This window comes from Cydia splendana, chromosome 6, assembly GCF_910591565.1.
Source record: "Cydia splendana chromosome 6, ilCydSple1.2, whole genome shotgun sequence".
Classification (NCBI taxonomy): domain Eukaryota; kingdom Metazoa; phylum Arthropoda; class Insecta; order Lepidoptera; family Tortricidae; genus Cydia; species Cydia splendana.
This window is the reverse complement of record NC_085965.1, coordinates 2,339,300-2,411,388: the sequence shown is the minus strand read 5'-3', so window position 1 is coordinate 2,411,388 and position 72,089 is coordinate 2,339,300. Positions and strand designations below refer to the sequence as shown.

Below are 72,089 nucleotides of genomic sequence, written 5' to 3'. Positions count from 1 at the left end.
GTCGCCTTGTATTTAATATTTATTTATTTATATTTCAATAAGACGAAAACCATGTCAACTTGTTTTAACGCAATCGGCCTCTTGTTTACGGCCTCGTGCAGGCTTCCAATCATTTTGCGGTGGCCTTTAATCTTTGCTATTATTGGATTTTAACCAATTTCCTTTTTATTGCATGATTGAAGTTAAAATTGAAATAAATCAAATAACCTGTTATGGCTACTTATTCTTTTATAAGGGCCACTTGGGCCACCCAGGGTTAGCCACTAACCCGGGGTTCACACTTTTTTGAATTGCATATGTAAGTCGGGTGACCATGTCATATTATCAATCGAACTGATCTGATGATGGAGACCAAATGGAGACAGGAGGTTGCCATAGGAACTCTGTAATAAAACAACGCAACCTAATTGTGTTTGGAGTTGTTAGAATTGTTCCGATGAGTATTCCTGCCTGTGGAAAGAAAAGTACAGTCAGCGATAAAAGTTTAACCCAAAAATGATTTTTTTGTCAAAAACTTATTATTATTGTGATAACAGACTCTTCACAAAATTACTCTAAGGAGTAGTAGTAGTAGTAGTAGTAAAATACTTTATTGTACAAAAAGAGTAATGAGTAATTACTTACTCTAATTACTCGTAACTAATTCCACCGCAAAGCCCCGATGAAGAACAAACAAGCAGGTATTAGGTATTGTGCCAAAATACGTTATTCATCACAAGCGTATTACGAGTTATCTCGCACTGTGACAACAATAACGGAAATTTCAAATAAGCAATTAATCATGGGCAAAATGTAACGAATTTGTCAGTTTTGGTCGTATATTGTCATTCATGACGCGAGCGAAAGCGATTATAGAACCCTTAAGTGAGCAGGATGATGATGATGAAAAGTATGTCTTTATTTAAAATTTATTGCACAATATACAAAACAAAAATGTACAAATGGCGGACTTATTGCCTAATGGCATTCTCTACCAGTTAACCATAGGGCTAAACAGAGACGAAAAATGGTACAAGGAGAAATGTAAGAAAAATTAAATTTGAAATTATTACAAACAACTGAAACAATTATTAAAGTACATAAACAATAAGTACATAAATAAATATAATATAATAATATTATGTTTTATGTATAATTAATTACTACTACGTTTCTTAGATCGATTCGTCCACTCGTTTGCCTTTATCATTAAAAAATTGGTCTGCCATAACACAGCTTTTTCATAACATTTCAAGGACAACCGTTCAAGCGGCCAAATACTTATAAATTATTATTTTATTCTTTTGTTAGGAGTATCCTCGAATTCGGGAGTGTAATTTGGACACCTCAGTATCAAGTCCATATTGACCGTTTGGAGAGAATTCAAAACATTTTCTTAAAATCGTTAAGTTATAGAACAGGCACTTATTTTGTAAATTCTACCTTGGCCGCAAAACATTTTCGTGTACCTTCCCTTTTTAACCGTAGGATATACTTGGACGTTATGTTTTTGTTTAAAATTCTTAAAAATATTATTAATTGTCCTAATCTCCTAAGATTAGTTACTTTCAGTTGTCCGCATCACCCCTTACGCCCTCGATCGCTGTTTCATATTAGTTTTTCTGTCAAGAACTATTCCAGGCATACCTTTTTCAGACGGGTTCCTAGTTACTATAATAAACATCTCTCCGAAATAGATTGCTTTCAAAATTCGATATCTAGTCTAAAAACCATAGTTAAACGTAAGTTGTTTTAGTACCTAAGTACTGATAGCAGTTTTTTCTATCTGGTATTATTATGCAGTAGTTATAATTGTACTTACACAGTTAACATAATTTATAATTTATGAACCTCCAGGTCTTTTTTATTGTATCTTTTGTTGCAGTACATCTTGTATTGTATTTTTGATATGTTTATATGACTGTTTGGTTTTCTCAATAAATTAAAAAAAAAAAAAAAAAAAAAAACATTTGTCGCATCTAAAGGGGCCCACTGATTAACAGTCCGCCGGACGGTATCGGCCTGTCAGTTGTTCGGAACTGTCAAAATTTTGTTCTAACTGACAGGCCGATACCGATAGGCGGACTGTTAATCAGTGGGCCCCTTAAAATACATGTTCATCTGAGCCTCCGACTCTCCCTAATTCGGCAAGGGATAGGAACGACGCAACTGGTCGTCCGTGGTCTGACGTGGCGCGATAATAATTAATGAACCTATCCCGAAACAAGTCATTAGGGTCCCGGGGGACTGTTATTATACGGAAGGTCACCGTTTAGGAGTGCCTCTTTCGCACGGCCTTCACGATTTTCGATGAGAGAATTCTGACTTGACTCACTAAGCATATTATGATGACGATGATGATGATGATGGTATCCTGTTATCCCTCATCAGAGACATAGGGCTCTTAGAAGAGTTCTCCACTGTTGTCGATCCTGCGCTGTTTCTTCGAGTTTCTTCCAGTCGAGGCCTAAGTCTAGGCACTAAGCATAATTATGTATATCTTAAATATTTTTTCTCATACTATCATCTCCCTCGCGTTATCCCGGCATTTTACCACGGCTCATGGGAGCCTGGGGTCCGCTTGACAACTAATCCCAAGAATTGACGTAGGCACTAGTTTTTACGGAAGCAACTGCCACCTGACCTTCCAACTGTAGGGTTGTCCCTGATATAACAATATTTAATTTTAATGATTTTGTTTTACTTATTAATCCAGTTTTACAATTTATTATAACTCTATTGTAGATCAGATTCAGTTAGATAACACTATTCTTTCAGCTCAGTCTCTAAAAACGTTCAACCCTGTATACAAAACTTTTACTCGCTTTATTTTCTTTGTATAACATTTAGCTACGGAAACTAAACTACAATTATATGGCTGATGAATTAAATATCTGTGCACGTGCGGGCTAGTTCCAGGAAAATCTATTTCTGTACAACTTTGTACCTCGCCACAATGACAATAATATGAGACCTCTAGCGGCTTTCATATTGGTTCTCACTTTGACAAGGTACCAACGAAGTGGCATTGGAATTTACTTCCTTGACTGTTCGTATGCCAAACGCCTACGCCGCAATATTAGATACATGCTAGGTCAAAAACTTTTTTTAATAGAAGTCTGGCTAGCCAAAAATTGTTGACAGATATTTCGTTGTTGTATCACTGTCGTCGGTTTCGTCGTTGCAGTCTATGATTTAAAAAAAAAGCTAAAAGTCAGTTGTCAATTTATGTCATTCATTCAAATTGTTTGCGGTTTATAAGGGGTTTATTTTAAATAATATTAATAATGTCTATACTGAGTGAGGATTATTTAAGCTCTTAAATAATTACGACAATGTGCGAAGTCGACGTGTAGCGTTGTATAACGAAAAACTGCAATGTCCGCAACTGCAACGAAAAACTCCTAAACAAATTAGGGGTTGGTGCTCTATAAATATTTTGATACTTAGCATTTAGCATATTTGGCATAGTACAGTCATCAGCAATAGTAGCTTACATAACTAGGGCCGCAAAAATATATGACGCGCTCTTATTGCGCTCCAAATAAGAACGTGTCACATATTTTTGCGGCCCTAGTTGTGTAAGATACTATTGCTGATGACTGTACTTATGTATTTTTTTGGTGATGGATTAATATTACGGTATTATCGAGCTAGGTCTTATTTAAACTACATTTCATTTTTCGCCTTGTTACAATGGTATATGGTGAGAAAGTGTTAATATATGTGTTTATCGTTGACTGCTGTACTTTACATAGTGGTAGAAATTATGTGAGCTGACTTTGAGTGCACGTCAACGTATATTTAACTTATATCCTTAGGTACCTTACGTGTGCACAGACAATCAAAAATATTTTCTAGTATCAAAACTATAATTCCTACTACACAAAGTGTGACCAGCTACAAGATTTTTTTAAATTTCCCGCCAAACATTTGTGTAATATTTCAGTAGCCAGACTCTATGAGTTTATGCTATGAGATTTTTCTTGTAAATATTCAAAATTAAATAGTCTTTGCAACCCCATTTTGTTGCTATATATGGGCATTTTCACTTAAAAGTGCACCATTTACTTTTTTTTTAAATTCCATCAACTTTTGGGTTATTTCTATTCAGAATCATGAGGACTAGGTATTGATTTAAAAAGAAAAAAATGTGTCCCAAAAAATTACAGTTTTGTTACGCATTTTCACATACATACGTTACAAAACTGACGCCCAAAATTTGTAGTGGGGACATTTTTTGTCTTTGTCTCATTCAATAGTACTCGTGATTCAGAGTCTAAATAACCCAAAAGTTGATGGTTTTTGGAAAAAAAAGTCAATGGTACAGTCAACAACAGAGCTATGAATACAGGCAAAGTGCCAGAAATATGTATAGGCAATAAAGTACTGTATACATATTTTTGACACTGCCTGTATTCATAGCTCTGTTGTTGACTGTACCTACCATTTTTTCTGAAAACCCCCGTATATAGTTCTACTAAAGTCACGTATTCTTCTTCCTTCTTATTCTTAAAAGCTGTACGATAAGCCTTCGTAAAATGTACCCAAATCGTTAACTATTAAATATGTTGTCTACAAGAACGCTGGTTTTGCTGAACCTTTCAAACCCACGTGGAAAAACTATCCGAAAGCGCCACACATCCGCAGAACCAACATGCCTTGAATCAGGTCAAATCGATAGATTCGTATCACAGAATCACTACTTACTTATTTATAGCAGAACCTGCCATTCTCATCCGAGGTCCAGTAATGAGGTTTGCTCATTTTCCAATCCATTTCGCAGTGAAATCAGAAAATAACGACAGATAAATCAGTCCAACTGTACTGGCATAGTGTATGCGGCTGACAGAGATTCACCCATGAGACTAGAGACATCTCGATTTCTGTAACAGATGACAGTTTTAACAAATGGAGCGCGCTTTCGTAGAAAAAATCCGATTCGCTTGTGGATTTAAGAGCCAACAGGAGTGGTCATTCCTCCATACAAACGTAGTCCTCGTTTTCCTCCGTGGTTTTTGAAGCTAGAGCAATGATTTTTTCAACACAGATTAATATTGTCAATATCTGTGTCGGACCGTTTTGCTTTTTTTGATATTTTTGTTTTTTAAGGCGCTAGAGCCCTTCAAAAACGGCCAAAATGGCCTAATAGACTATGCCGCAATGAGAGGCGTGGTATTCAAAACTGATATCAATTAGCCAAAAAAGCAAAACGGTCCGACACAGATAATTTCATAATCATTTAGATTTCCAAATTTGGTTACGATTGGTTAAGTTTTGGGGGAGGAAAAAGAGGACTACGAAACCTCGATTTTTGTAATTTTTACGCAGGATTTTTCGCCTCAGCTGCAGTTGTCCCTATCGCACTAATTTTAGGGGCGGAGTCAAGTTTCTAAATACGTACACAGCCAGAAAAGTGATGGGCAATAGTCGACATTTAATGTCGATAATCTAGTGATGTAAGAAGTTATCGATAAACCGTCTTGTGTGCAAAATATCTAGATCCTAAGATACAAGGGGTTTTGGGTTGAGAGTAGGGAACACATTTTTGTAGTTATGATATACAATCTATTATGAACTTTTTGATTCTAATATTTCAAATTAGAAATCAAAATCAAAAATATTTTATTGCATGGTTAAAATGGGTTAACAAAATTTTTAGGTACCTACAGGCACGCTTCGTAATTGTCGAGCAATTTAGGGTCCTAGCTGAATTGGTTGTTCCATACTTACTCGTGCTCTATGGAATGTCCAATTTAGCTAGAACCCTAAATGGCTCAACAATCACGGAGCGTGACAGTACAAATGATTCATGTTCTGTATAGCCTGCCCTACAATGGCGTTAATATTTGGTTGTCATGTCTATACTTCGTTTTTAAGCATTATTGAAAAAAAAATAGTAAATACCAATATTAACCACTAAGTACATAACTATTACAAAAAAAGCTAAATAATTATACGATTGCATGCTTAAAAAAGACACAGCGATAAGACCGCCTGTTGCTACCTTTATCTACATTGTAAATCGGTTTTAGGGTTCCGTACCCAAAGGGTAAAACACGGGACCCTATTACTAAGATTCCGCTGTCCGTCCGTCCGTCTGTCACCAGGCTGTATCTCACGAACCGTGATAGCTAGACAGTTGAAATTTTCACAGATGATTTATTTCTGTTGCCGCTATAACAACAAATACTAAATACAGGATAAAATAAAATTTTTAGTGGGGCCTCCCATACAACAAACGTGATTTTTGACCGAAGTTAAGCAACGTCGGGCGGGGTCAGTACTTGGATGGGTGACCGTTTTTATAAATAATGGTACGGAACCCTTCGTGTGCGAGTCCGACTTGCACTTCGCCGGTTTTTTTTTAATTTGTTTTTATGTTTGTGGTGTAATAAAGAATATTTTAGAGTCAGACCAAGAAAAGTCTACAGCAATTTTGATAGCACACGCAGTGCAAGTGTTATTTATATGTCATAATTTCATAGAAGCGACGTTTGAAATAATACTTGCACTGCGTGTTCTATCAAAATCGCTATAGATTTTTCTTGGCCTAACTCTACTTTAAATTACAAAGTAAGGCCTAAATTATAAAATAAGGCCCATCAATGTTTTTTTTTTGTGTTTATTAAACTTTATATTTTGTCTATAGTATTAGCGGACATGGCCTCAAAATTTAAACCCGCTTAAGAATCGGGCCTTATTTCGTGCATTATATACAATACTACCCATTTTTGTGTAGTCATTATTTATACTATAGAAGCATTGTTTGAGTAGCCAATTATTTAAACAGTATTTTTTTAAAGGGCAACGGTGGCAATATTTTAAGGTCTGGATAATAAGATACAGATCTTAATAAGGATATCAATGTAAGTGAATGTTACCATGACTACCAAACAAACAAATGTGATAGAATTTGCCAGCTGGCATTGTAACATTCAGACAGTTACCTATGTACCTAATCTGAAATATGAATAAATTAGTAATATTTTAAACAGGAAAGTAAACCGAATTTTGGCCTTTTGCTGGACACAATCACAATAGTAATTTGTTTTACAAGAGGGCAAAGTTTATCGCCACCGGTTGATGCATTTGCAGCACCAATGGTAGAAAATGCAAGCTCATCATCAACTGCATAATCGACGTTTGATATGACTATTGAATCCGAGCTTTTTGATCATGAATCATGATAAAACAAAATTTTAGAAGGTCGCAGAATAGTGGATTTAAAATATTTATTTTCTGTGATCTCAAATATCAGGCACGATCATACAAATTGTACATTTGCTGATCTTGCCTTTGTCATTGAAAGACGTAAGGGTTTACACAGAGAATATATATTTAAGTGTAATATGTGCAAAAAAAAGGAAACGATACACTCTGAAGACCCAAAAAGAAAATGTTAGTAAATACTGCTCCTCCCCATGGTTACTTGGTTCCTTATTCAACCTACCTGAAATTAAACGAGTAGGTTAGTAAATTATATCATTTTACATTATAAAGTTAAATGTTTAGGTATCTCAATCACTTACTCACTGGTGGACATGGACGCAAAATTTTTGCCCATCTACTTATACTATCTTATAAAAAATGAAATTTTGAAAGTTAGCACGCTTAAAGTTCGTTTTTTTTGCATTAAGGTAACAGATTTTGACATGTCTTATTAAAAATTACCATTGAAAAATAAGTCATAGCAAATATGTTAGAATTATAAATCATATTAATCATATTAATGAGCAAGAGCACCCTAAACCGGCGAGCGTGTATGAGGAATGTTATGAATGTGAAGGAAGCGAAAGTGGTATGTCAGGATCGTAGCAAGTGGAAATCCGTGGTCTCTGCCTACCCCTCCGGGAAATAGGCGTGATTGTATGTATGTATGTATGTATGTATTAATCATATACTTTTTTATATTCTTTTGCTTTCATAAGTAATATAAACTAATTTTTGAGTATGCGTTTTTCAATAATTATTAATAAAAAGACACGTCATGATTGTTTACCTTCTTTCTAATGCTAAAAAATAACGAACTATAATAACCGGGCCTTATTTGATACAGAACCTTGATTTGATAGGTACATCGGATATTCTGGGCCCCTGAGTTTGTTACGTAAAGGACAAAATGGTGACATGTGGTTAGAGCTGATACTGTTAAACTAGTGGTTCTGTGCGCTAAGTATAAAAAATAAGCTTCAGCGAACTCATTAAGCCTAGAAAAAACCCTACACCCTACTGCCACTTAAGTCAGTCTTGAGTCTTTGAATCAATTTCCGTAGAGGTACTACTACTACTACTAAGGTACTAGGAGGTAATAAGGCCTATAGTAGGTATAATAAGGCCTACCTGAAAAATAATGTTCTTACAACAGTGTAACCGTGTTAGTTATTTTAGTAACATATATGTAAAGTGATACAATTAAAAGCTAACAGCAAACCAGTACATAAATTATATCTTATGTACTTCTTATGAATTACACTCTTATAAAGGTTTCGGCTAATTACGCTTAATTACTTGAATAAAGGTAGATGAATTGCGTGCGGTCCAATAGGTAACCACAACTCACGGAGTCCAAAATAATAAGCTGATCAGCAAAGTCAAGTAAACAAAGCCAAGTCACAGTAGTAGAAAGATTATCGAGTTCCGTAAACGTAAGCCGGGTCAAAAAATTCAATCGCAACACAGTAAGTAATAAGTGAACGCCTCGTGGCAGTAACGCACGAAAAATAACATTGCAAATTGTCGGCAATGAGGCGCGCGCGGGTGCAAGCGTACGCATCTGTGTGCGTGCATTACACACACAAATACAGTCTCTCACGCCCCGTCAGAGCGACGGGTATATTCAGCTTGAAATCTCAAAATTGACTTTTAGCTCAGCTCCCGTTTCGTCTTAAGACATCGGAATACATGTGCAAAAAGCAAAACGCGATTTTGCTCACTGTTTTTAGCAAAAAACCCTTGTTCGAGCTGCTGAGGTGAATATTATTTTTGCTGAAGATATAAATTAATAGCAAAAAAGCTATAGTCGAACTAACCAAATTTTGTTACTAACACTCCTATGGACTTTGATGGTCTGCAATAAACGATTTTTATTTTATTTTTATTTTATTTATTTGCATGGCTTTTGCAATAGTAAAGTGTGGAAATGTCAAATTTCTATGACAATATGACTTTTGTAATGATGTTAATAGCTGCGCGAACTTTATTTCATTTCCAATGATTCTCATTTGAGAATAACCGCACTTGACAGAAGATATGTTTAGAGTGTTTAGACCATTCCTTCTTTGGAATACGTAGCAAAACATGTTACAAACCGTTGACGTCGGCTGTGCCTGATGTTAATTACACTTTCTTCTATCAAAGTCGGTGGAAAATTAGCTTAGACCCAGTGTTGTGATTTCACTGGTACAGTAAATGAGCTATTGTTACTTAATTATGTCACCGAGCCAATACATGTCAGCGGGCATTGTGAGCTGCATTCAGCCTACGTATAACAACAGTAAGTGACATTTGATGCACTGAATTGTTTACCGTACTTTCACGCAATTAAATCCGGATTCAAAATGGTTTTTCAATCGATGTAACGAAAGTGTGATGACGGAGCGTTATACGTGCTTGTACATTTGTTAATCAGTGCTAACACTAATTGATACATCTATCTATACATATAATAAAGCTGAAGACGGTCGAAAGTCTGTACATGGAAGATATTTGAAAAAAAGTTGGCTGGGGATACTTAGAATCGATAACAGAACACGTTCCAAAAGTTTTTAGAATTTTTGTCTGTTTGTCTGTTTATCTGTTTATCTGTTTGTCTGTTTATTTGAACGCGCATCACGTGAAAACGGCTGAACGGATTTTGATGAAAACTTTACTAATCTGTCGAGAAAATCCCCGGCCAGGTTATAGGCTATAAAAAATCAACCCCTAAAAGGGGGGGTAGCCAAAACACTCGATTGGCTTAAGTTTGCCCCTGAATCTTATGGCGCTACTTAGGAAGGAGGGGCAAACTTTTTTCAAATATGTGCTACCACTATTGAGTACCCTGGTAAACTAACAGATGGCGCTGAATTTAATACGTTGTGACATGAATAAGCCATAAATGAAAGATTTTGCCAAATTAACTCTAAGTTTAGAACAGGGGGTACGGATATCAACAAAAATAATTGAATAATTATGTTGATTTAATAAATTAATAATACAACAAAATTAAACGACAGTAAATTAATAGCCCCTCATTGCACAGTACATTTGGGGAACTGAGTAAACATTAATTAATAAAGAAAACTAAAAATGAGTTTACATAGTTACATAGTGGTAAAATAAACACACATAATTATCAACACGCGTATAATTGCATAATTATTTAAAATTATTAATTTTCTCCACCATGAATCATACCTAATCGTAATTATATCGCACCCATATCAAATCCATATTCATACAAGGTGGGTACTTTGAAAAAAAAAGACATTTACCTCTGTCATTTGCAGTGCCGGATTAACCCTTTTGGGCAAAATAAGCACTTGCTTAGGGCACCACGTCTAGGGGGCACCAAAACCGTAGGCAAAAAAAAGCGCAGTCTGCATCAGCATTGCAGTCGTCGTAGAGTAGGTACCTACATGAAACTTTTATACGTGTACAAGTACCCATCTAATAACGTCCCATCCCTTCTCTGTATGAAATCCTGGATTAGCACCTGGTTGGGACCTAAAGTAATTAAAAATGTACAACTGTCTATCAAACTGCGTTTTTTATATCGAAAAATTTTTGCGCTCGCTTCGCTCGCGTGTATACATTATAAGATATGATAAAAGTGACATTCGTTACTGCTGCAGCACTGTTAATTTTCGTGATAAATTGATATGACTGATTTCCATACTAAAAATAAAAATGTACAACTGTCTATCAAATTGCGTTTTTATATCGAAAAATTTTCGCGCTCGCGTCGCTCGCGTTTTCAATAACTTTCTAAGGTATGGTGACTGCAGCAGCATTACTCTGTTGCAACGTTACTGCTGCAGCACTGTCAATTTTCGTGATAAAATGATGTGACTGATTTCCATACTAAAAGTAAAAATGTACAACTGTCTATCAAATTGCGTTTTTATATCAAAAAATTGTCGCGCTCGCTTCGTTCGCGTTTTAAATTACTTTCTAAGGTATGGCTACTGTAGCAGCATTACTCTGTTGCAACGTTACTGCTGCAGCACTGTAAATTTTCATGATAAAATGATGTGACTGATTTCCATACTAAAAGTAAAAATGTACAACTGTCTATCAAATTGCGTTTTTATATCGAAAAATTTTCGCGCTCGCTTCGCTCGCGTTTTCAATTACTTTCTAAGGTATGGCGACTGCAGCAGCATTACTCTGTTGCAACGTTACTGCTGCAGCACTGTCAATTTTCGAGATAAAATGATGTGACTGATTTCCATACTAAAAGTAAAAATGTACAACTGTCTATCAAATTGCGTTTTTATATCGAAAAATTTTCGCGCTCGCTTCGCTCGCGTTTTAAATTACTTTCTAAGGTATGGCTACTGTAGCAGCATTACTTTGTTGCAACGTTACTGCTGCAGCACTGTCAATTTTCATGATAAAATGATGTGACTGATTTCCATACTAAAAGTAAAAATGTACAACAACTGTCTATCAAATTGCGTTTTTATATCGAAAAATTTTCGCGCTCGCTTCGCTCGCGTTTCCAATTACTTTCTGGGCATTTCTCAGGAGGGCCATTTTTACGTGTCCGGGGCAATAAATCATTGAATTTACTGTTCAATAAATCTGAATTAATTTAGGCATGATCTTCAGCCTATATTCTGTCTGGGACACTATCAAATTATTTATTTATTATTTATATAATACAAGAAAAAAAAATTCAAATGCCAAAAATGATGTTCGGTGGGAGTGTCCCGCACCCAGATTTTATGAAACAAAAAATTATTACTCAAGATGGGGCATTAGATCGGAGTTATTATGGGTATTCACGCATAAGGTATTAGTTAACTTATCATATTCTTTATATCACAATAATGTGTTTGCTCAACTCATTGAATAAAACCAAATTTACGATGTGTCCCGGGCTAGTGCCTGATTTCGGTGTAATTTGCAAAACATGTCGGTACTCCTTCAAAGTTGTAAACCAGGAACTCAGTGTCTCAAACATAGTATGCTTTAGTTGTGCCTTAACCGTTGAATAGAGTAGAGGTACAGTCACAGTATAATAAAGTGATTTTTTAAAGGTTTCACCGTCGTTCGGTGGGTTTGGTTCTATGTTTTTTTGAGATCGGTGGTGCAATTTACTCCGAAAGTTTTAGTGCATTTATCGTTATGCAAGGGATTAAGAAATCCTAGTACGTAAATCCATCATTATTACATCTCCTCTGTATCACTCATGTTATTTCTGTAATTGCTAAAAAGCTATTAATTTTGACATCGCTGGTGGTGATTTCCTTGGATTCGGTGGTTTTTTTGACCACCGATATCAAAAAAGTGATCACTGAATTCAAATCCTGCTTTGTAAACTAGTTTGTTGTACTAATTTATCCCACCTAAAAAGTGCAAGATACGTTGTATAAACGTAAAATTATGTTTGTAAGTAAATTAAGTCATAATAGGTACAAAAAATCACTAGTTTACTATGAGTAATTTTTTAAACCAGACGTGTGTTGAAACTTGTAGACCAAATGTTTCTTTCTCTGTCTTGATATTCTCTTCAAACTAAAGCAGTAACTTATGTTAATTGTCCTCTGTATCACCTGAGGCCCTACACCTCGATACCTTTAAACGTGTCAGCCATGTTAAATTAATGCAGTCAATTAGATCCCACTTCTTTTACAATAACTTGTGTATGTAAGTACTATGCAAGGTGCACCCAAGGGACAGGATGTTCAGAACAAGGGATTAAAATAAAGTGGCCTTCTAATGTCGAGATCGCTTCAAAAGCACTGAGCGTACCTTACTGATCGATATTTCTAAAGGATAGCCATAGACACAAATTTAACATAGCAAATGTTTTGACAATCCTCAATGTCTTATGTCTTTATGTCTAAATATAGGAGTTACAAATTAGCTCAAGTGCTCATTTGTAACTCCTATCTCCAGCACCCTCAAATTATTAACAGGTGATTAGATCTTCAAGCATTAGTCGACCACTTCAAATAGTTTTAAATTGATGGAGTTCACGTTTTAAAACTCTGTTATACAAAAATACTTGTTTTCCGTATTGCATCACATTGCTTTATAAGTGCATTAAATATTTTTTGAGCATTGAACACCACTCAAAACTTTCTTGTTTATCGGGTGTAGGTAACATAAGTTTTTTTTTATGCGTGTGTGGTAGGATTATGTGAAACAAACATCTTCTCCTTTATGGCACTAATGTGTGGTCGACATGTCTGAAACTCGTTCCAGGACCATACATAGCCCATCACCCTATTATATGAGGACAGTCAAATAGTGTGGGATATCTTCTAGAGATGTTGTTTTACAAGCCGTAATTAGGTTATTTTAAAATCTTGGGTCTATATCTATTAAATTTATGTAAGCTTTCGAGATCATTAGCCTTGTTACATCGCTTATAATCAAATAAGAATGAAAAATATGATTAAAATGTAATATGATTGAGATATAAAATTGAAATGTGACTTTTGTGTATGCATTATTGAATTCGGTGACGCCAATTGATTTCAGTGCCTGCACATGATTTCGGTGTTTTTTAAATTTCAAATATCTTAAAAACTATAAGGTTCTAATAGAGGCCTCCACTACCAATATTTTTTATATTAAGGCTAGATTTCAGGAAATAAATTCGCATATCAAATATGTTAAAAAAAAAATTTGGCACCGAAGTCAGGCACCGAAGGTCATCTCTGAGAAACGCCCTTCTAAGGTATGGCGACTGCAGCAGCATTACTCTGTTGCAACGTTACTACTGCAGCACTGTAAATTTTCGTGATAAAATGATGTGACTAATTTCCATTCTCAACTGTAATGCGGCAATGAACGTCACTCAACTAACCAAAAAATTCAATGTAATCTCGATGACCCTAGGGAGAGGGGACCATTCTAGAAATGCTTAGGGCATCAAAACGGCACTGGTCGTTTGCGGAGTCAAACGATTTGGGACTCGCATTTAATACGCATTACCATGCCTTCCAGAATAAAATCCAATCATTCACGAAAGTCTCGCAATGCATTGAGGTTACAAGGGGCACGTGGTCTTCCTCAGGAGTCTAAAGAAGACCACAGTGAGTGGCGCTCTAGCCAGGCAGGCCGCTTCGCTTTCGCTCGCGCGCGTATACCTTACTGTATCGTCCGATATACGATACGATATCACTTGTAAAATTTGAATAAGGGCAAAAAAAAAACTATTAGAAATACAGAATAGAATAGAAATACATTTATTTATGACAAACAAACACAGATGACAAAAACATGTTGACAAATATACAATGTATAACATTTAGTGAAAAATGCCATAAAAGGGTCACAACTCAGCATGTTGCTGGCAAAGCCAGCGCTGTTCTTCCGTTGTAACCGAGGCTTACGCCGTTCGACGACGAGGCGGTTATGCTATAATTTACTAAACTAATTAAAAACTAGAACTATACCTAAAAACTATACCTAAAACATAAAATTGAAACTAAAACTATTTAATATACAACTTCAACATTGCGGCAATTGCCGTATCTGGAACAGGCCTGACAGCCAAGTGACAGCTGGCCGCCACGCCATGGCCACGTCACACGGCACGACACCAGCACGGCCATATTTGTGCTATGACATAGCTATCCACGTGTACATTTTGTGCAGAAGACTTAAAAACTTCTAGTCGTAAAAGCTTTAAACAAACCAAAACTATATCACTAAATTAATTATTTGGAAAAGACGAACAAATTAAAATAAAGTGACAAAAAATAGTGCAGAAATGGTTGGCTCATGGGAAATAACTACAGGTATGTGAAAAAAAAAGGCTTCTTAGATAAAACTAGTATCACATCTTAAACTTTCCTGTCTTTGCTGATGTTCATATATCTCTTTTTTTAGCGTAACTTTGAAACTATGCACACTTTTCAGGTTCCTCAAAGGCGGAGACAGATTGTTCCAGCATTTTGTTGCCAAATATCTAAAACTTCCACGGAATGCAGCCGAACAGTGACGGTGCGTTAACAACTGCAACCCACATTGTCGAGCTACACGAGTCTTACGGAAGGAAAGTTTCTCAAAGAGATACGCAGGAGACCGCTGGTGCACTACCTCAAAAAGAAGACTTGCCAGATGAAGCTTACGTCGGTGTAGCATTTTAAGCATGTTGCATTTGTTTAAAAATGGGGTTACATGTGCCCTTAACGGAATATTGAAGCAAAAACGGGCACAAGCGTTCTGAACTCGTTGCACCAGTCGCTTTGTTTTAGTGAGTAGTCGTGGACCATATACTATATCCATATAATTTAATTTTGACAGAACAAGTGAGTCAACTAATTGGATGCGTAGAGTTTCACACAAGAAAGGTCTTATCTTGTACAAAACTTTTAACTTATAGAAACAGCTCCTAACTAAATTTGAAATATGTTTCTCATACCTGAGCTCCGAATCCATTAATAGGCCTAAGTTTCGTGCTTCACTGACACGCTCGATGGCATTTCCCATTAATTTTACATCCATTGTAGGATTAAGCCTAGCCAGCTGATGTTTACTGCCAAATGCTAGGTACTTTGTTTTGGCAGGGTTCAATAATAAGCCATTACTGGTAGCCCAGTCCGCTATTCTACAAAGATCCTCATTTAGTTTGCCTATTGCATTGTCAATGTCCAACTGCTTGAATGAGATATACACCTGCACATCGTCTGCATATATGTGGTATTTACTATGTTTTATATGCCTTATTATGTCGGCAGAGTACAAAATAAACAAGATCGGGCCGAGGATCGAGCCTTGAGGCACTCCTCGTGCTAGTTTCATGCTCTCTGAGATGAGCGATGAGCCATCACTCAAGCTTAATTTTACATGCTGGCTACGATTTGCAAGGTAACTATCAAACCATTTAAGTGCACCAGAATCAAACCCGTAGTAGCTCAATTTTGATAACAATAATACCGTATCTATACAATCGAATGCCCGGGAAAAGTCTAGCAGCACTAATATAGTACACATTCCTTGATCCTGAGCACACAGTATATGATCAGTGACGTCGAGCAAAGCTGTCATGGTGCTCCTTCCCTTCCTAAAGCCCGACTGTACATCCGGTAAAATATTGTTTTTCTCTATATATTCTGTTAATTGCAAGCACACAACCTTCTCCAACACCTTAGACAGACAGGGCAATAGACTTACTGGTCTAAGATCTTTAAGCTGGGTAGGATTTGTAATCTTAGGGAGGGGTCGTACAACTGCTTGCTTCCAGGCGTCAGGAAAAGAAGAAGTTAGAATAGAAGCATTTATCAATTTTGTTATTATGTCCAAACTGTTAGGTAATGTCATCATGATCATGTCTAGATTTATGCCATCACAGCCCATAGCATTTGTTTTCAAGCCTTTAATTATTGTAAGAACCATATCGGGGCTGACCGGCTGCAGCTTAAATACTGAATTATTAAATCTGTCAAATTCAAAATAGGTCAACTGTGAAATAGATGTTTGTGCAGTACACGGCAGGTTTAGAAAATGTATATTTATTGCATCAGGGTCATTAAAGCAGGATGGTAAATCAGGGTCATTTTAAGGGATTAATGTAGATTTAAGATTCTTCCATAAAACTTTAGGGTTTTTTATTTTATTATTAATATTATATTTAAAATACGCTACTTTCTCATTATATAGGGCTTTATTTACTGTAGATTTTAACTCTTTATAGTACATTTGCTTAGCACTTGTCTTGTTTTTATGATACTCTGCTGCTGCTCCATCACGCAGTTTCATCATAAACTGGATAGTGTCAGTGATCCACGGTGGGCGGGGAGCCTTAATTACAATAGACTTGACTTGACTATTGATTTTGGAGTGTAGTTTTATTTAGTGGTACCTAATTGTAAAATATTTTATCTGGACTGCAGTCCTCTAGCATATCCATCTGTCAACTTTACTTCAAGTTCCGCCTCCAGGGGAGAGGGAGAGAAATTAGGATTAGTAATTAGCCGCTTACTGACACAGACCGAATTCCACGCGGGCGGAGCCGCGGGCACAGCTAGTTAATACATAATTCTCTATATTATTTTAAAAATTTGAGTTGTTCAACCGAAGTTCAAACCTTAATAATTTTATTTTTATATGTGGCACTTTGATTTATATACTTACTGGAAAAGTGTTCCGGTAGTATGAACATTAGTTTTTCAATGATAATCTGTCGTTTCATTTCATAGATTCAACGATAAACACAAAATTGTAGGAAATCCCAGCTCACCCCGTAGTCGGGGTTAGGGGGATAGGAATTGAGTGCGTTGGGACAATTGCTAAAATTGACACAATATTATACAATAGCTTGACTTCTTAAGAGAATAAAGTATTTACGTAACAATGTGATACCTCTGATCTAAAAATACCATCTCACCCCTACCACCCCTCCTCACCCCATTCATAATCCAACTGCCCTCGTAATCCTTTCTCATCCCATTTTACAAAACATGACTGTAATAGTAGAATAACTAATTAGAGGTACCTATCACAACCAAATGTCTTCTTATTTCAAGGTCCTAACTATAGTACTGGTGACTGGTGACCGAAGAGCTGGCGGCTACCTCGCACAACGTATCAGCATTGCGATACAGCGAGGAAATGCCGCCAGCATCCTTGGTACAATGCCTCAGGGGCCTATTTTAGATTTAAGCTAGTTATTAATGTCGTTTAGTAGTACCACTGTATATATATATATATATATATATATTGTATATAAATAAATGATTTTAAATTATAAAAAAAAACTATAGTACTTATTCAGTTCAATGAAATTTAAATCATATTCGATTGGAAAAGAGTCAACAGAGTTACTTTTGCTTTGTTTCGTTCAGTTTTTGAACAACGCGAAATGAACTCTATTTCCTAGATTGTAGGTTCAAATTTCTGTGGCTGCATTTTTCATTTCTATGGCTGGGCCTTAGGAGGTTAAATGTAGCAGTCTAATCTATAAACGTGTTTCGAACACATAATTGATATAATTATGATTTAAAGAGCGTGTGAACATTAGCAATAGAACAGACGTCTGAGGGCCTACCGCGAACCACACTCGACGTGTTGCCTCTCTGTGGCACTTGAAAATTCGTACGTAAGTGTGACAGGGAGGCAACACGTCGAAAGTATTTCGCGGTAGGCCCTCAGGTCGTTCTTGGAAGAATCGAAACATTGATTAACTTTCTGAAGTATTTATTGTTGACCTTTCGAAGTTAAAGGTTGATGAAAACACGTGCCTTGTTCATTTTTTATTACACTCGTAGTTTTGTAAAGTCAAAAGGCGTTTTATTTATTTCAAATGTATTTCTTGAAGTATTCTGTAAATGGCAGCTTTTCAGCCGTTTTATTGGCTATCAGAAATGTATTCGATGAATGATCATAGACATCTGAGATTAATATATTCTCAGATATAAAAGGACGCTTTCTGTAGTGTAGGTAAAAAATATTACACAGCTATGTTACTTAACTACGTACAGCTGCCATCAGATATATCGGAGCGGTCGAGGTGCTCACAAATATCTGAACACACCTCTATTGTTAAGGCGTTAGAGTGCGCCTTCAGATATTTTTGCGCACCTCGGCCACTCCGATATATCTGTTGGTGACTGTACAGCCAAACCAATTAAATTCAGTCTAAAACTCCTGTTTAGCCTGCCGGTATTTCAGGAATTATGCCTATTTCAGCACTAAAACTGTCTCCTGCTTGCTACTGCAATTACATGCCGGCGCAAATTTGCATAAAGTACGGTGTTACGTGTGTAAACACAGAGATATAATAATTACAGATACACCACACGAAAAACAGTATTTAAAGAATAAAAAAATCGTTTGTTGGTTACAATAATTATGTTTACAAATGGAAAAGGAAACCTGCTGATAAATAATAATATGATAGTACATGTGTCAGACCCTGTTTTTCCAGCACCAAGTTTGTTTAGACTATACAACACAATACAAAAGTCATGATAAAAATGCCGTTGATATTTCAAATATTGCATTTAATTATAAAATAATAAATAAATATTGGGGACATCTTACACAGATCCACCTAGCCCATAGCATAGCATAGCTTGTACTATGGGTACTAGGCGATGATATAAAAATACTTATACAGATAAATACATACTCATATACCTACATAGAAAACACCCATGACTCAGGAACAAATATCTGTGTTTTTCACACAAATAAATGCCCTTACCGGGATTCGAATTCAGGACCATCGGCTTCGCAGGCACGGCGCTAGGCCAGACCGGTCGTCACATCCAATATTTTAAAAATTAATAGATATTTTAGTTTTTAATCCAATGTTTTTTTTACTGCATTTGCAATCTTTGCCATTGCCAACATCATTTGACATTGAACCTTAGTACAAACTATTATTTTAGCTTTTGTATATGTAAGAAATCACTTACGCTCTTTTTACAATAGATAACAACAACTTATCTTTGTGGCTCTTTGCCCAGAGCCGCCAGACAAACTATAATTAAGAAGTGATTTTTTTCTGTTGTATCTGCGAGTGTTATATATTCTGCCGCATAGGTATGAGGTTCTGCGTCGCGGTTGTATAAATTCTTCATGATGCGACGTAACGCGACACTAGCATAATCGCACACCGTACGAGTATGTATCACGGCACTGTACCTAGATATTAAGGATCCTACAGCCGCAATGCCGTGGGGAACTTTGTATCTTTAGGTATTTAAATAAAAGTAAACAAATAATTTGTAAATTTTCGGGTAGTTATAACATTTATTGGTTAACCAACTAAATACACAACCGCCTGGATCTGTCACTGAACGACCTGATTTTAACCTACATTATTTGATCATGTAATGTTTTCATCTACCCTCAACTGGCTTAAAGAGCCATTTGAGGGTAGATTTTGTTTACTTTTATTTAAATACCTAAAGATACAGACTATAGTAACGGCGCGCCGAGCCTGTAGGGCTACCGCCAATACCGAAAATCGTCAATTGCGGGCATTTTTCTCTGTCACTCTAATTACGCCTTCATTGGAGTAAAAGAGAAAGATCCCCGCAATTTGCGAATTTCGGTTTTCGCGGTAGCGCCTCTGCTTCAGCAGTCACACACACCACATACTATATCAAACATAATACCTGACGGGCTCTGACGGGGGCTCCGGCATAGTATCTGAAATTATCGGAAGTATCCAATATCGAATATCGGATGCCCCTATGAGAAAGACAGCAGAGAGTGACATGTGGCATGAAGGCCGCCTTTTTGCGTTGCCTAACGTTTTTAGCAATAATGATTTCTTATTGGATACCTTTCAATAAATACAGATAAACACATAAGTAGTTTATACATTTTACTTCCATCCGATATCGGATCGGAAAATGTGAAAACGCTGTAATAAGAATAAGTTAGTCTAGAATCTAGTCAGGCTTTAATGGTCGCTATTATAGCTGCAGACTCTAAGCTGCAGACAGGCGTGGCTCACTCCGCGATTTCGTCGCTTTGCAACAGGTAGCTACAAGTACATCCGTTCCACACCAATTTTGGTGGCTAGCCATAAGCCGCGCGTGGCGCTGTCGCCACCTACCGGCCATATCTGTCCTGATCGTAACAGACGCGTTTTGTTAGAGAGTGTCTTCTGTACAGATATAATAGTACTATTATTTATTCTGTGGTAATAGTTAGGAATAATTTAGTGTAGAATCTAGACAGGCTTTAATGGTCGCTTTTATAGCTGCAGAAAATAAGCATCTCTTGTCAGGCAGAACGAAGTTTATGATCATCATAATTTTACAGTTGTAGGCAACTCACATAACGTGATTACGTAATTATTATTATTACAAGTAATATTATTGTAATTATTTATACATTTATATATAACATAAACATACACACACACTGACATCTTGCCGTGTCGGATGACGTACGCACGCCGGTCGTGCTGTGGAAACCCGGCCACGGAACTGGTTTATGTTGTTGTCGAGTGCGCCCGCGCTGCACTCACGCCAGCCAGTCATGATTCGGCCTTTGTTCTATGACTTGCTGTCGCTTGATATTAATTTGTATTTTTGCTTTCGCGCTTGTGTTATTTGTTATTTGTGCTTGCTTAAAAACTGTGCTTTCGCTGTGTACTATTCTAACAGACTTTCTTCTTCCTTCATGTGAACTTTTTGTGTTGTATTTGTGAAATATAAAAACTGTCAAAACATCTGGATTTTTACTGCTTCACTAACCGGACGATATAAGTAGAAGGTAATAGAAGACACTATAACTCCCACAACTGGTGACCCCGAGCAAGAACATTTATTGATAATATGGCTGGTGGAGATGACAAAACCGTCACCGGCGGTAATGGCGGCGAGCAAGCGCAACAAAATAACGGAGGATCTGTTTCCACTGCACCAAATTTGACGTCATCCGAAATTTTTGTGTCAGCGTGCGCATACCACCATTTTGGCCAGACAACCCGGCAGTATGGTTCGCACAGGTTGAAGGTCATTTCGTTATTTCACGGATTACTGATGACTCAACAAAATTTTATTATGTTATCGCGCAGTTGGAGAACCAATACGCTGCAGAGGTTGAGGACATAATCATTAACCCTCCACAAACGGATAAGTTCCAAACGCTTAAAACTGAGCTTATCAAGCGGCTTTCAGTGTCAAGGCAGAATAAAATTAAACAATTACTGACCCATGAAGAAATAGGAGATCGCAAACCTTCACAGTTCCTGCGCCACTTGCAGCATCTGGCAGGCCCAACCATACCAGAGGATTTCCTGAAGACTGTTTGGATTACACGTCTGCCTGTTTCTTTGCAACCGATTCTCGCCTCGCAAGATGCCCAGCCAATTAATGCACTTGCCGAACTCGCAGATAAAATACATGATATGCCAGGAGCACCGCAAGTAGCAGCGACGCAAGTAGGGAGTTCAGCGACGCCTTCCACCGCATCTACATCTTCTGAGTCACGTTTGGAGGCTGCTTTAGAACTCATGGCCAAGCAAATGACAGAATTATCAATGCAAGTCTGCGCTCTATCTACGAGAGTTGATGGAAGATCCCGGTCCCGTTCGCGCGGAAGACGCGACCAGCGTAGCCCCACCCGCTCGTCTACTAGCCGATCCATGTCAAACTACAGACGATTTCCAGTATGTTGGTATCATCATAAGTATGGAAGCCAAGCGAAGCAATGCATTAAACCATGTGACTACGCAGCGGGAAACGGGCAGGGCAGTCGATAATGGCGACGAACGATTGCCGTATTGCACCTGGTCGCCTCTTCATCACCGACCGCAGATCGAAGGTACAGTTCCTCGTGGACACTGGAAGCGACTTATGTGTTTTTCCACGATCTGCCCTTCGCGACCGTCGACCGAAGACTGATTACCAGCTGTGCGCGGCTAATGGCACACCAATAGAGACTTATGGTTACGTGCAGTTCAATTTAGATTTTGGTCTCCGTCGCGATTTGGTATGGCGATTTGTGGTTGCCGACGTCACAAAAGCAATAATAGGTGTTGATTTTCTCTTATTATAGCTTAATTGTAGATGTCCGTCATAAACGGCTTTTAGATCAAACTACTAATATTTCAACTACAGCATGTATCAGTTTATCACATGCTGCAATTTCGAGTGTCAAAATCATGACCGGTGATAGCAAATTTCATGCAATTCTTTCTGAATTTCCGGAAATTACACGGCCGTCGGGCGTACCTCAACCTAACAACACTGTACACAAAACCGTACACTACATCAGAACGACACCCGGTCCCCCAGTGTCCTCTGCTCCCCGCAGGCTAGCTCCAGACAAACACAAAATCGCTAAAGCTGAGTTTGACGCGATGCTAGCAAATGGCACAGCACGTTTATCCGATAGCCCCTGGTCATCTCCGTTACATCTTGTACCCAAAAAGGACAACGGATGGCGTCCTTGCGGAGATTATAGGCAGCTAAACGCAAGGACAATACCAGATAAGTATCCCATCAGGCACATACACGATTTTGCCCATAGTCTCTCAGGTTGTAAGATATTTTCGACTATTGATTTGGTCAAAGCTTACAACTCCGTTCCGGTATATGAGCCTGATATTCCCAAGACAGCTATTACAACTCCATTTGGCCTCTTCGAGTTTCCGTTTATGACCTTCGGTTTGAGAAACGCTGGTCAAACGTTTCAAAGGTTTGTAGACGAGATGACTCGAGGCTTAGATTTTTGCTATCCATACTTAGATGACTTTCTGATATTTTCAAAGGACGAAGAGGAACATAAAGAACATCTACGCCAAATCTTCAGTAGGATGCGGGACTACGGTGTACTCGTAAATACGGCTAAATACAACTTTGGCGTTCCAGAAGTAAAATTTTTAGGGTATCATATCTCTCAACATGGAACCAAGCCATTAGATGATAAAGTTCAGGCTATAAAACAATTCCCAGTCCCCCAAACCGTTAAGCAACTTAGAAGATTTTTAGGGATGGTAAACTTCTACCGTCGATTTCTTCCAAACGCTGCTCAAGTTCAAGCTCCATTGAATGCTCTGTTGGCCGGTTCAGTAAAAGCCTCGCATCCGGTAAACATAACTGGAGACACTTTGAAGGCATTTGAGGATTGTAAGGACAGTCTTTGCAAAGCAGCATTACTGGCCCATCCTGATTCACAAGCTAGGCTAGGAGTGGTAACAGATGCTTCTGATGTGGCCATTGGAGCCGTATTGCAGCAGTTTAAAGACGGTATATGGCAACCGCTAGCATTCTTTTCACGAAAGCTTTGCCCATCTCAAAGGAAGTATTCCCCTTATGATCGGGAGCTTCTCGCAATTTATGAAAGCATACGATACTTTCGACACATGTTAGAAGCTACACATTTTACTGTCTATACTGACCACAAACCGCTGTGTCACGCGTTTAGCGAACGGAAAAGCAATTGTTCACCCCGTCAGTATAGACATTTAGATTTTATATCGCAATTTACGACCGATATTCAGCATATCGCTGGAAAGGATAACGTAGTCGCAGACACGCTTTCCCGCATTGAAGAGCTTCAAATCCCGGTAGATTTAGAAATATTAGCAAATACTCAAGAAGATGATGGAGAAATTCAGCAGTATCTTGGAAGCGAAACCTCACTACATCTTAAAAAAATGTACATCCCTGGAAGTCGTAAATAATTATACTGCGATGTTAGTACGCAAACTCCCAGGCCATTTGTACCTTACTCATTACGCAAGCAGGTATTTACAAGCCTACATTCGCTTAGCCACCCAGGAGCAAACACTAGCGCAAAGCTGGTTGCACAGCGTTTTGTATGGCCGCAAATGCGGAAGGATTGCCGCGCATGGTCTCAGGCTTGTGAGTCCTGTCAACGCTCTAAGGTAAGCCGACATGTTTCTTCACCTTTAGGGACACTCGATTTACCCACAGCGCGATTTAAATATGTTCACATAGACCTTGTAGGCCCATTGCCACCATCAAGCGGATATAGATACTGTTTAACAGCCATCGATCGCTTCACGCGATGGCCTGAAGTTGTACCTATACCAGACATAACCGCAGAAACAGTGGCAAAAGCTTTTGTGTCAAATTGGGTGGCGCGTTTCGGCTGCCCTACTGATATTGTTACTGATCGCGGTAGGCAGTTTGAATCCGCTGTGTTCCAGTACCTTTCTAAGGCGATCGGTTTTAAACATCGGAAAACAACAGCTTACCATCCCCAGTGTAACGGGATTTTAGAAAGGTTCCATCGTCAGTCAAAAGCAGCAATCACGTGCCATGCCGATAGCAGCTGGAGCGAGTCTTTGCCTTTAGTTTTATTAGGTGTTCGAAGCGCGTTTAAAGAAGATGTTCAGTCAACTTCCGCCGAGCTCCTATATGGCGAGCCACTTCGATTACCTGGCGAATTTTTCGGACATAAATCGGAACATGAGACAACTGACAGCACGGAATTTGCTGCCCGGATGAGAACCTTTGCAAATAAATTACAGCCAGTAGCCACGTCACATCATGCCGTAAAAAAACCCTTCATATTTAAAGACTTGTCAACTTGTAGCCACGTATTTCTTAGGGAAGACGCGTTACGAGGTGCATTTAAACCAGCATATACGGGACCTTACGCAGTACTAACCAGGGGAGATAAAGTATTTAAAATTCGTATTAAAGGCAAAGAAGTTAATGTATCAGTAGACCGGATCAAGCCTGCATATATATTAGCAGATAGTAATACTTCCGCAGATAATGATGTCGCTACTAACAAATCCCAGATATCCAAATCACCGACTACAGTAACTCGTTCGGGTCGTCGTGTGCACTTTCCCGACTATTATCGCCCGTAGACACGGTCTCTGGGGGGGAGTGATGTAGGCAACTCACATAACGTGATTACGTAATTATTATTATTACAAGTAATATTATTGTAATTATTTATACATTTATATATAACATAAACATACACACACACTGACATCTTGCCGTGTCGGATGACGTACGCACGCCGGTCGTGCTGTGGAAACCCGGCCACGGAACTGGTTTATGTTGTTGTCGAGTGCGCCCGCGCTGCACTCACGCCAGCCAGTCATGATTCGGCCTTTGTTCTATGACTTGCTGTCGCTTGATATTAATTTGTATTTTTGCTTTCGCGCTTGTGTTATTTGTTATTTGTGCTTGCTTAAAAACTGTGCTTTCGCTGTGTACTATTCTAACAGACTTTCTTCTTCCTTCATGTGAACTTTTTGTGTTGTATTTGTGAAATATAAAAACTGTCAAAACATCTGGATTTTTACTGCTTCACTAACCGGACGATATAAGTAGAAGGTAATAGAAGACACTATAACTCCCACACAGTTAACTATGTTCTTGTCTGTGAAATATACGCCACTCGACGTTTCACAAAAAAGATTTAAGTAGGTCCTAAAATATTGCACAAAAATTTAATTTACTTTAACAAAAATTAAAAACTTAACCGGATAACGATTTTTAAAACATAAATGATGACTCACGTTAGACCGGGCCGGGTCCGGGCCGAAGCTTCAATTGAAAACTGTCTAAGTCATATAAGTAGATAAGCCTGTCGACGTAAGTAATTAAAATGTTTAATTTAAGGAATTATTAATTTAACCTCCTGTTTGTTTATGATAAGAATTCTGACTGTGGTTTGAACCCACGATTTTTGACCACCACATAGTGAAAGGTTAAATTAGTTAATTCTTTCACAGTACATATGCCTACTTTACCGCCCTAGGTCGATAATTACCACAATACGTGCATATGTCGAAAATTAAAAGGGCCGTATGTACTGTAAAAAGTTGTACGATACACGTGCGAAAAGGTAATTTGCACTTGTATCGTAATGTACTATTTTGTATGTATCTATAACTTAAATTCGGTTCAGCATAAAAATAAATTCTACAAATGTAAAATCTTTACGGCGATATTTTTACCCAAGAGCGGAAAACAGCGAGTTTCGCTGAGTTTACGATGATAATAACTTTGTGTCCATCGGAGGTTTAAATCAAATTTTTATCGCCATCGTTAATTTTAGCATCGCGTCGATCGAAATTTGAAACTCTTAAGCCCCCTCCTCACTCGTGCGCGAATCACGGCGCGAAGCCGCGAACGTGAGTATGGCGTCGATTTTCGCAGACAGCGAAATCGACTCCACACTCGCATTCGCGGCTTCGCCCGCGATTCACGCGCATAGTCTGGAGGGGGCTTTTGACGCCGTAATTTCCAATAGGGGGCTATTCATAAATTACGTCATTTCAAATTAGGGGGGGGGTCTGGACATCGGATGACGGTAGCATGAAGTAGGAGGAAATGGGGTCATTTGAAGCATGATTTTTGGATGATTATAGGGGGGGGGGGGTCAAAAATCGTCAAAAATCGATGACGTAATTTATGGACAGCCCCTAGGTAACTATGGTCTTAAATCTCCTCTTTACAATTATGATTGTCGTGGCATTAAGCTCAATGTGGTTAATTCTGTCATAGGGGCTATTCCGTCCACGAACGTATATTTCTTTTATTTACAATCGTAGGAAAAAACATTTGCTTTTGATTGCTGAAACTAAAAGCACTACTTTTTCGATGATTTTATCAATTTTGTTTGTTGTTCGAGAAAAACGCTCATAAACGCTATTAAAGGAATCGCAAGTAATATTTAAGTGCCTGGTGATTGTGATGAACCATAACAAGCAGGATGAAATTATTAAAAAAACTAGACTGCGAAATGAAACCGTTACAAATAGCGACATTATTGAGTCCATTGTTCTTTAAAATTATTATTTAATAAAGAAATGACAGTCTTAATACCGGTATTCCAAAAAGTCTCGGATTTGGAAGCCCTACTCCGTGACTATGTACTAAATTGGTCCTATAAATAACTAGCCGCGACAGTGGTTCTATTTGACATCTGAAGGTGTCAAAAACACTGGGCGACGGCTATTTATTGCGTACGTCACACAAACGACCGATTACGTCGCTCCACGTCACGCGACACGCTAAGGGACATTGCGCATTGATATTATAGGAATAAACGTATCCTCAATCCATCCTGCTCTTATAAGGCTTTAGGTTTGTTTAATTTTGTTGTAAAAAGTTCCTGTCTTGGAAGTGATAATTAAGTTAGCCGTATAAAGCACAACTATAAATAGCAGCAGCAGCCTAGAGGCAGATGCTATATTTGACGTCTGAAGGTGTCACGAGCACGGGGCTACGGATATTTATTGCGCACGTCACACAAACGACCAATTACGTCGGGCCGTACGTCACGCTTGACACACTCAGGGGCATTGTTCTCTTTGATATACCTACTTAGGCTACAAGGCCTACTTAGGCTTTAGGTATGTTTAAGACTACTTTAAGTTAGATTTACCATTTACCTACAAAAGTTCCTGTCTTTGAAGTAACCGTTAAATTAATGCACACTTTAGCAGCCAAGACAGAGGCTATATTTGAAGCCTGAAGGTGTCACGAGCACTGGGCGACGGCTATTTATTGCGTACGTCACACAAACGACCAATTACGTGGCTCCACGTCACGCTTGACACGCTTAGGGACAGTTACCGTGCTGTTACTGTATATACATATATTACAACAGAAGACGATGATCGTTTTTTTAAGAAACTCTAGTACAGTTCTACTAGATATATTTATATGAGTTAAGGCTTGAGAAAAATTACTTTGATTTAGAGTTTAGCTACTTCTTCTCTGTGAGTCGTGGACTACAAATTAATGAAATACATAATAAAAAAATATTAGTACTTAAAAAAAGTGTATCTATACATATAATAAAGCTGAAGAGGGTCGAAAGTCTGTACATGGAAGATATTTGAAAAAAAGTTGGCTGGGGATACTTAGAATTGATAACAGAACACGTTCCAACAGTTTTTAGAATTTTTGTCTGTTTGTCTGTTTATCTGTTTATCTGTTTGTCTGTTTATTTGAACGCGCATCACGTAAAAACGGCTGAACGGAGTTTGATGAAAACTTTATTAATCTGTCGAGAAAATCCCCGGCCAGGTTATAGGCTATAAAAATTCAACCCCTAAAAGGGGGGGTAGCCACAACACTCGATTGACTTAAGTTTGCCCCTGAATCGTATGGCGCTACTTAGGAAGGAGCGGCAAAACTTTTTTCAAATATGTGCTAACACTATAGAGTACCCTGGTAAACTAACAGATGGCGCTGAATTTAATACGATGTGACATAAATAAGCCACCGAGGAAGGATTTTGCCAAATTTACTCTAAGTTTAGAGCCCCTCTTCTAAAATTTCAATCAATCGTACGGATATCAACAAATTGAATAAATTTAAAGACAGTAAATTAATTGCCCCTCATTGCACAGTGCCATCTTTTGGGGAGCTCAGTAAACATTAAGTAACCAAGAAAACTAAAAATGGGTTTACATAGTTACGTAGTGGTAAAATAAACACACATATCAACACGCGTATAATTGCATAAAATTATTTATTTCCTCCGTCATGAATTATACCTAATCGTAATTATATCGCATCCATATCAAATCCATATTCATACGTATCGCCTCCTTAAGCACTTAATAATGGCCAAGAAGGTGGGTACTTTGGAAAAAAAAACATTGACCTCTGCCATTTGCAGTGCCGGATTAACCCTTTTAAGTAAAATAAGCACTTGCTTAGGGCACCATGTCTAGGGGGCACCAAAAATTATCGAAAAATGTTCAATAACATTCTAAGATGTTTATGATGCAGGTGACATTCGGGTTGCGCCTGCAGCAGCATTAGGTACTCTGTTGCAACGTTACTGCTGCAGCACTGTAAATTTTCGTGATAAAATGATGTGACTGATCTCCACACTAAAAGTAAAAATGTACAACTGTCTATCAAAATGCGTTTTTTATATCGAAATATTTTCGCGCTCGCTTCGCTCGCGTTTTCAATAACTTTCTAACTTAATTAAGGTGACATTCAATTTTCGTGATATAATAAAGTGACTGATTTCCATACTAAGAGTAAAAATGTACAACTGTCTATCGAATTGCGTTTTTTTATATCGAAAAATTGTCGCGCTTGCTTCGCTCGCGTTTTCAATAACTTTCTAAGATATGATAAGGGTGACATTCGGGTGGCGACTGTAGCAGCATTAGGTACTCTGTTGTAACGTTACTGCTGCGGCATTGTCAATTTTCGTGATAGAATGACGTGACTGATTTCCGTACTAAAAGTAAAAATGTACAACTGTATATCAAATTGCGTTTTTTTATGTCGAAAAATTTTCGCGCTCGCTGCGCTCGCGTTTTCAATAACTTTCTAAGATATGATAAAGGTGGCATTCGGGTGGGACTGCAGCAGCATTACTCTGTTGCAACGTTACTACTGCAGCACTCTCAATTTTCGTGATCAAATGATGTGACTGATTTCCATACTAAAAGTAAAAATGTAAAACTGTCTATCAAAATGCGTTTTTTATATCGAAAAATTGTCGCGCTCGCTACGCGCGCATTTTCAATTGATAAAGGTCACATTCGGATGGCGCCCGCAGCAGCATTAGGTACCCTGTTGCAACGTTACTGCTGCAGCACTGTCAATTTTGTGATAAAATGATGTGACTGATTTCCATACTAAAAGTAAAAATGTACAACTGTCTATCAAAATGCGCTTTTTATATCGAAAAATTGTCGCGCTCGCTACGCTCGCGTTTTCAATTGATAAAGGTCACATTCGGGTGGCGCCCGCAGCAGCATTAGGTACTCTGTTGCAACGTTACTGCTGCAGCACTGTCAATTTTCGTGATAAAATGATGTGACTGATTTCCATACTAAAAGTAAAAATGTACAACTGTCTATCAAATTGCATTTTTTATATCAAAAAATTTTCGCGCTCGCTTCGCTCGCGTTTTCAATAACTTTCTATAAGTAAAAATGTAGAACTGTCTATCAAATTGCGTTTTTATATATCGAAAAATTTTCGCGCTCGCTTCGCTCGCGTTTTCAATAACTTTCTAAGATATGATAAAGGTAATATTCGGGTGGGCACTGCAGGAGCATTACTCTGATGCAACGTTACTACTGCAGCACTGTCAATTTTCGTGATAAAATGATGTGACTGATTTCCATAATAAAAGTAAAAATGTAAAACTACCTATCAAATTGCGTTTTTATATCGAAAAATTTTCGCGCTCGCTTCGCTCGCGTTTTCAATTACATTCTAAGATGTTTATGATAAAGTTGACATTTGGGTGGCGACTGCAGCAGCATTAGGTACTCTGTTGTAACGTTACTGCTGCGGCACTGTCAATTTTCGTGATAAAATGATGTGACTGATTTCCATTCTCAGCTGAAATGCACACGTCACTCAATTTACCAAAAAAATTCAATGCAATCTTGATGACCCTAGGGCAGTGGTGGGCAAAGTACGGCCCGCGGGCTATCTGGGGCCCGCGAATGGATTTTATCCGGCCCACCGCCGGTCCTATGAAATAATTAGTATGTGGGCTATATGGCATTGGCTCACGATTATCACACATCAAAACAAAATTTGGCTACAATTCTGGATCTCCACTTAAATTTCCTAAACTTTCTGGCCCCCCATGAAGAAAGTTTGCCCACTACTGCCCTAGGGAGAGGGGGCACCATGGTCTAGAAATGCTTAGGGCATCAAAATATCTTAATCCGGCCGACTGGTCGTTTGCGGAGTCAAACGATTTGGGACTCGCATTTTATACGCATTACCATGCCTTCCCGAAAAAAATCGAATCATTCGCGAAAGTTTCGCAACGTATTGAGGTTACTAGGGGCACGTGGTCTTCCTCAGGAGTCTGAAGAAGACCACGGTAAGTGGCGCTCTAGCCAGGCAGGACGCTTCGCTTTCGCTCGCGCGCGTATACCTTACTGTATCATCCGATATTCACCTACTACTCTGTCGTTTAAATCCTTAGAGAATATAACCAACGGAGACAATGTCTATAATTTTCGGTACAAAATAGTCTGGCGTTTTTTGCGGGGGAGGGGCACATCAAATGTGTACCTACGTAACGTAAACATAGCCATGTCAGATAAACGTCGGTTGACCATTGGCCGCCTATTTTCGACAGAGGGGAACGCCTGTTAATGACCACTCCGTTTGGTTATATTCTCTAAGTTTAAATCACGTATAAAATTTTAATAAGGGCGAATAAAACTATTGATTTTGGAGTGTAGTTTTATTTAGTGGTACCTAATTGTAAAATATTTTATCTGGACTTCAGTCCTCTAGCATATCCATATGTCAACTTTACTTCAAGTTCCGCCTCCAGGGGAGAGGGAGAGAAATTAGGATTAGAAATTAGCCGCTTACTGACACAGACCGAATTTACACGCGGGCGGAGCCGCGGGCACAGCTAGTTAAAAAAAAATAAGAATATAATTGTATGTTGGGTGGCGAATTAATATTTGACCTCTATGATAAACAAAAATATGGTTGTTTGTAAAGTCGGTTTACGGACGATAATTTTGCGTGATAACGTCATAAGAAAACATTGATGAAAAAGATTTTCATTTTCATTTATTTTCATTTATTGATTGCATTCCATGGTATTTACAGATGGTATTTTAAATTGAATTGAACAGCATGGACCCTGAATAGGGTATGGCAAGTTAACCTTAATAGCTAAATACATACTTAAAGTTACCTTACAAAACATAAGATTTGTCCACAACGTACCATGGAGGTCCACAACGTGACACTTTTTCATGCATGCTACCGGTGTTCATCGATTTAAAAAACGTTATCACATCAAAAATAACTTCAAACAAAATAATTTAATCAAGCATAATTTTAGTCTCCTTCATTACCTATCAAGCCATTTTCGGATGTAGGTATATTTTGGAAACATCACGAATAGATTTAATGAACGTTTTCCCTAAAAAGCTTAAAAATAACTAACCTGCCCGTATTATACCTACAGTTAAATTAAACAAAGGATTAAATATTTATTTACACTTTGCACAAAATTTTCCTATCAGCTTTGTGCCTCTATCAATTTAATTTAAGAAACTATCCGATTCAATACTTTAGTATCAATAAATTGTCCGAATTGCCCCTAAAATTGTATCCTTGCTCGTAAAATTAGCCCCGTACGGAAGCGGAATTCCAACTTAAGAAAATTTGTTATTGACTTGTTATTTATACGTTATTACTCGTTCCGAATCTCCACCTATATGTATATGTAGAGTAGTGCAGTCCTCGAGAACGTTCTCCGTTTACTATGGGAAATATTCTCGATCGAGAACGTTCCCTATACAATACAACCTGCAGCTTGTGGAGCCAATTTACAAAATGGCCCTCTTAGAGCATTTAATAACCGGAGTCGCCTTTAAGAGCTTACTCCTCTGCCGAAAGCCGTAACGTACAAAATAGCACAAGTGTGCAAACACTTGTGCTATTTTGTACGTTACGTACAAATCATGTATATATGTGGTATAAATAGCCATAGGTACGTTTGACGTGCCTTTCCCTCGCAAAAATAGGCAAACTGTTTTGTATAGAAAATGACAGCCATGGCGTCGTCGCCAGTTACTAAATACTCAAAGATGTCCCTACAAGTTCAATTTAATAATGCAATCCGGGTGTTGATGAGGCTGCCGTGCTTTTGCAGCGCCCCACAGAAAACGGTATGTCGGAACTCGGAAGCCAAGAAGATATCAAATGAACATCAATTTGCCAGTTCAAATCGGCCTCCAGTTTTATGTCTGCCAGCATCCATCTTTCCTTAATGGCTCTGATGAAATGCCGGTACCTCTGACCTCTGCGAACATTCAAACGTTCGACTCGACCAGGATTATCGGCGCTATTCCATTTCCATATTTAAGACGATAGTGGACGACTGTTTTTCCATACAAACGTTGTTCCCATTCTCCTCCCCGGATATTATACTCTAAGGGGAATATTTTTTATACAATTTATTGGTTATATATGTACTTAGCAATAGCTTGGTATATACAATAAATTGTTATCTCTATCCAAACTATGAGGAGTGAATATGTAGGTCATACTAAACAAATTTTAGTATGGGACCAAACCCGATATAGCGAAAAATAAATTTGACTGTTTCATACATTTTGGCTGGTCCATTTTCTGTGGGAGGGTAATTTTTTTTTTGCGATTTCTGTGTTGGTCTCATAGTAAAAGTTGCTCAGTATATGCCTAAACCTCCCTGGCTACGGGATTGCAGTAATTTTTTAGCCACCGTGTTAGTATATGTACAAACAGTCGTTAACTTTATTGTATTGTTTACAGAAGTGACCTTTTTCTAACATGCGTTTGACCCATTTCTCCAAATTAGTCATGGACCCTTTTAGACAATATCCGTTACACGTATTTCAAGTATTTCAACTAGAACCGGGGTAAACAAAACAATCCAACAACTCGTCCTAATGAACGTCACGATAAACAGAACGAATGGAATAAAATAACTTACGGAACACACGTAAACAACAGTGTCCATTAATTTGTAGGGAAATTGTGGCATGGCAACGATATCAGATATATGGACATGAATAGTCAGCATGAAAAGTTGCGGATCAGACAACTCGTCAAAAGTATCATTCTCAAATAGCGGTTAAAAACAAAATATCACGCTACACCTTATAAAACAATGTCCTCCGCCGCGTCTGTCTATGTGTTTGTGCCTTGTTTGTGTGTTCGTTCTCGATAAACTTAAAAAGCGGCCAAGTGCGAGTCGAACTCGCCCATGAAGGGTTCCATAGCAGCAAGTAACATAATAAAATTGCGGTTTACGATTTATGACGTATTAAAAAAAACTACTTACTAGATCTCGTTCAAACCAATTTTCGGTGGAAGTTTGCATGGTAACGTACATCATATATTTTTTTTAGTTTTATCATTCTCTTATTTTAGAAGTTACAGGGGGGGGGACACACATTTTACCACTTTGGAAGTGTCTCTCGCGCAAACTATTACTATTATTATTTTTAGTTTAGAAAAAAATGACTTTAGAAACCTCAATATCATAATATATAAATACCCCACACGTATGGGTTGGAAAAAAAAATATGGTGAGTTTCAGTTCTAAATATGGGGAAAACCCCCAAAATTTATTGTTTTTTTTTCTATTTATGTGTGAAAATCTTAATGCGGAATATATCTACTTACCTAGTTTCAACAGTATAGTTCTTATAGTTTTGGAAAAAAGTGGCTGTGACATACGGACGGACAGACAGACAGACAGACAGACATGACGAATCCATAAGGGTTCCGTTTTTTGCCATTTGGCTACGGAACCCTAGAAACTACTGGACGGATTTTCATGCGGTTTTCACCTATCAGTAGAGTGATTCTTGAGGAAGGTTTAGGTGTATAATTTGTTAACTCGTGCGAAGCCGGGGCGGGTCGCTAGTATCTTTCTATGTTGAACAATTAGCATGTAACAGATACTTTTGAACGCGAACTGTAGAGATTTATCTTATTATATATAGATCTTATTTGGAAAAGTTTGGGGCTACATCGTAAGATTGCTTCCCAATATTTAATTTTAATAGGTAACAAAACTTCCGTGAGACACAGACATATTAAATATATTAAAAACGGGTCACTCCTCGGTACGGAGTGAAACATGACGAGCGTTTTTCGACTTAAAATACGTGAGTGACCCGTTTTTAATATATTCAATATTTAATTGTTTATTTATTTCAAATCGGCCTACTGTTCTTTGCCAAGTAACAAACAATATGACGCATTGCGTAGCATTATGTAAGATATTATGTCACCCTTGCCCCACGTTATCGCGTAGATATCAGGTTGCATACATAACAATAGCCCCAGCCTAGCCACCACTTTTGCCCCCTTCTCTATCCCCTTAACTAGCGTATGCATATTCGCATTCATTACGCAGTGTAAGCAAGTCTGAGGCCGGCCATTGATTTTGAGAATCCTGAGCGCCTTTTTGCATTGCGTTGGCGTCATTAGATATTTTCGAAGAGTCTTCGAATCTCTGCTACTTCAAAGCAATAAAGCCGACTTAGAGCCATTCCATCGGTAGCAAAAAATACAGTGCATTTTTAACCGACGAAAAAACACGGAGGAGGTTCTCAAGTCGACGCGTATATTTTTTCTTTTCCCAATACCATAACGGTCATTATCATCTTCCCAGCGTTGTTCTAGATTTTTGCCATGGCTTATGGAATCCTGGGGTCCACTCTAGAGCCTGAGTAGACACTAGAGTGACTGTCGTCTGATGCTAAAGGTGACAGTCCATTTCCAACCGCAGCTGCACTACTGTCAATTTTACTATGGAAATTGACAGTAACAGCGACGCGTTCAGTACCAAAAGTGCAGCTGCGGTCAGAAATGGAATGTTACCCTTACTGTTGTGGCGTCGTTGTCGACGCCGTTTTATCTGTCAATACCTACCTTTGATAAGTGACGGAATGGACGTCATAACCGCGGCAGTAATGCGGCGTCGAACGTTACTCGTTTTACAGTACATAAATGGCCCTTTAAATTTTCGATGTAGTTACGTAATGTGCTATAAGCACAGGGCGTCATAATGGAGCACCAGATGTGTAAATGAAATTAAACAAACTGTCCGATAGCCTATCCCTTAATCTTAAACGTTAGTTCTGGTCCATAAGTAAATATAATTTAGGTAGATCCATACATTCTGTTTGTCTCCGTTACGCTAGGTTAATTGCTCGTTCCTCGTCAAGCATAGGGATCGGGTATGATTTAGGACACTTCCAACGCCGCGGCGGTTAATTCCGCATTTAGCGTTCCAATTTCAAATTGTGGTTGCGGCTGCCCTGTTATTGTGACGCCAAAAGGGTATGAAATTGCTACACAGATTAGGAAACTAATGTGACTTTAATTGAGGATAGGTGGGGTTAGTGCAATAACGGGGCATGAAGAACAGAAGGGGCATGTAGAAATTTTTAATGTTCCTTTTGAAGAGAAAAAGAATGGAGCCAGATTCTGATTTTAACAACTGGTTACAGTTTAGTAGTAGTGTTAATCACGAGTACGTTTGATATTATTTTGATACGAACTCGAAGATCACTCGAGCTGACTGGTGCATGCGACATGAATTGAAAGTCTTATTGCGTGTGATGCACAACAATAACCAAGACGATCATCAACTAGAAATAACCAGTTCAAAACTGTCACAATTTTTGAAGTGAAAACTTCTTTAGCGGCGCTGAGCATTTTTTGAGGTTGGGAAAAAATGATAAACTCGATACAGCGTAACGCGTAACGTAACGCTGGTGTCATGTGTCACGGACAATGTTATTCACCAAAGAACTTTAGTCAATAACGTATCATAATCATGTCAATTATTTAAAACTGGACTTTTATATTAAGCAATAAAGCTCAATGCTCTAATGTTGTACGGGCTGAAATACGAGGATCTCACAGTTACATTCTAACTTTATATCACTCAAATATAATTCAATAAAGCTACATCTTGATGAAATCGCTAATAAAAGTGAACTCTAGTACTGGTGAATAAAACTCAAAATATCATGACCAAATATATTTCGATGCGAGGTCTGCAAGGTAACTTTACAATTTCTATTCGAATTTTAAACAATTAACGCTACAAATTTAAGCTCACTGGCCAGCAATTTCGGAACTAAAGTTTTTCAATAGAAAGGAGGATGGGTCAATTATACATAGTGCTGCAGACATTTTGGACTAGACAATCTAGACATTGAGTTTTCACTTCTGTCGGCACTCCCGGAGTGCAACCCGTTGTTTTTTTTTTATTGGAATCGCACTCCTGCTTTTCTGTCACACTTGACTTTTTGTCAAATCCGGACGACTTCAAAAAACTGTCCATCGAGGTTGACAATGACATTTTTGTCAATAAACTCTTTAAGTTTACCTTTTTATAAAATTTACAAATTCTACAAATCTTGAAGAAAATTGTAGCATTAAACATCAATAATTTTGACTTTTACACGGATTGTTTACAATCTTATTTGAATGAAGGTTAGGTAATAATAATGCATAGTTGACGACATAAAATTTGCAACGATTCACAATAAATTTAGTCTAATGTCGACTATTTTGCAATGAAAGAAAATTGCAAAAAATTCAAAGAACCATCACACAAAAAAGTATTTTCTAGACAGAACAAAATTAATCGAAGTCCTGGAAACCGAGCGGGTGTGAGGTCTTGTAGTGGCGCACGGCGGGCTGCGCACGCGGCATGATCGACGCGCGCCGCCCGCCCGGCGTCGGCGCGGGCGCTGCCTCCATGCGCGCTCCGGGCATTATTGAGAAGCGCCTGGAACCACAGAATAAATAATAGGACTACCGTACATGTACATATAAGACACTTCCTACAAACCCGACGTTTGACAGCGGTTCAGGGTCGAATCATGCTATCCCTTTGTAATACATGGCACTATCCCTTTCGGCTATTTAGGGTTGTCAAAATTCAAGTGATTATCTTATCAGTGGTTGTGCACGCAAAAGGAAGTCAAGTGGTGCCAACGTGCCAACCTTAATAATTGCTCGAAGCAATGCTGAGCCGAACGGAGCCAAGTTCGACCGAAGTTAGGAGTGTCTCCCCACTGCTGGAACCATAATAAGAGGGTCACGCTGAAAGTTTTTGGATTATATATTTTGCAAAATTGATCGGACAATGATTAACACGTGCGCGGGTAATTTTCTATGCGAAAGTTTCTGCAGGTTTATGGCGTAAGTATTTGTTGTATAAATGACTAAATATTTTTCACAACGGCAACGGAACTTTATCGCTTATAAATTTGCTTAGAAAAAAAGATAGAGGAGGAGAAAGACTGGCTAAAGTATACAATAATATCTTATAGCAGCGCAAGTTTTTAAAAGAATAGTCAATATTAATTTATTATATTTTCACGAGTTATAACTCTGTCAATTGTTAGAAAGTGATTTATTTATAGAGAAATCCAAACTTGTATTGGTATATATCTTGTTTGAAATGGATTTAAAATACATATTTCCATTTTTTAGCGTGCATTTTTTCATATTTACCTACCCATATACAAATATCCACGTTTGAATTATTAACATCAATCAATCGAATAAATAGAAAATCCAGAAAAATATTTCATGCTGGAATTCCTATGATCGTAAATTCAATATTGAGTTTTGATCGTGGAAACGGTTTGTTTTGCTGTACACAGTAAATTGACATAAAAAGAGTTACAGGTTTTTATTGTGTAAAACACACACTTCAAATAGCGGTATGTTCACTAACATTTTCAGCCCGATTATCATAATTATTTTAGCCTTCCCGCTCAATTCCTTAAGAAAAGGTACGAAGTCACGTGAACGCGTCACCATGACCGATGTCTCGGACAAGGACAGCATCCGCTCGGTGTACCTACCTCTTACAGATGTAAAATGAGATCAATTAAGTGTCAAAAGGGTGTCTACGTGTTGGCTTCGGCTCCGCGCACGCCACGCAATTGTTCCGTGATGGGCAAAAAAATTACATGTAATGATAATGATTTGCTTAAGGTTATTCAACGTGATGATAATGATTTTGACGACCGGTCTGGCCTAGTGGGTAGTGACCCTGCGTGTGAAGCCGATGGTCCTGGGTTCAAATCCCGGCAATATAATCCCAGATATTTGTTCCTGAGTCATGGATGTTTTCTATGTTTTTAAGTATTTGTATATTATGTACATAGGTATATCGTTGTATATCCACCCGAAGGCTTGTGTTGTTGGGTACCCACAATACAAGCCTTCTTCAGCTTACCGTGGGACTTAGTTTTGTGTAAGAATGTCCCTATAATATTTATTATTATTATTTAACGTCCAATGCTGATATAACATTTTGCAGTCCAGTATAAATTTCATAACTTTGTATAAGTTTCATCCCAGTGGAACAAACTCTGCATGCAATAAACTGGATTTTAGAGTTCCTCGTAAATACTTGATTGTGAAGATATTGCTTTTCTTCAATAATTTTGACGGAAAAGGCTTCCAGTAAAACTTTGAAGCCATAACTTTTTCAAACTTACCAATTTATTTTTTATTTCACTACAGAGTTTGTAAAGTATTAAAATAGTTTGTTAAACAGTTTTGTTTTTTAAGAAAAACCCAGCGAGCAAACATACAGAGGTATAGCTAGTTTGTTACTGCACGACACCTTGCACTTTGTGACTATGCGCTGAAACTTGGCACAGTTGATTCTTAGCTGGTCATGAGCAGATACAGACCGGGAGACCTCGAGAGCCACGTCTCATTTAGTGGGGGGGAGGGGGGAAGTTCGACGCCGCCGCGCTTCACTTGGAGCAACATTTCTCTAAAACTGTACCTATTAGGGCATGTGATATATCATTTTCGGTTAAATTAAGGATGAGGAATTTTTTTTTGGAACCAAAACAATGCACTTTCTAACAAAAAAAAAGCATAAAGTAGAAAAGACTAAAAAACGTATTTTTGATTTTTTCATAATTACCAATTTTTTTTTAAGTGTAGCAGGAATCTGAAAACAAAAAATACAGTCGTAAAGCTACACTTATTACGTTTAAGAAAATATATAGTTTATTATACAAAACTCTTGATAAATGGGAGATAAAAAATAATATTAAGCGTGGGCCAGAGTGATCTCAATACAAAATATTATGAATGTGGGAAAGTTACTTATAATTTGTTCTACAATCGTTTATTTTTCTTGTTTTTCGTAAATAACTCGTAAACGGTAGCCCACAGCAAAAAAATATGTTTTACGTAAATAATCTGTCCCAGATTTCTTATAAAATAAGTACTACTGTTTTTCGGTACCATCAATATTAAAAAAAATATTGAAGGGAGAAAATAAATACTTAGGTCCCCTTTTTTAGTCATTCGTAAATAACTCGTAAACGAAGGCCAATAGCAAAAATTTTTAGTACATGAATAATTTACATAAAATTTCCTACAAAACAGGTCATTCGAACTTTTTCGCTAGGATCAATATTAAAAACGATATTAAAGAGAGAAAATAAATTCTAAGGTCCCCTTTTTAAATATTAATCCTAGCGAAAAAGTTTGAATAACCTTTTTTGTAGGAAATTTTATGCTAATTATTCTTGTGTTAAAATATTTTTTGCTATTGGACATCCTTTACGAGTTATTTACGAATGACTAAAAAAGAGGACCATAGTATTTATTTTCTCCCTTCAATATTTTTTTTAATATTGACCTTAGCGAAAAAAAGGAGCACTTATTTTATAAGAAATCTGAAACAGATTATTTACGTAAAAGATATTTTTTTGCTGTGGGCTACCGTTTACGAGTTATTTACGAAAAACAAGAAAAATAAACGATTGTAGAACAAATTATAAGTAACTTTCCCACATTCATAATATTTTGTATTGAGATCACTCTGACCCACGCTTAATATTATTTTTTATCTCCCATTTATCAACAGTTTTGTATATTAAACTATATATTTTCTTAAACGTAATAAGTGTAGCTTTACGACTGTATTTTTTGTTTTCAGATTCCTGCTACACTTTAAAAAAAATTGGTAATTATGAAAAAATCAAAAATACGTTTTTTAGTCTTTTCTACTTTATGCTTTTTTTTTGTTAGAAAGTGCATTGTTTTTGTTCCAAAACTAGATTCCTCATCCTTAATTTATCCGAAAATGATATATTACATTCCCTAATAGGTATAGTTTTAGAGAAATGTTGCTCCAAGTGAAGCGCGGCAGCGTCGAACTTTCCCCCTCCCCCCGCACTAAATGAGAGGTGGCTCTCGACGGCTCCCGGTCTGTATCTGCTCAGGACCAGCTAAGAATCAACTGTGCCAAGTTACAGCGCATAGTCTCAAAGTGCAAGGTCCCCATACAACGGTGTGCAGTAACAAAGCAGCTAGTATAAACAGCAACATTTCTAACTGTACATCGGTGAACTTTATTATTCTTCTTCTTAGTCGTTAGAGTCGCACCAAGAAAAGTCTGCAGCGGATTTGATAGCCCACGCAGTGTAAGTGTTATTTATACGTCATAATTTCATAGAAGTTTGACGTTTAAAATGACACTTGCACTGCGTGGGCTATGAAAATCGCTGCAGACTTTTCACGGTCTGACTCTATACTCTTTGCAGAGTGTCGTGGTCAACTGCTGACATCAGGCACAGATGTTGCTTGCCGCACCATTTCTCGCCATTTTCCGCGGTTGGAGGTCATTCTGGCAAATGCGTTCAGGGGTCTTTCCGTGGCAGATTTAATTTGATCAGTCCATCGCATAAGTGGCCTTTTACGCTGTCTTGTTCCGTTTGCTCTACCCTGCACCACTAGACGCTCTGTGGTCATTGTTTCGTCTCGAGACGTGACCGAAAAAACTGAGTATGCGGGTCTTTACGAGAGTCAAAAGGCGATGTTTGATACGGAGTTCTTTAAGGATGGAGACATAAGTCCGAAAGTCGGTCCAGTCTTATTACAAAAGGCATAAGGTACCGATGTACCGTTAACAGTGTGGGCGATGGTACTTACTTATTAGTTTGCTTCTTAAAAGTCTTTAAACGACTATCTCGTAATTTTAGTTTCAAATTACCCTTCCTCATAATAAGTGGTACTGCATAATTATGTTGCACAGAATTTAATTTTACATTGTTCGTGTAATTTATTACAGTTATAATTTATTTTAGAAGTTTGCAATTTAGAAAATCTTCTTCTTCCTCGCGTTATCCCGGCATTTTTGCCACGGCTCATGGGAGCCTGGGGTCCGCTTGACAACTAATCCCATGATTTGACGTAGGTACTAGTTTTTACGAAAGCGACTGCCATCTGACCTTCCAACCCAGAGGGGAAACTAGGCCTTATTGGGATTAGTCCGGTTCCCTCACGATGTTTTCCTTTACCGAAAAGCGACTGACATATATCAAATGATATTTCGTACATAAGTTCCCAAAAACTCGTTGGTACGAGCCGGGGTTTGAACCCGCGACCTCCAGATTGAAAGTCGCACGCTCTTACCGCTAGGCCACCAGCAAAAAAATCAATTAAAGGCAATTTAGAAAATCATCGCACAATATCTTTGCGCGCCGTTTATACCAACGCTTTTTACGGAAAGCGATACAGAACCCCTAGTGTGAACTTCATTCGATACCGTGACGTGGCGTGCGGGTTTGCGTTAGGTTACATTCCATTTCAGACCGCAGCTGCACTACTAGTACGAACGCGTCGGTGTTATTGTCAATTTCCATAGTAAAATGGCTGGTAGTGCTGCTGTCGTTGGAAATGGACTGTCACGTTAGTCTCATCTTGTACCTATGGGATTTTGAATAGCGCGCGAAGCGCGACGTTTTGGAAACTCAAAATCCCATACAAAATGACGCTTAACGCAAACGCGTACGTCACTTCACGCTATCGAATGAAATGTACACTAGGGATACAGTGATTATTTCGTCAATAATGTATTCATCGTGCGGCCGATAATATGCACGTTGTACCTTATATTGCCGGTATAAATTACAGCTCAAACAGATTCGATAATTTGCGGTGTTTTACTCGGTTGCTGTATTTGCTTTACTTTATAGCTGAGTGGCAGAGATAATCAAGTCATTAGCTTTGTGTATTATTCTCTTCCACAAACAATTAAAAAAACACTTCTACACACAGCAGGAGGTTCGTTTATCTATTTATAATCTACATTAGATAAGGTAATCCTACTAGTGCTCGACATGCTAATGCCCAATAGATGACACCCTGCTGTCGCTGTCACCTCTATTGACAATGACTTAAGTTTCAAGATGACATGTACTGGGACCGCGTCGAGCACCAGTACGTTTAACTTACTTAATGGGCGGAATAAACAACATTATATCAGTCAAGGTGACCTTCGGATGTTAACTACTAATAAAGTAGGTACTACCAAAAAAGTCAAAATAGCAATTAATCTAGAAATTTACCTATATTAAATTTGACGTTCCTTGCAGTAATATCGTGCTGTTACGGCTCGGCCACGACATTGCTCGACTGGGGCCGGCGGCGGCGGCCACCATAGGTTGGAGCGAGACACCTATGGTTGCCGCTGCCGCCGTCGCCATTCGCGTAATGTCGTGGCCGAGCCGTAATACTCCCAACTGCCTTACTGCCGCAAATGTCAAAATTGATGATGCTGTCCGGATTTCTGACGTATGCGGCATTAATGCAGCGGTAGTAATGTCAAGCTGCAATACTGCCACAGTAAAGGTGACAGTCCAGTTCCAATGACAGCAGCTGCTGCTGTAAATGTTACCCAGGGTAGTGCTGCACTACCCTGGGTAACATTCCATTTCAGACCGCAGCTGCACTACTAGTACGAACGCGTCGGTGTTATTGTCAATTTCCATAGTAAAATGAATGGTAGTGCTGCTGTCGTTGGAAATGGACTGTCACCTTAGGGAAGATGACACAATAATTATGTTGAATTTTATAACAAAATCTAGTAAAATAGATAGCAAATGAGCAATTTATCACAATATTGTAGATAGATATTAAAATAATATATGGAAATAATACAAAAATACAGGACCTGAAAGTTTCAAAATTAAAGTTCTTTTTTTAACTTCCAAATAGGAAATAAGTAAGGATACCATTCGATTGATTACATTTTATCCAAAAAAAGATTGCGTTGCTACTATATACCTACAATAACGCAATAATTATTTCACCACAAAAACGCAATTTTCTTGTTTTATCCATACTTTAAGACTCTCAGTGACCTTGACGTCACATTCACTTATCGTTTTGTTAGGAGCGTTTCGCGAGTGAAGTAGGTACGACTTTGACTATCATTTCTGACTTTTGTATTGCTCTAATGCAATGGGTCTCATATAGACATTTGATCCTAATAACAAACCTAACCAATTGATACCATAAATGAGAATTTGTCATCTAGCCTATTACCTGGCGACAGGAACTGTAGACATCCTCCTGAAGAGGTGTTCGGCGGCAGATTTCAAGTCATCATCCTGCATCAGGCTCACCATGTCTTTCTCTCTTTTCGTCAATGGCTCCTCGGAGAGCAAGATTTCTCCTTCAGTCGACACGTTGGCACACTACAAATAATATTAACTATTATTACATTTATCAGAATCAGAAAAATGTTTAATATCGACATTCATATCATATCGTATAACTTGAATTATAATCAGTTACCAAAGATTTAAAAAAATCGAATGTAAAACCGATTCCTATTCATTCCCGGCTCTCAATAACCGAACTGAACTAAAGGAACTAAAAGACCGAACTAGTTCTTTTGACGATTGACCCAGAGCGGAGCGCTCTCTGTAGTGAACGAGCAGGCACAAGTCTATTGCCAATTTTAACAAAAGTATCTAGCTAACACATTTTAAATTAAACTAGTACAATTTGCAGACTAAATACTGTCATTCAGGGATTCAATTAAAAGTAATCAACTCCAGCACAGTAAAGGAGTAATCACGGCTTCAGTCCTGGCCTTAATTATTCTCCCAGTGTACTTAGCCTACTTGCTTTAATAAGGTCACTGCGAAGAAATTCAACTACGAAACTACACTTAGGAGCAATTAAAACGAGTGACTTTGAAAGGTTCCTTTTGTTAAGCTAAGGGCATACTCATTTCAGTACTTTAACGCAAAAAATATAGGGCATGATGGTTATTCCCATCTGTTATCACCAAGTTGTGACGACTATGGATTACTGTTTTTTTTTATTGTTAGGTACCACTGGAAACGACTTGGTGGTAACTAGTAGATATAACCCGACATGATGGTGAATTTAAAACGTCTTTAAAATGGGAGAATGCACTTTTCTTGAAGGAAGAAATAGAAGATAGAAGAAGAGCCTTCCAGTAATGCAGTCGGGCGCCAGGTCTGAACCTACCGCGTTCGACGTTTTGCCTCTCAATCACACTTGTAAATTCGTTCGTAAGTGTGACAGGGAGGCAACACGTCGAACGTGATTCGCGGTATTTCTGTTATTTTGTAGGGCCTGGCATTTTCTCAGAAGACATACTTTCTTCTCTCAGAAGAGAGTATGTATTTGTAGATTTTATAATCATAACTAAAATCTATCATTAGGTACTATTAAGAAACATAATACGTACTGTGTCAAAGAACTCGAAAACATCGCCATATCCAAAGGCTCGAGCCATAGCCTTTCAGTAGCACGGCCCGGGCGTCAGGTCATTTATTTTGTAATACGTATCATCTTTCCAAAAGAAAGTAGTAAGCACTAAGAGTACTTAAGAAGCATAATACGTACTGTGTCAAAGAACTCGGAAACATCGCCATATCCAAAGGCTCGAGCCATAGACGAGCCTTCCAGTAGCGCGGCCCGGGCGTCAGGTCTGTTATTTTGTAGTACGTGGCATCGTGCCAGTAGGAAGGTAGCGTTGAGAAGCCACACGCTCTGGCCTGACGATCGAGCTTCTAAATTAAACAAATTTATTTTAGTAACTAAGCTTTTAGTGGGTTCATTTTCGATAGGAGGAAATACGGCCAGCCTTCGGGCACCTTGCCCGTTGACGGCGATTTAGGCCAATTTTTTTACCTAAAGGTTAAGAGTATTTAGTAAGTTTTGTTATGTTTGTTTTTGTTTATTTCATTTAGTTTTCGATAGGTACCTACTCGTACTATATAATATTTTGTCGCAATTATCTGTCATATATACTTTTACATCTACATAACGTGATTTGTCGGACTGGTATGATACTATGTACCTACACAGTATCAGCTTATCATTAACTGAATGGGTAGGGTTGGTCCTGCTCACTTTTACTGAATGAGTTTGTATAATTATTTGTTTTAGCCAACCACAAACCTGCTTGGCACTTGGTAGAATAATATCTAGCTTTCTGAGCCTTCTTGGTATCAGCGTACAAGCGCGCTAGTTCGTGCAGGATGTAACAACGTTCGGACGCGCGCTCGGCGAGCGCTACGGAGCGCTCGAGGGTGCGCAAGCGATTCCTGCAAAACGTCGAGGTCATTGAGTCATTATTACTATAGAGACACCATACCAAACAATGAAATTGTCACAACTTTTGCACTTTATAGAATAAGGAATCCCTAAATTATATGAACGTGATATATGTATAACTTGCCCTAGTTGCTAAGAGCAGGAAGAAATACCTATAGCAATAGATTGGACCTGGAGATCCGACTCTCCCCCCTCCCTTTTTGAGGGGTAGGCATGGTACGATCTCGTGGCTATCGGGTTTGTCTGACCTTAGGAACAATATTACAAGCGGCATCGCATGAGACAAAAGTGCATACTCACGGCACTCACTTAGCTTAGGTACGAATTCAATAAAAAAAAAATTTGGAAGATTTTATCTCCGTAACTCCTAGATCTACAGAGACAACTCTGGTCTCGTATTGTAGCAAATTTAGTCTACTTTAAAAGCGTTTCAAGAAGGTACTATCAAAAACTAGTCCTTTAGGGTTAGGTATAATCGCCCAAATAAAAATAAAATACCTAAATAAAAATGAAGTAAAACAAATTATCATGAAACATTTTGATAATGTGTGATAACACTACTATATAAATTATAAACTAGGTAAAATAAAGATGATGTTGGCACAATCTTGCTGATATTTGAGTCTCTTTGTGGCACAGATCTAGAACCGCACGAAATGGTCGGCTGTTTGTAAAAGGAAATACCTACCTCCGGCCCGATTCAAACTTTAAGATACGTCAATTAATAGATCTAGAAACGATATGGATTAAATGTGTCAGTGTCAAAAGTCACGTTTTTGTTTGAAGAAACGTCACATTTGACACTAACGTATCTAGATCTATTAACTGACGTATCTTAAAGTTTGAATCGGGCACCTCGTTTCCACTGGCATCGAACGTTGGTTTCGTTTCACGCTAGACCCACTGAGGGCAGGGAATGCGAGGCATGCCTCCAAGTTATAGATGACCACAGATAGACTATGCTCAGCTTCGTAAAGTACTAGGACTACTAGGTACTTACCTCAGAACATTAAATTTTTGTTGATATTTTTAAGTTTCAAAACTAACCCCTTTTCCAAGGCTTAATAATTAATTAGTTAATGTATGATTAATCCTTTTCTTACAATAAGGAAAATCACAGATCAAATGATTAATAGCTTTAGTTGAGCTTTGTATGGCGCTTATGAATAACGCCAAAAAAGTCGTGCACGTTGACGCAACCTAGGTACATGAGCGGTCTTGCATTAAATACTGAATTGGTATGGGAGCGCCAATACGTTAGTAGGTAGTTTGTATGTCATTGTATTTCAAAGACCTGAATAACATCACGTTCAAACCGCTGTTCTTCCTGTAGGTTCTCTTTGAAGTAGTTTTAAACGTTATGGCTCCTCTACACGATGGGCCAACGCCGGCCACTCCAAGGGACGCATTTATGCGTTAGAGGGAGAAAGTGATATTGCTATCTCATTCTACCGCATTTCTGCGTTCCTTGGAGTGGCCGGCGTTGGCCCATCGTGTAGAGGAGCCATTATATGCCATTTAAAGTAGTTGAGCTATTTCCAAGAAAATCGATCCAAAGAAAACATACAAGTTATTGTGATGAAATTCTAGGTCTTCGGCCTGCAAGCAATGGACTAGACGCGACATCCAGTTTGAAATTAACATCTCTGTCTGCGCATGATAAGGATTGACTGGACCGAATTACCTATTAAAGTCTGTCAAACAACTTTGTCAGTAAAAAAAGGCGCGAAATTTAAATTTTCTATGGGACGATCACCATTCGCGTCTACATTTTTTAAAATTGCCGCTTTTTTCTCCTGACTGAAATGGCTTGAAATACTATAATAACTTTTTTTGCATGGTTTTCCCGACATATTTTTCTGTTCCATTTTGAGCCCTCGGGTTTAGACCACCATACGAACGGTTAAAGATCCATGCTCCATTTAATAGTGATCTGTGACCAGTGCTTTGCAGGCTTCCATTGCGATGGGGAACCACGCCAGTTAATCGTATACAGGGAGGATTAAACAGGCTTAATCGGTTTAAAGGAACACTCCCGTGTATCTAATTATCATAGTAGTGTAGTATATCTAATTATGTAATCTGGTTAGTTGATTGAACTATCGTTTTGTTGAATGTTGGTTGTCGCATAAAACATGAACTTGTCTGGGATGCTAGCTGCGTAGATGCCCTGGCGCCGTCCCGTCCCATGGTCATCATCAAAAGAGACACAAGAAGAGAGAGAAAGAGAGAGAGAGAGAGACTGACTTGACATCAGTATGAGGCGCCATAGGCCTAGCCCGCCACAGCGAATCCCTGCTCGGTTCCCTCGACAATGCGATGCCAAGCATGAAGAATGCTTTCTTTTCGCGGTCCGCCTCGCTCATGCTCTCTGCAACTCGTTTCTGAAATAAATTTATCGTTTAACACCTGGAAATTTCAACAGACAATGCTCACTTATAAATACGTTAAATTTTGAAGCCACATGCACGCTTTATTGAAACATATTATCTAGTATAAAATAAACTGCTAGGCAGAGTGATGGCAGGTGGACCAAAATGTTGACGGATTGGTGGCCGCTCTCGGATGAAAGAAGCGTCTGTTGGCTCGTTGGGTGGATGACATTGGAAAATCGCGGGGCACTTTTGGATGAGACTCGCTCAGGACCAGGATAAGTGGCGTACACGAAGAGAGGCCTATGCTCAGCATTGGGCGACTGAAGCCTAAAATGATGATGATAAAATAAACGTTAACAATTACCTGGTCTAGGAAAGCCAAAGCAACAGTCTTGTACAACTCCTGCAGGAACTTTTCTTTGTCTGGCAGCAGGTGGGCAGGCTTGCGTGCTATTTGCTGCATGGCGAACTCGGCCAACTCCAAACATCTGGACAATAAAATCCATACTAATAATTATATTTATATTATAAAGGCGAAAGTGTGTCTGTCTGTCTGTTACCTCTTCACGCTTAAGCCGCTGAACCGATGTAGTTGAAATTTGGTATAGAGATAGTTTGAGTCCCGGGGAAGGACATAGGATAGTTTTTATGTCGGAAATCATCCCTGAAGAGAGTGCAAAGGGGGGTGGAATTGAAAGAGTTAATGCATTGCCTAATAATTATTAGCATTATCCAAGCGCTATACCTACTTTAGCTGCTGCTGTCACTAATTCCACGCAGACAAAGTCGCGGGCAAAAGCTAGTAAATAAATATTTGGACAATCTCACATAGATCTACCTAGTCTCAAACTAAGCAAAGCTTGTACTGTTTGTACTAGGCAACATAGAAAACATCCGTAACGCAGTAACAAATATTTGTGATAAGCTGATAAGCACACAAATAAATGCCTTTCCCAAGTTTCGAATCCGGGACCTCGAGATTAGAGAGAGACAATAGTACTTGTTAGTTAGTATCATGTATCATACTGTTCCTGCATAGCCACAGCAGCTGACAGAAGCCGTGTCGCATCGCATCTGTCACGTTCTGACGGCGCGCCTTCTCCCGCTGTTCTTTTCTGGCTTGACGGAGACGCACGCGAGCAGCGCTCTCAGCAGGCAACATCGTGTACATGGGTCACTTAATATATTTATTTAGTTAATTTTTGACAGTAAGTACTTGATAGTATCATGCTCTTCCTGCATAGCCACAGCCGCTGACAGAAGCCGTGTCGCATCCGTCACGTTCTGACGGCGCGCCTTCTCCTGCTGTTCTTTTCTGGCTTGTCGGAGTCGCGCCCGTGCTGCGCTCTCGGCGGGAGACGTAGCGTACATGGGTCGACGTTCCCGTAGAACAGCCTGTGAAGTTAGCACGGTTTAAACTTGGAGGGCCTGGGAGCCTAGCCAAGGTGATCAAAACTTTAATTTTAATAATAGAGGGTAACATGGCTTTTATAAAATTTGCGTTAATCGTTGTTACCTAGGATTGCCATGTTTGCTAGGCCCCCTGGTGGGGTCAAATTGTTTTGTTAAATAGATAAAGGACTACCAAGATGCGTTAAGTACAAAATGGATTTTATACATTTAATACAACGTCAGTGGCAAATAAGCAAGCATACAGCCTGAATGATATTGATAAGTGCCTGCAGTAGACTATGCACGCCTGGAACTCCAGGATGTCACATGTGTGTTTGCTAAGCTGAAGAAAATGGTACTGTATGGTTCCACCTAGGTATACATTATTAGTTTGCATTTTCGGAATTACCCGACAATCTGAAGTATATCGGATTACTCAAATACAACTTACAATTTACACAACTTTACGCATGTCAGCCTTCATTTGTTTATGCTAGTAATGAATATTTAATGTTGTTACTGCACACTGTTGTCCTTATTCAGGAAATTTTACGAGACATACAAAATGCAACACATAAATAAGAGCACCGGCTGCGTACAAATAAAGCCAGGGCCTGAATTCTTCTTGTCTTAATCTAATCCAAATAAATACAGGGTGCCTCATGAGACGTGAGCAGGACTAATCCTGCACACTCAGTAAATGATAATCGATCACCGTCGTATTTAGGTGAAACAACCACACTTTTTCGTATTTTTTAACTTTTTGTTGAGGGCAAATTTAATTCTCTACACTTCTGTAGAGTGACCATGATCCCTACAAGACCTAATTAATAAACATAAAACGTCTTTAACCGTAATGATAGCATTTTGATTACGAATAAAATAAACTGTCAAACTTGAGTGAGATACGAGTTTTCAAAAGTAACCTGATCGTCATGACAGTGATGACATTCAATTTAAAAAAGAATATCGGTACCTAGTTTAGTATTCTAATTTTAGGGTGACCATGCATGTTGTAAATAAATTATTAACTTTATTTTTCAACACGACTACAAAATTAACGTTAACCTCACTAATACTGATAAGAAGCAGTTGCTTATAATTTCCGAAATGCGCAGTGTTAGTCCTGCTCACGTCTCCTGAATCACCCTGTATTCATGCATTCAAACAGGATCGAATTTGTCTCGCTAATCTGACTGACCTTCAACCTTGTACTCCCAAAGTCAAGTTTTTCAATTTGTACAAATTAAACACGAATTGTGTAGTAAATCCTCATATAATAAAAATGCCAAAACATGGCACTAGGGCTGACTAAGGCTAAGATGGACGGCTCTTTATAATTTATCGCCATGCCTGTCACGTTATAACAAATATAAGTGCTTAAGTGACGCATGGCATGACAGGTGATAAAAATGCGACCATGATACCGCTTCAGAGAGCATGACGTTAGAAAACGCCATCGAAAAATTAGTGAATGTATGGAATGATGACGTGACTTTTTGTCACATCATCTGTCATCCAGATACAACTTTACATTCAGATTTGAATACAACTTTAATACTTTACATTGAATTTTGTAAAACGAATCAATATAATTCCAATCCAGCACCCATACGTCTCATTTTTATTCGAGAACAGACCTCCAAATAAAGCCAGTATTAAGTAAACTCGGCCAGCAGAAACGGATGTCTTTCCGTGCCAAAATGTTTTTGATTTTGCATCTATTCTATTGAGATAGCTTGGCTCCGTGCCTTCTGATTTAAGTCTCTGCAGATTTACCCCATTTACATACAAACTTAACATAATCATTTTGTTATTGCCGCCAGCGTTTTCCGGATTTTATTCGAGATTTATTTTTCCTTTAAAATTTTTATGATAAAGATCTGAGTTAGACCAAGAAAAGTCTGCAACGATTTTGATAGCATATGCAGTGCAAGTGTTATTTATACGGTTTATACGTCATAATTTCACAAAAATTTAACGTTTAAAATAACACTTGCACTGCGTGTGCTATCAAAATCGCTGCAGACTTTTCTTGGTCTAACTACCTGTATAGTGTACTAGTATTAAACATTCAGGAATTTCCTATTAAGTATGGAAAAGTTGTAAAATTATGTAAGATGTTCTTGTCAAAAGAACGTATTAAAATCCACTAGGAGCAGGTTCCTATAGTTTTAACTCAAACTAGCTCTAGGATTCTTCGCCAGCTAGGCTAATGAGGCATCAAGCCGTTGCATGCCGTTAGCGGTTCGCCTAGCTCGATAAATTGATGCTATCTGCAAAGCCAGAGTGCGATTGGATCCAATTAGGATTAGGAAACTTTATTCCTAAAGGTAGATAGATAGTTGGTGAGCTCTATAGTGGATTGTTATATTAAGGCAAACTGTTTACTAACGAAATAACTTTGTATCAAAGGACATTAATATCAACATTAAAATCGTTATTATAAAAAAAAATCCACGAAAATAAAAGATGTTTGTCGTTATAAATGGACATAACCAAGGCTTGTGATTTGGTACATTATGTATATCGTTGCTCTTGGATAAAATGGAATTGAATGGTATACATTGTTTAGCTCTAATCATATTAAAATATTATTTAAGCGAACAAAAACATGTGTTGCTCCGGGTGGTGACCTACCTGTTATTTATGGATTATCTCAAGGAAGTACTTTGGGTCCTACCTTATTCCTCCTTTTTTTTAAATTATCTCTACAATTTGGACATATTAAGATTAAGTTAGCAAAGTAGTAAATTGAAGTCTCCTTGATGCTCAACTACCCAAATGACAGTTTGAAGAAAATGGGAAAATACGTACAAAATTTATGTGTCTTTTCTCCATATCTAAGAGCGCACAATTTTTTCATTGAATTACTGTACTAATTGACTAATAAAACTTGTAAGTGCGGGTAAGTTTGGCACACTGGTAACTGTGGCTGTCATTTAGGTACATTTAGGCACATTTACAACTTACGTTTAGTGGAAAATGTATGAACTCGCAAAAAATACACTTATTTTGCAGCCGCACTTATCCGTATTGACCTTACCTGTCTGTTTTCTACGTCCATGAGCGCATTAGTAGCTAACTCCTGTAGTTTCACGGATCCCTTCTTGTTAGCTGACACCAGTCGCTCATCCTTACACAAACTTGTAAGAAAGTATTTATCGTGGGCCATCCTTTCTAAATACTTCGATGCCATCAGACGTGTCATTTGATTTTTTTTCTGCTGTTCAATACGTGACATGTCTTGGACCTAAAATATTACTTTATATAAGTACCGTTCAAATCATTATTAAGGATGACTCACGCTAGACCGGGCTGAGCCCGGGCCGAAGCGTCCAACACGTCAATATGACGGCTGATCGGTGGTCACGTGGTGTTTTCAATAGAAAACGAAGCGCCCGGTCTAGCGTGAGCGTCTAGCCATCCTTTAGCCAGTAAAGTCCTATTGAGACGTTCACAACAATTGGATTCCTAATATCTCTAATTAAAATCTGCGCCCCTAGAACCCTCAAAATTACTAGCATGACCTCTTTCAATAAAAAGTGCTTTGCCGCCATGATAAAATGCCTAGTGAAGTCAATATTTATACGGATTATGTATATAATTTTTTAAAGATAATGTACTACTTATAATAGGTAGCTATTATTATTTTCAACATTACCTTATGTGCTGCCTGATTTGACATTCGACTCTGATGTTTAATGACAATAGGCGTGAATTCGTCATTGGTCATCTCCTCAAACGCCTCCGAACGTAGTAGATTAACCGACTGCAGCACCTTTCCTGCACTTTCTCCGGTGCATACTCTGATCTAGAAGAATAGTTTTTATTTTATATTAGCCTGTTGTAGTGTCCCACTGCTGGGCAAAGGCCTCTCCCCCTGATTTCCACAATTCCCTTTGTAGTGCCTTCTCCGGCCAGCCACTGATGAAGGCGTCTAAGTCGTCCCGCCATCTCCGTCTGGGCCTGCCACGTCCGCGCTTCTTTTGCGGCATCCACTTGGTGGCTATACTAGCCCACCTATCCGGATGCATGCATGCATCCGTGACCCGCCCAGTCCCACTTCAGCCTGGCGGTCTTCTCCCCCACGTCAGCTATGCGTGTTTTGGAGCGCAATGTGATAGAAGAAGAATATAAAAGGAAAATAGAACTATTCAGTTATGTTATGTTGGGCTGATTCCAAGTCTTTTCGTGACCACAGCTGGTGCAACTCAGCTGAAACGCCGTTATTTTAGGTAAAACAATGAAATTATATCGCGGTAGATACGTTCGTGTAATTAAATATGTGATTCCAAGTATCCGTACAAGAGTGCCTTCGAACGAGCCTGCTAAAGTTGAGTGCTGATTCTCAGATTAAGCCGATATAGCGCCGAGTTATTTCAAGTTGCTGGTAAAGTGGAGTAGCTATCAAGATGGCTCACTTTTGTATAACAGATAATTATTATTGCTATTCGCGGCTACTAATAAACCTACTTATGCAAAAATGCAATTAGTCAAAATGACTATATATTTTTTATGTACAATGTAATTTTATTACGAGGTTAGACGAAATCTGGTGTTCATCATCATTCGCTTGCCCGTTTGGGGTCGGCGGCTTGTCTTTTTTTTCCATACCTCTCTCTCGCCCGACATCTCATCTCATCATAACGAAATCGGCTTGATACTAATACAAAACAATTCCGAAGAAACAAAAAAAATGCTTGTGCTGGACTGTGGGTGGACTAGGTCGATTTGTGTAAGTTTGACCCATAACATTTATTTATTGTAATGCACCTCAAAATATCCATTTCAACGAAAGTTGCAGTGATTTTACTTGTATTACAAGTCCATTCGAAAATGTTTCCAAGGTGAAAATATTTTTTTAATGCCAAGCGTGAACTCCGCAACTCCCCCGGGCCTTGCCCGCGAGTTCCCGTTTGTTGTCGTTCTAACTTTATTACAGGTTGCACAAACTCTCTGATTGCCAGCCTATGTTGCGCTGTTATATTTATTGATGACGTAGAATATCTTGTTAACATTGAAATAGAGAAATAAACTGCCTTAAAACAGGTACGGTTTTGAAAAAATACCTATTGATCTTTTTTCATCAATACATATAGGTAGCTTTTATAAAAAACTGTTCAAGATATGTTCAAGTAACGCCAATTTGATGGCCGTTGTCAACTCTTTAGAAGATAAATGCAGTTCTCTCCCTAAAAGTGTTTGGTACATACTCCTCGGCGTTCTAGGGGGTCTAGCCATGATGTCAATCGTACATCGACAAACGCCAAAAAAAGTCACGTGACTGTTTTCATACATTATTTAAGTTTTGCTTGACGTTTTCTATTAACGATTGTCAGACCCCTGGCACACTCTCCAAAGTCTGACGGCAGTCTCATACATCTGAACCCTGATGATGATGATGATGATGATGATGATAGTGCCATTACATCGCTACATACAGTCTCTTCAGCGTTCTTGGGCTTCTTGGCACACTCTCCAAAGTTTGGCGGCAACTTTCTCAGCATTTGCCCGCAGTGTGACAAGACAAGTCAGCGCTCAATGGTGTCTCATACTTACGCCGTTCAAGCCCTGATAGTGCCAATACATCGGTACATACGGTCTCCTCTGCGTTTCTGGCACACTCCGCGAAGTTTGGCGGCAGTTTCCTCATCAACTGCCCGCGGTGTGACAAGACCAGGGAACGCTCAAAGGCACATGTTTCATACGCCGTTTGAGCTCTGATATGTAACGCTGATACATTTTGCGGTTCTATTTCTGAAATAATGATAAAAGGAAAATAAAGATTTGTTTCCCAAGTTTTATGATGACAGCACTATCTCTCTCGCTATATCGTAATCTTGCTTCTCCCTTACAATGTTTGTATGGTTTTGGTCAAACTTTGCAAGTATAAAACTCGGGACCTAAGTTAAAGTATAAAGACAAGTACCGGTGGCTCGAATGGCGTCCGCTAAAGCACCGTTGTAATACGTCGCCTTCGCTCTCGCCACGCTGCGGCCGAGCAGTGAATGGACGTCATCTTTCTGTAACATTTACACCACATTATTCTTTTAGAGAGACCCCACACTAGCGTTTTTTGAGCGTCGGCGTCTAGTCAGCGCTATGAAAAACCGGGCAAGTGCGAGTCGGACTCGCGCACGAAGGGTTCCGTACCATAATGCAAAAAACGGCAAAAAAAACGGTCACCCATCCAAGTACTGACCCCGCCCGACGTTGCTTAACTTCGGTCAAAAATCACGTTTGTTGTATGGGAGCCCCACTTAAATCTTTATTTTATTCTGTTTTTAGTATTTGTTGTTATAGCGGCAACAGAAATACATCATCTGTGAAAATTTCAACTATCACGGTTCGTGAGATACAGCCTAGTGACAGACGGACGGACGGACGGACGGACGGATGGACGGACGGACAGCGGAGTCTTAGTAATAGGGTCCCGTTTTACCCTTTGGGTACGGAACCCTAAAAATGGCGTCGCTGCGCAGTTGCGCCAACGTTGCGTCGAGCAGCTGTCATAAAGTTCACTAGACGCCGACGCTCGGAAGACGCCAGTGTGTGATGGCCCTTATACCACGTATTTACATCTACTTGCCGTATAGGTCCCACTAAATACGCGTGATCATCACGATACCTTGCAACTAGCAAAGTGCAATAATTAAGTAATTTAAAGCCAAATTACGCATTAATTAACCGCTTTGTTATAACCATGTACTTACTAGGAAGCGTATCGCCCCCAAGCTATGAGTACGTAATATGTGTGTAAAATAGTAAAATATCATTATGCGTAAAACTAAAATTACAGCCGAAAATATAATACACCAATGCATTTGTTTTAAAACAAAAAACTTCACGGATTAATGTTAAAGCTTTTCAGCAAAACCAACAATGCGTTTGAAATTCTGAATATAACAGCTACAGGAATTATTTACATTTAAACTTGCATCTCAAATAACTGGCTGCTAGTTCTAGTTGGTCATTTGACTGAAATACCCGTCACTTTGGCAATAAAAGTAGTAACAACCGTCGGAAATCTCATTCAAATGTTAACTTTATCCCCATGCAACAAAGTCTAAATTCAAACTGGTTTTCCAATGCCTGTTACAACTGTTACGCCTGTTAGGTTGATAATTTAAACATGTAACGGAGCTACTTTAATTAGTAAATAGTTCGCTCCTGTCATTAATGTGCTTATTACTAGTACAGTCAGAAGTAGATGTTGTTAAGCGGGCGAGGTGTTCAAAATGATCTTGACGCGACTTGTTAAGAGCCCATCAACGTGCACACTAGCGCCACTGCTAAATAATCGTGATTATTTAAATTTAACGAAATATATTTAGAAAAGGGGACCGCTACGTACTGTATTTTGTATTTAAGTACCTTTTGAATACATCAAACTAGTTTGTATGTTGTTGGATTCGTCGATCTATGAACTCAAAACAAAAACGGCCGTTTTAACTTTGGACGCATAGATTGACGAATACAGCAACATAAAAACTAGTTTGATGTATTCAAAGGGTACTTAAATACAAAATACAGTACGTAGCGACCCCCTTTTCTAAATATATATCGTTAAATTTAAATAATCACGATTATTTAGCACTGGCGCTAGTGTGCACGTTGATGGGCTTTTAAGAGAATAAGAGCGTGACAAGGTTAATTTTTAACACCTCGCCCGAGCATCTTCTGCTGCCGACTGTACATCTAGAATAATCTAGATGGACTTGTGCCAGGCACTTACGAAAGGGGGCCGAAGTCCATTGGTCCATTGATTTCCCAGGCGGGGTTAGCCGGGCTGCGTTTTCCGTTTCACGACAAATAAATAGTGTCTCGAATTGCCAAAAGAATATTAAATGTTTATTTTCGCATTAAACTCAACTGGAAATTTCGATTGTAAAAGTAGATTTTTTTTTTGTATATCGGTAACGGTGTCCTGATATTACGGGGACGGAAAACTGCTGTTAGGGTGCTAACTAGGGTGGTAGCAGCCGTTAACCGGCCCTTTTCATAAGTGCGTGGCAACCATACCTATAGAATAGAATAGAATAGGTTTTTATTCGTAAACACACAGACAATAGACATACATAGAAAAAACAGTGAAAAATAAAGTGTCACGAAATGGTCCCATCTCAGCATGTTGCTGGCGACTTCCAGCGCTGATCTTCCGATTAGACCATCAAGTGAGAAATAATCACGGAAGGTAACAGACAAAAAATAAAATAAAGAAACATAAAGGAAAGAAACATAAAATAAAATAAACCGAAAAAATAGATTACACACATTTTACACAGCTAATACAAAAAAAACCGGGCAAGTGCGAGTCGGACTCGCGCACGAAGGGTTCCGTACCATAATGAAAAAAAAAACGGAAAAAAAATGCAAAAAAAAACGGTCACCCATCCAAGTACTGACCACGCCCGACGTTGCTTAACTTTGGTCAAAAATCACGTTTGTTGTATGGAAGCCCCATTTAAATCTTTATTTTATTCTGTTTTTAGTATTTGTTGTTATCGCGGCAACAGAAATACATCATCTGTGAAAATTTCAACGGTTCGTGAGATACAGCCTGGTGACAGACAGACGGACGGACGGACGGACGGACAACGAAGTCTTAGTAATAGGGTCCCGTTTTACCTTTTGGGTACGGAACCCTAAAAAGAGATACAACATGAAGACATAAGTAAAATACATGACAATATATACCTATTATAGATGTAAATGTATGTAATATACACATGTACAAACAGCAACACTCCTAACTGTACATCGGTGGACCTCATTACAAAAGGCATAAAGTCTACCGATGTACAGTTAACAGTGCGGGCGATGGTAGACGCCTACCCCCTTATTCATAAAACTTTACGGGCCTGGTTTAGTTAAATTATGTTTTATCCCTTTCTTACAAATACATAAGTCAAAATGTCAGATAAAGACAAACGATTATAAACTAATTGAGGTTTGTAGCGCGTTTATGAATAAGTAAGGGTGTTAATATTTACTATATTAGAGTTAAACAAAGCTAAGTTAGCAGCGATTTTGATAGGACAGACTATGCACGTGTTATTTTAAACGTCAAACTTCTATGAAAGTCTGACGTTTAAATAACACTTGCACAGACTATGCTACCAAAATCGCTGCCATCTTAGCTTGGTCTGAGTCTACTTACATTCCACCGGAGTGCTTCATTGTATGCTTGTATCGCTTTGTCGAACAACTCCAGACGCTGCAAATAATGTCTGCGAACGGTACGTGTTAATTAGAGTTAAACACAGAATAAATAATAGTACTAGGTACAGAAGACTCACTCTCTAACAAAACGCGTCTGTTACGATCAGGTCAGGACAGATATGGCCGCTAGGTGGTGACAGCGCCACGCGCTGCTTATGGCTAGCCACCAAAATTGGTGTGGAACGGATGTACTTGTTGCAAAGCTACGAAATCGCGGAGTAAGCCACGCCTGGTTTAACCTCTCTGTGATGACAAGGATCCTGACGGAATTACCTATTACTCATGATTTTGCATCATATTTTTGGAGATAAATATCATTTTTAGGGTTCCGTACCCAAAGGGTAAAACGGGACCCTATTACTAAGACTTCGCTGTCCGTCCCTCCGTCCGTCCGTCCATCCGTCCGTCCGTCCGTCCGTCTGTCACCAGGCTGTATCTCACGAACCGTGATAGCTAGACAGTTGAAATTTTCACAGATGATGTATTTCTGTATTTTCTGTTGCCGCTATAACAACAAATACTAAAAACAGAATAAAATAAAGATTTAAATGGGGCTCCCATACAACAAACGTGATTTTTGAACAAAGTTAAGCAACGTCGGGCGTGGTCAGTAGTTGGATGGGTGACCGTTTTTTTTTTTTTAAATTTTTCTTTATGGTACGGAACCCTTCGTGCGCGAGTCCGACTCGCACTTGCCCGGTTTTTTATTCACGTTATTGAATATGTAAGTATAAATAAATACTATAGGACAATTTTACACACATCGACCTAGTCCCACACCATAGTAAGCTCAATAAGGCTTGTGTTGTGGGTACTAGACGACGATATATATAATATATACATATACACAAATACTTATATAGACATAGAAAACATCCATAACTCAGGAACAAATATTTGTGCACAACACACAAATAAATGCCCTTACCAGGATTCGAAACCGGGACCTCCTGCTTCGTAGGCAGGGTCACTACCGACTAGGCTAGGACGCCGTTTAGGAGTAGGTATGTCAGTGTCAAGCTCGTGGTAAGGCTACAGGTAGTAGAAGTTTTATATGTATAGCTTCTACTCTAATTTCTTTGTATTCGAATTTATAGCAACAAAAACTAGAACCAGACATAGATACAAGTTACATGTATATTCATGCCAAATTTCATGTTATTTCAGAATGGCGTTTTATAATAGTCATAGTCATAGTCATTTATTTATAATATTAATATGGGCGTAACTTCAATTGTATGGCGGCGGCTAAGTTCGTGTGGTTAAAGGATGACACGCTAGACCGGGCCGGGGCCGGGCCGGAGCTTCCGGCGCTTCGTTTTCTATGGAAAGCACTACGTGATCACCGATCAGCCGTCATAAAAAACGACCTGTCGGTCGCCCCGGCCTGGGCCCGGCCCTGTCTAGCGTGAGTTATCGTTAATGTGTACGTACCCTCTTGTTCGGTAAACTGTAACCGCGTTACATATTGGTCTCTCCTCCAACTCTAATTTCTTGCGAACCATTTTCATCGTGACGATTCGTTCGTTTTTTTCTATGCAGTGATTGATTAGTGATGGGACGTGATATGTATCGATAGGTATTAAGTTGTTGTTGTACAGAAATTTAATGTAATTTTTTTGGCAATTGAAATTCACAATGCTTAAACATCATTTCCATTACTCACTTTCTGTCAACAAATTATTTTTTTGTATTTGTATTTAGTTTGTATTTTTTCATTTTAATCATATTAAAAAAGACAAACTGTTAACTACTCGTACGAACAATAATCTGTCCTATTTATTATTAATTATAGTGAGATATAGGCAGATTTATTTTAACACGATTCCAAGAGATATTTTTACTCCTAGACAATCGCCAGTTAACATGTTAATTTCCACTACGATATATAAAAGTCACTGACACCCGCCCGTACTCCTAGCGAGGCGGTACGATTTACCCTCATCCAATTTTAATTGTACAAAAAACAATAAATAGAAAAAAAATGTTCTTTGAAAAGTGTGTATTTATATTAGAATGTAGGTTAAAGGTTTTAATTATTTACTTGGGTAATAATTGAACCATAATTTACTTTTCTGTACATGTGTTCGTTTGTCTGTCATTTTCATTTGTCTACTCTCAATTGCTCAAAGGTTGACTGGAAGAGATCCCTTATAGGGATAAGTTCGCCTTTGTACATTGTATACTTTCTTTTAATTGTATCTTAACCTGTCTTATGTACAATAAAGTGTTTACATACATACATATATTATTTTCTAGTTGCTTAGAAAAGAATAGACACCAATTTTTTAAGTAATTAGATATATTATGTAGGTGTATTTTTCTCTTATGCAAGAAGTTGATAATTAGGGCGAGCGAAGCGAGCCCTATCACTATTCGACGAACTATGCATTCTTGTGGTACACTTTACGGAAAAACTACTGCACTGTTAGGTTTAAATTTTAACGTAGTAATTTATATTCACGTCTAGATGTGTTATCAAACATAAAAATATCATTTTATAAACCTAAAAAAATTATATAAAGTAATAACACTTTGTATTACTACTAGCGCCATCTGTTGGCAACATACTGAATTAACATTCGTGCTAATGTTAATTATTTATTTCTCTAACAGATAGCGTTAGTAGTAAATAAATAAATAAATATTGGACAATCTTATACAAATTGACTAAGCCCCATAGTAAGCTCAAGAAGGCTTGTGTTGTGGGTACTCAGACAACGATACCTATTTGGTGTTTTTAATTTCAATAATGTCGATGGCGCTTACGCCATTAATAGCGATGAATACAAAAGTGGGTTAAAATTTTGGATCCAGACCCACCTCGCTTCGCTTGGTTTGATTCCCAATTTAGCAATTAAGTTTCTGTGAATAATACGGAGGTCAATAATAAATACTCGTATGTTTTGTGGCGCTGATGAACTGATCAGTCATGTTGTGTTAGCAAACTTAAATCGGGTATTTTCAGTTCGAGAAAGAGTTTTGGCGCCATTAATTTATTACGTAAGACGATTTTGGGGTGGAGGGGGGTCGAACATATCTTATTTTTTCTTACAAGGGGGAGGGAGGGGGTATTCATAGTTCTTACGTAAGATCACAAAGATGCGATTTTTTTTAATTTCTATGAAATTATGACGTTTAAAATACATAATAATAATACTTCCACACTTGCTATCAAACACGGTGCAGAGTTAGCTTAAACGAGCTCAGGTACCTTTGTACAGGTACAAATATCGCATTCGTTATTTTTTTTTTAAATAAACACTAAAACAAACCAAACGTGTAGGTACTCATTTTTTCCTTTAGATTCTTACGTTATATATGGTTTTAGGGGGGTGGGGTGGGAGAAGGAGGAGGTCAGCCTATTCTTATTATTTCTTACATAGGAGAGGGAAGGGAGGGGGTCAAAAACCACCTTATTCCCACGTCTTACACCGTAATTAATGAATCGCGCCTTTAGTGTTACTATTGCTTGGAATTGCTAAAATTATAAATAAAGATAAGCATATTAATTTCAGTGACTTAGGCCCGATACACGACTGAAACTTGTACGGGAACTACACGCCGACTGCACGCCAATTGCAACGTCGGCGTGCAGTTCAACAAAATGACCCAGAACCCTGGCAGTTCCTAGTGGAACTCAGGTTTGGTGCAACAAAGGCACATTATGTTTTGGTCATCCGACTCATCTTTATGAGCACTTAGGAGAGTAGTACCCAAGATAGAGGTGATGCTGATCCCCGGCAGTACCTAGTGGAGCTCGGGTTTGGTGCAACATAGACACACGCTGTTTTGGTCATCCGACTCGTCTTGATGAGCACTAGGGAGAGCAGTATCCAAGCTAGAGCCAATGCTGAACCCCGGCAGTAGGTACTTAATGGAACTCAGGTTTGGTGCAGCATAGACACACGCTGTTTAGGTCATTCAACTTGTCTTGATGAGCACTTGGGAGAGCAGTACCCAAGATAAAGCGGATGCTGAACCCTGGCAGTAAGTACATAGTGGAACTCAGGTTTGGTGCAGTATAGGCGCACGCTGTTTTGGTAATCTGACTCGTCTTGATGAGCATTTGGGAAAGCAGTAACCAAAATAGAGCTGATGCTGAACCCTGGCAGTACCTAATGGAACTCAGGTTTGATGCAACATAGACACACGCTGTTTTGGACATTTAACTCGTCATGATGAGCACTTGGGAGAGCAGTACCCAAGATAGAGCTGATGCTGAACCCTGGCAGTACCTAGTGGAACTCAGGATTGTTGCAACATAGGCACACGCTGTTTTGGTCCTCCGACTCGTCTTGATGAGCACTTAGGAGAGTAGTACCCAAGATAAAGCTGATGCTGAACCCTGGCTGTACCTAGTGGAACTCAGGTTTGGTACAACATAGGCACACGCTGTTTTGGTCATGTGACTCGTCTTAACGAGCACTTAGAAGAGCAGGACCCAAGATAGAGCTACTGCTGAACCCTGGGTTTACCTGGTGGAACTGTGTGTGTGTGTGTTTATGTGCGGAGCAGCGTGATTACCGCCAGTAGGTGTCCAGACGGGATAGTTTTTCGCTGAATTGTGTGGTGTGGACGCAAAAATAAATTCAAGGACATTGGCTCGCTGACCCAACATTATGAAGGAAAGCCAGTTGGCATACTTACAAAAAGTACTGGGCGGCCGTGTAGGATGTAATAAGCGCTTATGAAATTGTATATTACGTGTGGATGATATTGGCAATTTGATTTTGTCATCTGGACACGTTTTTAATGGACAAAGTAAAAGCTGTAACAAACAGGCGTACCGGACAGCAACCGGGGTCCGATTAGTATATTTCTTTCTTGCTCTCACTAAAGATGCGTTGTTAAAGGCCGTAACACACTAACGCACCGCACCGCGACCTTGGTGCGTCGCACCCATAAGTGAGAGCGAGAAACAGATATCTCTTTCCCGCTCTCAATTATGGGTGCGACGCACCAAGGTCGCGGTGCGGTGCGATAGTGTGTTACGGCCTTAACGGACTTATTACGTACCCACCCACTCGATCGAACATGAATTTAAAGGTAAATCTTAGCAAAACAAAATTTATCCAGTTTAGATCATACAAAGCAGCGCCGCAGACAATAAAAATTTTACATGACAACATCGAAATAGAAGAAGTAGAAGACTCTGTATTCTTAGGCATAACTTTAGACACTCACTGTAACTGGAAACGACATGTAGAAAATGTATGTAAGAAAGTTAATAAATTTATATATGTATTATGGAGACTCAAAGAAACGGTTTCGCAAAAAACAGCTCTTGTAACATATCATGCTTATATCGAGTCCATTTTTAGATATGGAATCCTCTTATGGGGAAACTCAGTTGAAATAGAACGTGCATCTGTAGCCCAAAGAAAGTGCATTAAAACTATTTGTGGTAAAGGTCGCAGAGAATCGTGCCGACTTGATTTTGCAAAGCTTAACTTATTAACACTGACAAGCCTATACATTTACGAAGCAGCTGTCTTTGTGAAGAAGAATCTAGAACTCTTCCCGCCATTTAATAATATAAATAATAGACCTCTTCGACAGTACCAAATGACACTACCGCCCTATAACCTTAAAATAAGAAAAAAAGGCGCATATCACATGTGTATACAAATTTTTAACAAAATTCCTGCAAACATAAAGACGCTACCATTTAACGAGTTCAAATTTAAATTGAAAAATATATTGTGTAATGCAAGTTTTTATAACATTGATGAATATTTTAATTATAAATTCTAACTATTACTTACTTCATTGTGACATGTTAACGTTTGATACTATAAATTCTAATTTTTACTTCATTGTGACATGTAAACTTTTGACATCATAAATCCTAATTTAATTATAAATTCTAACTATTACTTAATTATGACATGTAAACTTTGACATTATAAATTCTAATTCTTACCTAATTTTGACATGTAAACTTTTGACATTATAAATTTTAATTTTTACTTCATTTTAACATGTAATCTTTTTACATAGGTAAGTAAGACAATTAGATTTAACTATAATAGATTGATGAACTTGCGCTGAATTTGAATGACTAACTGACTGTAGAACTTGGTGTTTGTATTTAATAATTTAAATTTTGATAATATTTTAATAAACGCGACATTTTTGTAACGTATTTTCCTTTGACATGCATGAACTATGTCAATACAAATAATTTTCACATGCCATAAGGCCGAACATATCATGGGTCAATATGTACACTTAATAATATCTACTGTACCATATGTTCTCGTGAATAAACTAAACTTTCATTTCATTTCATTGAAACAAGCCTCGGATTGGATCAAAGTCGCGGTCCGGTACGTTTAGGTAGAAAAACTCCGCGAGCCCTTACAAAGTTCTGCTTTTTGCTAGTATTATTTACGTCCTAACCTAACCTAATCGGTAGTGACCCTGCCTACGTGTAAGGGCATTTATTTGTGTGTTGATCAATAGTTATTTGTTTTACAAGGGGGCAAAGTTGTTTGCCACCAACCCGAAGCAAATATGAAATGTAAAAGTTCAAACCAAATCGAATCCAATTGAATGTTATTAAATATTTATCATCCAAATTCATCATTTAAAAGTCAATTCTACTAGCAAACATAAGAAAACAACTCAAAATTTGCATTTGATTACTTTGCCTCACATGTGCATAAAATGGAACTTTGCTATAGTTTTTGAAGTGCAAAGTAAGCCTTTCCGAGCTGGTGTGGTGAAAAAATACTTGTTTCTCAGTTACGGATGGTTTGTATGTATAGGTTTAAGTAATAATCAGAGATCGGACAGATTGGCGTCATTGCTCGCAATAATGTGGATATGACTCCAAATTTGATTAAATAATTAATCATTTAATTATTTTTTTACCTGAGATTTAATTTTGTTCCCTAGTCAATAAATAGCACTTAAATATATTTTTGATATAAAAAATGAGTACCTACAGAAAATTTGGAAAACATACTGAATATTTTCTTTAATAAATTTACAGTATAAGAAATCTTTGTGATATTTATTGATTACAAATCAAAATTAAACCTCAGGTAAGAAATTAATTGAATGATTAATTATTTAATCTATTTTGGAGTCATGTCCACATTCTTGCGAGCAATGACGCAAATTTGTCCGATCTCTGGTAATAATGTATATCTTTAATCTATAATACCTAATCAATAACATATAAAATACGTATAATATATAATCGATACAGATTCGATATCGAACTGTGGACATCACTGAAGTACTCACCGTAATAGGTTTGTCAGTCACCCGGTCGTCATTTTCAAGTGTAATCCAGTTGACCACGATTTATTCCAATTCCGAATACGGAAATTGCAAAATTTGCCAAGTTTTATAGCGGCGATACCGATTCTGTTTTAACAATTAGAGTTGGTTTTCATCGTATTTTGATACGACCTTGAATATTGTCATCTGGCATCTCACTCGCACCAATATATGTGTTAACTTGTGTAGTTAACAGCGCCATCTATGTGACCTCTTACATACTATATCGAGCCCTAGAATCCCTAGATGGCTTATCGATCTACATAAAGGTACTTAGTTCCCTATTCAGTGCGTAGGTGGCGCTGTAATTAGTTATTCTTATTTTAGGCTAGCGAATTTGTAATCTCATGACACTTTCCGAATATACGCCATAAGAAGCACACGCTGTTTTGTCTCCAACTCCCCTCAAGATATTCCGACCTCCGCCCACGTGCCATCAATATGCGAGTGAGATTCCTTATGAGCCAACTCTTAGTTGCATTTAGTGAAGATCAATTGCTAAGAGCGTTTTCACATTGTCAGCGTAAGGCGTCTTCTAGCACCTACTAGTGCCTACCGCGATCCACGTTCGACGTGTTGCCTCCCTGTCACACTTAAATACGAATTTACAAGTGCGACAGAGAGGCAACAATCCGAACGTGGTTCGCGGTAGGCCTTCTGTTTTTCCCCAAGAGTCAGTCGACATCCGATATGTGGAAACGCACATATGTATCTACAAGTGCGCGTTAGATGCCTGATGAAAATACTCAAGGTAATATAAAAAGCATATCAATTTTTTTAAATACAATCGGCCTCTGGAAAACGGAATCGCCGAAAGGCTGAATTCAAGTTATAAATCTCGAATGCTGACTAAGTTTGTAAACTTCTTGACTTTCAACGCTGATAGAGGAAATTTGTTCTTAGTCTACCAGTTTTACTATTGGCACCTACTACTTTAGGTATACAAGAATAACTTAAGAAAACAGTTTCAAAAATATGATTAGTCACATGGTATAATAATATACTCCGCCTGGTACTCCATTCCCGTCTTTTCTAGACCACCTAACTGACACGGGCCTACGTCATCATGCGACAGCGCTATATGATAATATGCGATAGCGCTATATATAGCGGCCATGTTGTTGTGACGTAGGCGCGTGTCACTCTGGGAATGGAAGACCATGTTTTATTAGACTATGATTAGTCATGGGCGGTATTATTGAGCTCCTGAGCCACAAGCAAGCAAACAAACCAAGTAGTCGGTATAAATCAACAAATTCTGGATTATCATCATCATCATATCAGCCTTTTATCACCCACTGCTGAGCATAGGCCTCTCTTCGAGTACGCCACTTATCCCGGTCCTCATCTCATCCAGAAGTGACCCGCAATCTTCCGGATGACTTACAATTAGTGCACCCTGCGAAAAAAATATCTATTGTGTCGTATCGTATGTAGTCAGCCGCAGAAGTTGCTAAGCGGGCGAGGTGTTCATAATGATTTTGACGCGACGTTATTGTTAAGAGAATAAGAGCGCGTCAAGGTCATTTTGAACACCTCGCCCGCTTAGCAACTGCTGCTGCTGACGTATTTAATTGTATTTATGATTATATCGTGTATTGTGTAACTTTACTTTCCACTCCACTTTAACTCCCTTAGGGGATGATTCTTTAAAGACGCTAAAGTATAAAGTGAAGTTAGGATTCCCCACGGTAGACAGTGTTATCAGCTCTTATTTTCAATGAATTGCAACATCTATAAAGGGTCAAGGGAGGGTGGATGGGTATAAGGAGAGGGAAGAGGAGGGAGGGGGATTTGCTACAGTCGGGACCAAACCACTGGATTGAGCTCCATAATACCAAGCAAGCAAGCAAGATGTTGATACAATTCCTCGCCAGTCTGCCTGTGACCACGAACGTAACGTCACGTTCGAAACGTCAGGCCATAAATAGACGTAAGTTTTACGCGATTAAGTCCCGTGTTAGTTATAAAAGTATATATAAAGGGGTTTAAACATGTTATTCAGGTGCTTATCTCATTCATCGCGTCAACAAAGAAGCAATATTTCTTGTAATCTTCCCCATGCCCTTAAAATGGGAATCTAATGAATGCCGGGTAACGACCTCGGTGATCTAATATCATACAGAATTCAATAAAAAGGGTGTCTGGTACATCTTTAACAGAATTTATAGCATAAATCTTAGAGTTAAGGTTTAGGTTCGATTGTAGATCGGAGTCAGGTATGTAACATAATGGAAAACGTAAATAAGTGTTCGCTGCGTGCGGTCCATTTCGCACCCGAGTCTCATTATGCTGCCTTTATCACGGAATAACGGTCGGTGGACGAAAACCTAATCAGGGACCGTCATCGTGTAAGAGGATTGTGTGGTGCATTAGGGTAATTGTTGTACTTTTTGGAGCTCATTATGGTCAAGTTGGTTGGTCAAGAGCGCTGGTCGCCTAGCGGTAAGAGCGTGCGACTTTCAATCCGGAAGTCGCGAGTTCAAAATCCGGCTCGTACCAATGAGTTTTTCGGAATTTATGTACGAAATATCATTTGATATTTACCAGTTGCTTTTCGGTGAAAGAAAACCTCGTGGGGAAACCGGACTAATCCTTATAAGGCCTAGTTTCCCCTCTGGGTTGGAAGGTCAGATGGCAGTCGCTTTCGTAAAAACTAGTGACTACGTCAAATCATAGGATTAGTTGTCAAGCGGACCCCAGGCTCCCATGAACCATGGCAAAATGTCGGGATAACGCGAGGAAGAAGAAGAAGATTATGGTCAAGTTGGAGACCACGTAGAAGAAACTTTTTGCTAAATTTGTAATTTTTTAGGGTTTCGTAGTCAACTAGAAACCCGTATAGTTTCACCACGTCGACGTCTCATGCATTTTTTTGTCTACGATTTTGCTTCGTGATCGTTAATCGTTAATGCTTCGATTTGGTATGGGTATAAAATCAATCACGCTTAACGCCGACAAAGTGCTAACAAATACATATAGGGATTTTCAATTACCATTTCTGGTAAAGTGAAATATTTACAGAAATTAATCACTCCGAAAGGAAAAGAAAATATGCCAAATAGAAAAAAAAAATGGTAATATAAAGAGTGGTATAATCCATTTAAATTGAATGTCAAAATTGTGTAGGACACAAAAAAAATACAGGTGCTAATCTAAATTAAGATTCTTTTTTTATAAAACTGAAGTGTTTTTAAAGCCATAAAATACTTTGACAGTGAAAACAAATTTTGTACTCATATGGTGTGACAAAATATGCGTTTTCTGAATTTACCCCAACTCACCCTACCCCTTCCGTACTCAGGGGACTCCACTGCTCAATTCCTTCTTTCTACTATAACAAACTTCGCCGGGACTATTTTCCCCCAAGTTTAATTAAAAAGGTTTTTTACCTCCGGCTGCTGAAAGAGTACAATTACCTGAAGGAAACTTTACACGCCAATCTTATTTATTTACCGTTGGCATAAAAATATATCAAGTTACTGGAGATTTTAAATATAAAAGGAACAGGAACCAGTCACTAAGCAGGTGCGGCGGCTAAAGCGGCCGAAAAGCTCAAATTCCGTAAGTACAGGGGTCTCGGCCCCGAGTATATTTTTATGCCATTTGGGGTTGAGACCCTTGGCCCGTGGGGTCCTAATGCCCTACAACTTTTTAAAGACCTTTCAAAAAGGCTTATCGATTTCACTGGTGACCGAAGAGCTCGCAGCTTTCTCGCTCAACGTATTAGCTTCGCAATACAGCGGGGAAATGCTGCCAGCGTCCTCGGCACCATGCCAAAGGGGCCCAATTTCTTAGACGTATTTTAATTTTATTTAATTTTATTTTATTTAGTATTAGTTTTTAGTTTTAATTTAGTTTTATTTTATAGATAAGTTAGTTAATTTTATTTTTAATGTTTGTATCTACCTTATAAATAAACGTTTATTTTTAATATGTAGGTACATATTATATACAAAAGTTAAATAGGTAGTTTTTTTTCTAAACTTACCTAAAGTTAGACCAAGAAAAGTCTGCAGCGATTTTGATAGCCCACGCAGTGCAAGTGTTATTTGTACGTCATAATTTCATAGAAGTTTGACGTTTAAAATGACACTTGCACTGCGTGAGCTATCAAAATCGCTGCAGACTTTTGTTTGGTCTAACTCTACCTATGTACTGTTTGAATAATATTTATTCATTAAAGCAAATAAAATTGTTTTAGGTGAAAATTTTACAGTAGTCAATAGCCATTATCATAAAAAAAACATCTAACAAATGTTGTATGTTTGGACATAGAGTACCTACTCGACGTTTTGTATCTTTTCTATGTGCAATAAAGTTTCAAAGAAATATATAAAACTTGTCTTAAAAATACAAAACGCCAGACATCAACTAGAACCATATATCTAGTAAATAGGTTAGTACCTACTTCACTATTCTATACCTACCATCTTACCTAGTACCTACCACCTTAGGTATTCAAGTATTCAAGTAGTTTATTTGCATTCATGTTGTACATAAGATCTTATGAAATAAAAGTTTCAAATATGAGCCCCGTTAGGGCATGGCAATTCTTATAAGTAACTTAAGCTAACTTAAACTAATGTGTTTTTTTTTACACTAGGTAACAACTGTAACAAGCTTATTATTTATTTTACAGAGAAATGACATTTTATAGTTTGTCATTTAAATATTCATTCACAGAATAATAGGTTTTTGTTATAAGCATTTGTTTAAGTTTATTTGAAAAAACACTTTCTTTTTCTTCTTTTTTAATTTCTTCAGGTAATTTATTATATAATTTTATCGACATTTTTAAAGGGCCAGTAGAATGTAGTTTTAATCGGGAGGGCGGTGGCATTAATCTTGAATTGTATCTAGATGGGTAGGACGAGGGTATGTCTCCTCGTTTTGTGTAAAATTCTGTGTATTTATGTACAAATTTGCAAGTCTCCAAAATGTAAAGGCAGGGTAGAGTAAGTATTTTATATTTTACAAAGTATGGTTTGCAACTATCCGGTTCTTCAATATTGACGATTATCCGTATCAGGTTTTTTTGCTTAATGAAAAGGGAGGGAGCTTCACTACTATTTCCCCATAAGATTATTCCATAGCTGAGCCAGGAGTATCCATAGGCATAGTATGTTGAGAGTGCGGTTTGAATGTCGGTAGTTTTTTTTTGATTTCGCGAAGTGCATAGGAAAATGTCGATAATTTGGTTCTAATATTATTTATGTGCGGTTTCCAGGATATGTTTTTATCTATAGTGATTCCGAGTAATGAAAATGAGTCAATTATTTCT

At 38.3% G+C, this 72,089-nt stretch overlaps 1 protein-coding gene across 2 annotated transcripts; it reads right to left on the bottom strand.

Annotated features, from left to right (window-relative positions):
- Positions 1-37,313: 37,313 nt before the first annotated feature.
- LOC134791264 (outer dynein arm-docking complex subunit 4-like) lies at positions 37,314-61,065 on the bottom strand. Of its 2 annotated transcripts, none has more exons than XM_063762248.1 (13): positions 60,947-61,065; positions 59,451-59,520; positions 56,220-56,313; positions 55,890-56,047; positions 53,952-54,101; positions 53,334-53,540; positions 50,112-50,290; positions 49,260-49,383; positions 48,768-48,904; positions 46,365-46,510; positions 45,807-45,970; positions 44,469-44,620; positions 37,314-37,881 (listed from the first exon to the last, which is right to left on the bottom strand). In XM_063762248.1, exons 1-13 carry the CDS (start codon positions 61,021-61,023, stop codon positions 37,734-37,736), a joined length of 1,806 nt encoding a protein of 601 aa, XP_063618318.1. In that variant the 5' UTR covers positions 61,024-61,065; the 3' UTR covers positions 37,314-37,733. The 2 variants fall into 2 exon arrangements, with proteins under 2 accessions (XP_063618318.1, XP_063618317.1); XM_063762247.1 differs by having other exon boundaries at positions 37,352-37,881; positions 45,807-45,973.
- Positions 61,066-72,089: the final 11,024 nt, after the last annotated feature.

Bases quoted from the DNA above. Each gene is read 5' to 3' on its own strand.
- LOC134791264 (XM_063762247.1), bottom strand. From the start codon at position 61,023: ATGAAAATGGTTCGCAAGAAATTAGAGTTGGAGGAGAGACCAATATGT. The intron at 54,102-55,889 runs GTATGTACCGAT...CTATTCTTCTAG, and splicing joins CCAGAAACGCAGAGGAGACC to ATCAGAGTATGCACCGGAGA. The intron at 44,621-45,806 runs GTACGTATTATG...TATTATTTGTAG, and splicing joins TTTCCGAGTTCTTTGACACA to TGTGCCAACGTGTCGACTGA.